Genomic DNA, 63314 nt, shown 5'->3' on the forward strand with positions numbered 1-63314 from the left:
GTTTAATATCGGGTCGGCAGGTTAATCAATCTAAGTTTTATATTTCATTTAGTCCCTCTATTTCTCTTGCTACCAGGCGGACTATTGGTGCCTTGTTACAAATGATTGAGAAAAGAGGCCCTTGGAAGTATCTAGGGGTGCTGGTGTCTGGAAAAAAGTTGGCAGCCTTGGATCTTACATATATTAGGGAGGCTGTTATTCATAGGATTGATGGGTGGGCTTGGAAAACCCTTTCTTCTACTGGTCAATTGACTCTTGTTCAGTATGCACTGACATCTTTACCTTTATATTCTATGGCCTCTATTCCAATTTTCACTATGTTGATTCATAAAATTGAGAAGGATATTAGGGCCTTCTTCTGGGAGCATTCTTCAGATAGGCATGGCATGCATTTGATTTCATAGGATATTATTTGCTCCCCTAAAAAAGAGGATAGCTTGGGCATAGCATCCTTACTTGAGCAGAAAGATATTTTCTTGTGCAAGTTGGATGCTCAGCTGATCCTTAGACCTTACTCTTTGTGGGCTAAGTTGGTTGCTGCAAAATATAAATTTTTTGGGGTTTGGCATAATTATAAGAAGCCTGCTCGGTGCTCTGCAATTTAGGCTAAAATAGCTGCCCATGGCCCTGAGGTAAGCTTTAATTTTCAATGGACAATTGGAGATGGGAGTTCGGTGAATGTGATAAAGGATGCATGGATTACTCCTATCTCCATATTACTATCTCCTACTTTTATTAATATGGATGTCTCTTGTGAGCACCGGAGAGTTAGAAATCTTATGACATTGGATAAAAGGTGGGATCTGAATATTCTAAACCTCTTATTTTCGAAGGATTTGGTAGCATGCATTGCTAATATTTTCTTATCGTATCACGATAGGGCGGATCAGTTGTGCTGAGAAAATACAGGACAAAAGGAGGTAAGGTTGAAGGACATCAAACACTTAACTAAGGGGCCAGCTCTTACTCATTATAGCAATCTATTTCATAATGTTTAGAAATTAGATGTACCGATGTGGGTTAAAATATTTTGGTGAAAGTTGGTTTGATAGAAACTCTCTTGTAAGGTGCTCTTGTGTAGCAGAAATATCATTCCCACTATGCATTAGTTCTGTAATCTTTGCCATCAGGTACTTGAGGATGTGCAACATGTTTTTGTGGACTGCTCCTTTGCAAAGAGTTGCTGGATTGTCTGTGCCCAGGCTTTTGGATTTGATTTTTTGCCTTCTTCTTTGCCGGATTTGGAACATTTTGTTCTGAACTCGCAGGTAGAGAGAAAGTTGAGGGCTATCATGGTGCGGACGCCGAGGGAGGACTGGCCAGAGACCTCCATCACCGCCACCTCCCCCGAGACCTTCGCCTTCCTCATGTACTTTCCCATGCCTATATCTATCTACCGCCAAGCTCTCATACCATACGACGGCTTTCACAGAGAGACAGAGAGAGAGAAAGGGAGGGTTTCCACTTGTATTTGTAGTGGGGGACTGACGAGGAGAGGGAGAGAGGAATGTGTACTTTGAATGTTTCGTGAGGGAAGGAGATATTTTGGGGAGAGATTGAATGGTGGCAAGTGTTGGAGAGATCCAAGGAGATGAATCGGTTTTGATTGGCTCAAATCCACCGCTGAACTGATAGACCCATACCATCATAAAGCGGCATATATAAAAAATAAATAATAAAATATTTCTATCAAAAATATATATATATATATATATATACACATATATTTGTGTATTGTTGGACTTGTCCATCGGCCAAATGGTGGCCAGCCAATAATTGGTACAGAGAAACAAGATAAAGTTCTTTTGCTTTTTTTTTTTTATTTTAGGTTTACCAATAATCCCTGTCTGTGGAAATGTGTCTTCGATGGAGGAAAATAAGTAATTAAAAATCTGCAATCTTTTTATTTTTTAAAATATGATCGAGTAATACTATAAATGATTACATTTGTGCAGCAATGAACATTTGGTTCTAGCAGCTTTCTACTTTTCTTATGCAGGTTTACAGGCAGGCTCTGTTCCTTGTTCCTGATAATTCATGGCTTAATTTTTATCTTATGCCTCAGAACAATCTCTGGACCTAGGGGGTCGATCAGGAGGTCAGGTCTTCCGACACCTAGAGGTAGCAACTACGTTTATTGGCTCCCTCCTCTCAGGGGTGTTCTGAAGCTTAACTTTGATGCTTTTTTCTCTATGGAAGAAGCTGGCGCTGCTTATATCATCCAGGACCATTATGATTTACCTGTTAGTACTGGAGGCAAGAGGCTACCTATGTCCTCGGTGCCTTATACCAAATTGGTGGCAGTTTGGGTGGGGGTTGTTGTGGCCATTCATGACCTCTATATGCCGGATCTTTGGGTCGAAGGTGATTCTATAACTATAATTCGTTAGCTTACTTCCCTTGGTGCTCATATGTTTTCAGAACTTTTACTGAAGGATCTGTTTAGGTGGAAGGATTTATTTCATAACTTTCGGGTCACTCATATTTTTAGGGAGGGCAATATGGCCGCTGACTATCTGGCAAAGTCTACGATTTTGACTGATTTTCATATACCCCCTTATGGTCCTTTTGATTCGGATTTCACTCGAATTCTCCAAGCGAATTCTTGGGGGATCCTCCATGAACGATGATGATGCCGATCGTGTGTAGAGATGCTTTGGTGCCTTATCCTGACTGTTACTTTAAGTAGGCATCCCTAGATTAGCTCTGTTGCATTTGCAATAGGCTGAAATGTTGGGTGGTTTTTTTGTTTTTATTCTCCTATCGGCTCTGAGTTCATTGGATCTCTGATCTTTGTTTATAAAATTTGTTGTTGGCTACTTATTGTTATGCTGACGGATCTTTTGGATGAGGGGTTCTGTGCAGGAGCTTATCTTTTTCCTTGATGCTTGGCCACCTACTTTGTTTTACCAGTTCTTAAATATTCTGGTATCATGTGGTGGATATAATCTTAAATTCTCAGGTTTACCAAGGGTCCAATCTCCTGTTTACCACTCATATTTTATCAGCTTCAGAGGTTTACTGTATTATTATTTATGGGCGTGCTGGGTTTAAAATGTCAACTGTCTCCACACCTTTTACTTCTATCTAAAATCTGTATCGTTCTGAGAGCTTTTCTACAAGGCTTTTCTTCGACACTGCAGTATTTTTACTGTTGGAATCTTGGTGGTTGTTGACTTATGGTGTTGCAGTGTGGATTGGTTTTTTTTTTTGCATGTTATTACTTATATCTGTTTATTTTCAACCCCATCGTTTGTAAACTTATGGACTTGTTTTGCTTTGCTGACCTTGTCCTGGGAGTCTCAGGATTTGTATCTCCTGTTTTTCTTCTTTAATATTACTGCTACAGCCTCTTGGCTCCTCTTATCCAAAAAAAAATAAATTATTTATAATATGATCGTTAAGGACAATCAATCATTTGCAATTAGTTAAAAATTACAGTGGAAAGGTATCATTCAACATATGTAAAGGGGCATGTAATTGCATGACAAATAGGTGGAAAAAATTTTCAATATCTTTTCTTTTCAAGAAAACTATTATTAATTTGATATTTAAGTATATGATTAGTTTCAATATAATATATCTAATTTTATTTATTTATTTATTTGAATAGTCCTTTTATTTAAAAATAGGTCGATTATTTTCTTCATCACAACTTATTTTCCTCACATCACAATTGAGGATTAGATAAAAATGATACCAAAGCTATGTTCCTACTTGAGCTCTAGAACTAGTTAATTAAATTTGAAATGTTTATGTAACAGAATCCACACGGCCCAAAGAATTTATTCAAACTACTCGTTAAAGAAGGATTTGAAGAGTTAAGGGCTTAATAGATTTACAGCATGGGATTGGCCAACTAGAGCCTTCTTTTTCTTTTAAGGAGCAAACAAAATGAGCGAGTAAAAATGATAAAAGTTGAATTATACAGAAAATAATAAAATATACTCCAGATTTATCATCATTCTTTCATATTATAAGATTCATCTATAATAGAATTTGACTATAACCAATTATCAATTGTCCATCATGGTTTACAATTAACATATGAAAAATTCAAAAATCAATAAAGAATTGTTGTTCGATAATTGTTAGATCATACATAATTTCAAAATATGTGCATTTATAAAGACAATGGGTGAAATGATTTCTGATGATACAACATTGCTTTGACTGGTCCGATAGAATTTGGATGCTGAATGGCTTTGATGATGCTAACAAGAAATTTATACTTTTACATAGTTTCAAATAAGATTTAAGACTAAGATTAAGATAAGGTTTAAGATATATATAAAGTCAGAAATGGGGAGGTTGTATTGGCATAGGATTCAAACTCTTTGAATCCGGTTGTTGGTTTCCAACATCGATCCGAAAGCCTTCATCGAAACCGGGTGATAGGAACAATATTTCTCTAAGATGATAAGCCAATGGTTAATATGAGTTTGAATATAAATCTAATGGTGATAAATGCAGAAATTGCTAGTCCTTTTACATGTAGTATAAATAAGAACCTTCAAAATCATATTGATGTGTTGGCCATAGCAAAATTTAACCAAGAAATATATATGGGAAACTAGATGTCAAGGTTAAAGAAACCTTTTTCAAGAAATCAGTATTAAGAAACTTCATTAGTATCATCAGCTAATTACTTTCTTTTTCCTCTGCATTTTAAATAGTGGGTTTGGGTTGCACCTTTGATTCATCTTTTTTGACAATGTCAACCGTTTGATTGTACAATAACTATTTTAAGAGCTATACAAATGGATGGAAGAAAATTTTGGAGAGTTTTAAAATCTGTGTAAAATAAGATCCAATGACTGATGTCACCGGAAAGATAAATTATTCTTCTACAAGGAAAAAAAAAAAAAAAAGGCAACCCGAACCCGTTAAGCGGTGGGCAGGCTCCAGGCCTGCCGAAAACACCAACAAAAAATAGCCAGCGGTAGAAATTTAGAGCTCCAAGGTCACGTCTGATAACGTGTGCGTTCACGTCTTGCAGACGGCTAGCAGTCAGAACATCAAAGCATAGCGCCGCACGACAACTCAGCCACTTCGATGCTACGAGTCCATGTCAACCAAAGCGAGCCAATGGATAGAAACAACAAAATAAATCAAGTTGAGGCCTTCTGCTCACAAAAACCCAAGCTTTATTTCAAACCAATGTATATCAAAATTGTTGCTTCTGATCTCTCCATCTAAGATCAGATGCTGAGATTGATATGATCGAGATGAGACTGTTACTGGAGCTCCATCCAAATACCTATAAAAAATTTTGATCAGAATATTCTCTAATGAAGATCCTCCGACGCTCAGTCCGGAGATAAGAACAATGAGAATGAGAGAATGAGGAGTGAAGAACTTATTTTGAGAATTCTGAAACTTTTTATTTATAGGAGAGGAGTTGAAGTCGTCTCTGTCTCGAAATCCTGATAATCTTTCGAATTTATCGCATAGATCGATTCAGATAAAATATATTTTTTTATGAAAGATTCGATCGTAGAAAAATTCTACTTTATCTGAACTATCTCAATTTGAGAAAGAAAAAAAAAATCTGATGTCAAGAAGTTTAGCTTGGCTATGGATGAGCTATAGTAGATCATGCGGGATCGAGATTTTGCAGTCCACAGAGCAAATGTTTGATCTTAAGTTGGTTGAAATTGATCGGCAATGTGCGATCTATAATAAATTGTCCGAGGATGAAATGAACCAAGAGTAAATCGAAGAGTAAAAATCACCGTCGATTCAACGGATCGTGTCTAGCAATTTTCATATCTATCGTATGCTTATAATTTGATAAACATCAATCTTTTATAGTCCGGTTGAAGGCGAGGACGTGGCAGTGGAGGATGAGGTACAGGTCCGCAACAAAAACAATATAATCTCAGTCCAACAAACTCATAATTAACAGGAATACAGTATGCACATTAATCTTTTAAACATTTTTAATCTGCCAACCTTTTCAGAAACCCACTTAATTAACCGAGAGGAAAAAAAAAAAAAAAAGAAATTCACGCACTCTGTTTCATAGACGCGCTGCTGCTATCTGGGCCCGGACAACTGCTGCGATGAGAGGTACGACGGCGACCCACTGCTGGTGGCCGTCGCTGTGCCCCACACCGATCCGATGTCGTAACCGCCGCGACCAAAGACGCACGCGTTTCCCGCCGGCTCCGCGAACCCCCTCCCATAGACCCTTAAGAAGTTGAGCGACTCCACCCTCGGCTCCCCCACCTCCGCCGTCCCCTCCAGCATCGCCACCACACTCCCCATGGCCGGCCTCAGCCCGGGCTCCTCGTGGAGACAGCAGAGCGCCACCTTCACCACCCTCTCCACCTCCCCCACCGCCGCCCGCCCCTCCAGCCTTGGGTCCGCCAGCTCCCGATACCTCCCCTGTTCGTGTGCCTCTAGCGCCACCATCGGAAAATACCTGCCCCCGCCGCCGCCCGACCCCGTCGAGTCCGACCGTTCCGCCGACCCGCTCTCTCCCTCGCTCGGCTCCACCGACCTGTTCTTCCTCCCCCTCACCAGCTCCAGCAGCACCATCCCGAAGCTGTACACGTCGGTCCGGTCCGAGATAGCCGAGTTCGTTAGCCACTCCGGCGCCAGGTACCCTCTCGTCCCCCGCATGGTCGTGAACAATCCCGACTGCTCCGGCCCCAACAGCTTCGCCAGCCCGAAGTCGCCGATCCTCGCCTCCCCGCGCTCGTCGAGCAGAATGTTCTCGGGCTTCACGTCGCAGTGAATGATCTTATGCTCGCACCCTGTATGCAAGTAAGCAAGCCCCCGCGCCGCCCCGATCGCGATATCGATCCGCTCCTGCCACTCCAGCACCGGCCCGATGCCGAACAGCGATCGGTCGAGGGATCCTCGGCTCATGTACTCGTAGACGAGTAGCCGCTTGGTCCCTTCGGCACAGAATCCCCGCAGCCGAACGAGGTTGACATGGTGGATGTTGCCGATGACTGCGATCTCGGTGCAGAATTCCTTCTTGCCTTGGAGGCCAACGTTGCCGATCTTTTTCACGGCAACGAGGGTCTCGTCAGGCAGCTCGCCTTTGTACACGGCGCCGAACCCGCCGGACCCGATTTTAGTCCTGAAGTTCCATGTTGCCGCTTCTAGCTCAGCGTACGTGAACCTTGTTGGAAGGCCCAGGATCGATATGTTGTCGTTGTCGTCGTCTGATTCATGGTCGCCGGACGACCTTCCTTTCGCTCCTGCTGCTGCCACCGTCTTTGACTTCTGCCGGCCTAATTGTATCTCCTTCATCACCGCTGACTTTGATCTTCTTATTCTGGGACCACTCTTCCTTGGCCGCTGCCTCATCCACCAAATAAGTCCCATGAAAATCACAAAAGTGATGAGCAGGAATACAGCTATGGATGGCAACAAGATGAGGATGAGATGCCTTGACGTGCTCTCGCCGGAGATCGGCTCCGGTGATCCGGAGAGCAGGATCTTGACGTAAATAATACTATTCGCCGTTTCACTTTCTTTGCTGTAAAAGACGGAGCCTAACTGCTGCTCCACTATGTAGCAAGATCCTGAAGAATTCTTATAGATGAAAGCAAGACATGAGCAATTCCCAGAGCAGAGGCTCTGGCATGCCGATATGTCCTGGCCGACAGTTATTGGCATCAAGAATTTGCTTGCAAAGTAGACGATACCACTCCCTGGGCTTAGATAAGAGATTGAGGAATTGGCCCCACAGGTGGAGGCCAGTAGGGAGTCATCGGCCGGCGAGCAACCGCCAGTGTTTGAAGTCTCAAAGAGATCCGGGCAGGTGCAGAAGGTGCCGTTCGCGCCGGAGTTGCAGAGGCCGAAGGTCTGGCAGGAGAAAGGTAGGTCGCAGTCACTGCTTGGTGCAACAAATCTATCATTCAAGCTCGACGAAGAGTTGGCGGTGGAGTAGCTAATGATTTGAAATCGGCCGGCAGAGTCCAACTTCATAATACGGAAGCTCGAAGCTGCGAGAAACATGTGAAAAATTACCTTCTGATTGGTCGACAGCAGGTAGAGGCCGGTGGAGTTGGCGACCATGAAGGAGATGTCGTCGTTGTAGTCCTTGAAGAAGCGGGCGTCGGTTGAAATGCTGTAGTATTGCTGAGACTCTTTCCATGTCATGACCGCGTCGCTGGTAGTGACGGTAAGCCGGTAGTCCCCCTCGGAGAAGTCGGTATTGGAGACAGGACTCGTGAGGGAGGAGCCGGCGCGGAGGAGCTGGCCGGAGAGGAGGGTGTCGGTGGGATGATCGAAGGACTGCCAGAGGGTAGCGTTGGACGCGTTGATGAGGAGGAGGTTGCCGGTGTCAAGGAGGCGGAGGGCCCGGAGCGGCGAGGGAAGGGGAGGCGTTGACCATAAAAGAGAGCCGTTGGGTTGGGCGACCGAGAGACCGACAGGGGAGAGGATGACGAGGCCATCGTCGGGGATGGGGGAGTTGCGGTTGGCGGACCAGACGGGGGTGTTGGTGGGGCCGTGGAAGAGGGTGAGGTAGTAGTGGTGCGGCTGCTGGCCGGGGCTGTAGATGGCGGCTTTGAAGGTGGCGTTGGGGGAAGTGAGGAAGACGCCGGCGTTGTCGACGTAGTTGATGACGGTGGCGCTGAAGTTGGGGTAGAGGAATTCGGTGGCAACGATGGCGGCGGAGGAGGTGAAGGGATAAAGGAGGAGGAGGAGGAGGAGGAATGGAGTGGCCATCTGGGTTGGGTTTTCTGTCCATGAGCTGGAAATGGGAAGGTCCTGTGAGTTGGTGTGGTGGTGTTTGGGTTTGCGTTGACCGTGGGAGAGTTCGCTAGCATCCAGGGCTGCTGCTATTAGCTGGTGAAATCTTCTGCGGCGCAAATGCAATGGGAAAAGGGCGTGGAGGGACTCTGTGGCGTTGGCGTTTGCGTTGACCGTTGGGGAGTTCGCTACCGTCCGGTTGCTACGAGCTGGTGGTGATTTTTTTTTTTTTTTTTGGCAAACTTTAGCTGGTTTGAATTGCTTGCGGGGCAAATGCAATGGGAAAAGAAAAGAGAGGGGCGAGCGTATGATCGGGGCGTGGGAACCGTATGATCGGGACGGGATGGCCCCTTGTTTTGTTAGTCAACAAATTGTAACCTTTTATAAAAACGCAACCGGCCAAAACTAGAAATAAAAGTCCTAATCCGGGTTGGTTGACTTCGTTACTAAAATCCCATGATTTGCACCAACGATGTGACTCGCAGGAAAGGCTGTGGATAAATCGAGTTAACCTGTGATGTGATGTGACTGGATCCGATCAGGTTGGAGCTAACCCAATCTATCCTTGAAGATCGTAGAGCCGGATCGGATTTAAATATTAGACTTGTTTCGTAATTCGGATCTGATCTGAATTTTATGAATGTTGAAGCAGCTCGGCTCGATCAGTATATTTAAATAAATCTATTTTGGACCTTCTTATTACCCAACCAAATAGATCCAAATTAATCCGATAAAAATATTTTAAACTTTTTTTTTTATACGGCACAAAATGGTGAAACTAATCTCATTATGTTAAAAAAAGCTAATTATTGAGATTATTAATCTTTTGAAGCATTATATAGTTCGAAATAAATACTAATTTATGGAGGTTAATTTATATTAGTAAATAATTTTTCGGCAATCAAAATATAGTCTAATCATTTTTTTTTATGAAATCTTATTAATAAACAAATATAGGCATGGATTCACATTGAATTCAATTGGTATCTAAATATTTTGCATTTAGTCTGCACTATACAAGACCTCAACCTAATGCAAACGACATACTACAACTAAGACATTTTCTTGGATCCCACCCAACTTAACCGATTATCTATTAGATTTGGTTCGGATCCAACATCAAGATCCATACATGAGATTGGGTCGGGTCATAATCAATCATGCCCTAATTTGATTGAATCCATTAGCATCCATACTTGCGGCAATCTTTCATGTGCTATAGAAATATGTGTGATAAGTAAAGTTACTCTCCATTTATTTTATTTTATTTATACAAATTTTGACCCACTTAATCTTCAAATTAATTCCATCAATTTTATCTTATTTATAAAAATTTCAACCCAACTTTGCTCATCTAAAGTCCTAACCTAGGTTGCTCTTTTCAACAAGCATTGGCTTCTAATCAGCAAAATAGAAAAGTCAAAGTGTTTTCAAATTGAGTTAGTATGCTCCTTGTTCTACCCACAACCTTGGAAACTCATTCTATAAAACCTTCAATTAACATTACAAATAGTAATAGAAGTAAGTCACCCCATTTCACTTTCTAGCCGTGCCTAATTTTATAAGTCACCCCATTTCACTTCCTAGCTATGCCTAATTTTGAGATTGCAAATGTAACTTGACAATCCATAAAGCCATTTGTCTTAAGTTCAATTTCAACCTTTGAATTAAGTTGTGTTTCTTTTTAGATAGTCCTAGCCTTTTAAAGTCTTGAAACCCTCTCTTTCTAATCTTTGCATTCTTAGTTTTTAGATCCAAGCCTTGAAAAATTAGGAGAAAAAAATAAAAAGGGAGATGTGGAAAAATTGAGTAATCCTTTCCATTATATCCATGCTCAATCTACCATTAAAGCAAGCCAAATTTTTACATTAACCTAAATTAATTTAAGCACTTTGGCTACTTTTTCTTTTTTTCTTCCTAAAACTACTAAAACATATACTTAAGAGATCTAAGAGTAAGGAACACATCCACTTCTTCATGACATTTAGGCTTCCCTATGTGACTCCATCACGGTATCTGTTTAGCATATTTTTTCAGAGATGGATAGCACCACTGATTGGATCACTTCTTATGTGATTAAGCACACTGATGACTAGACCTAGTGACAGGGTAGGACGTGCCCGTTAGTCCTATAAGATATTTTATTTTCTGATTTTATGTAGTGTACTCACACTAAAATGATGTGAGCGCCTGTTTGTATTAACAAAAAAAGAATAAAGAATATATAAATAAAGTCAAGAAAAGACAAGATTTCTCCCTGAAGAGGAGGGCCAATCAAGTCATTGGAGTTGATTTTATACTCTTTTCCCTCTCTCTTTATGAGTTTCTCTTAATTTTTGCTTTGGTTGATGCTCAAATGATGAAGATCTATTGTTAACTAATGTATTTTTTTCTTCATGAATGCTATTAAAATTTAATTAATATTTTCTTTTTAATAGTGTAGATTTTTTTTGATTTTTTTGTTTTTTTAATTTCGATCTAATTCACTGTTATGATGCATGTGTCGTAGAAGATCACTTGACCCTCCTCTGAGGACCTTGACAAACCATATAGACCTAGATTAAGATAGGAAAAGGGCTAAGATCTTGGATGAATCTTAGTTTTAGGTCTACCTTTTTAATGAATGCTAGTTCAACTAGTGTTCATTGTTGGTAGTCTACAGACCCTTCATAAGATGTCAGTACTGGCTGATCCAAGGATCAGGATAGTTTTGGGCTGCTAGTCCTCCCTTACCATTATGCTTGGATCTTATCCATACCCTTGACGGAGTCCTAGCCCGTCTCTCTCTGTTTTAGTTTTGTTAATATTATGTTGTCTTTTTTCTAAAATTTTCTGGACCTTTTCAAAAGACAGTTCTCTTTCAGCTTTCCCTGATTCCACGTTAGATCTTTGTACTACTTAGAGAAAATATAAGATAAAAAGAGATTGGAGAATGATCTTTTTTTTTTTTTTTTGCCTTTTCTCCTTATACTTTCTTTCATCATGGAAGTTGGTTGAACTTGCTCAGCCTTTTTTCACTGAAGGAAAGAGAAAATGTAAAATTTATTCCATCTCTTTGTTGTATCACATGAATTCAAGACTTGTATACCTTTAAATATACTTTACAATTGAAGGAGCTACTCTCTCATCCCGTTTGTGATTAAATCTCTAAAATGAGGTTTCTAAGTGCACCATCAGCAATCTCCATGCAGTCACCAACTTAACTGTTTTTGTGCTCTACTAATTTGACTGAATCAAGGAAGAGGCCACACAGGCTGTTCTCCCACCCAAAAATCTTTTCAAAATCTAGATTCATGAACTGCTGAAGTAGGATCTCTTTATAATATGCTCTTCTAGGTGATTTGAATGTTTTGGAATTAACATCTGATCTCCTTCTTATGTAATATAAAAGGAAATAAACCCTACAATTGGAGAAAACTTTAGTACTATTATATAGTAAAGCTTTCTGAGCTATAGTTTTTTTTTTTTTTAAAGATCCTTTTCATCAAAATAAAAAAAAAAAAAGGATCCTGTCTTTGCACTCTACAATGTTCTTGTCATCAACCATCTTTAGAAAGATTCTTTCTGATCTAGCATTTTGTTGAGAACCCACTTGGTCAAGTACAAGATTTTTTATTTTATTTTATTTTTTTCAGGGGTACAAAGTCAAGTACAAAATTAATACAAGTGGCTGGATTTATTTGAGTTAGCTTCCATCCAATGGGGCAGTCTTGCTATTCCATCCAGCCATTTTTTTTAAATATTTGTTTTCCATCGATGGCATCCATTGAATCTTTCTAGCCTAGCATATAGACATATGTACATATTAGCTGGGGAATTGTCAAGTTTGCAGCCTAGGATACCAAAACAATTCTCCTCATCTAGATTATTCCCAGACGAAACTAAGAGCTCTTACAAAAATTGGTTATTGAATCTGAAAGTAACCCTGGCTAATCTGAACATAATGAACACAAAAGTATACTCTTCTTCATTATACTCTCATCTTATTGCATTTTGCTTGATAGAATAGCAAGATAGCGTTTGCAAAGAGAAGAATGGTAGTCCTTCCTTCAATCCTCATCCAACCATAATTGTTTGATGAGACCTTCGCTTCCCTTGGGCGACCGGTGCATAGATTTTTTGCGCAAGCAATGCATTTGATATCCTACCTATTTTTGTTATTGTATACAACTTCACCATTTTAGTCTATGATACATGGACTTTTAATTTGATTCATCCATCCTTCTTCAGGTTTGGGTTGTGTTTTTCACAAGAAAAAATGATCGATGATCTTTCGTGATGTTAAATATTGGATGGTGGCTTACACAAATCTCAAAATACTTCGAACTCTTTTATTCATCTATCCGTCGAGATCTTAAAATAGTTATTGTGCAAATGAACGGTGGATTCATGCAAAAAAATGATTGATCTTCTTCACGATATCAGATATTAAATGATATTTTGCATAGTTTTCAGAGCACTCCAAACTTTATCATTCATTTATTTATTGAGATCTTAAAGTGATTATTATGCAATCCAATGATGGATTCATGGTAACGAAGATGAAATTTATTTTTGCATGAAAGGTACAATTCGGACCCAGCTCTATCTCCTTTCATCTCTAAAACAAAGCCAAATAATAATAATCTCTAAGCAGCGCATTTCTTATCCTTTTGAGTCAACCGATGGCTCATGGCTGGCATAACAGGCAAGTTTCTATATACAAGGCTTCAGAAAGATACCATCGTCCCGAGGACAGCCTCGTCATCCTTGTCCGTAACACCGTATTGTACGCAATCCTGTATCCTTCTTTCTTCCGGAGAATCCGTAACAAAACCTCGCTACAGTTTTTTTTTTTTTTTTTTTTAATGTGGGCCCCACGTTTTAACCCATCAGCATTACAGTCTGGCCTTCCCAACGAGCAACAGCTGATCGTCTTACATCTCCCATGTTTAAAATGGCTTTCGGTTCTCTTGTCCGTGCGTCTTTCCTCGTTTAAAGAAGCACTCTGGTTCAGATGCTTTCAATCGGGATCCAAACCAACAAACCAAGTCGTAGCGATGCTGCTTCCCGCCTCAATCCACCATGTTCTGGTCACCGCCGGCCCTTTGAATCCCACCGCTCACCTCCACATTCTCCGACCGCGAGGCACCACTTCGTTCCCTTTCTTCTCTTCCCAACCAAAAGCCAAGCCGAGACGCTGTCACTCCCTAAGTTGTTCTCCTCTTCCTTCCCTCGGTCCTCAGAGGCCCTCTCCAAGCCCAGTTGGTTCCCTGAACCCACTCCACTTCTTGCTTGATGTCTCGCTGCCCCTGTGCTCCTACCTGGGAATCCTACCTCCTGATTTCCCCGACCGCTGGCGCCATCTGCTGGTGGTCTCGGAGGAGGCCGAGTCGAGGCTTGCTGGAATTCCTCACCATTTGATCCAGGCTATCATGGCGTCGGAGGACCGCCGTTTCTTTTACCACTCTGGAGTTGATCCCCATGGGATCGCCCGTGCCGTGATCAATTTTCCTAATGGCGGCGGCGGGAGCACCATCACACAGCAGGTATATGATTCTTTCTACCCTCTCCAAGGTCGAATAATGATACTTTGGAGATTGTTGTTTTGGTGACCGCTTAATTGTGCTGGTCTTGAATTGCCTAACTTCAGTCCCAATGAAGTACTTTATGTTTATGGAATTATCACTGAGATGATCATAGTTTTCAGATACTATGCGCAGGTAATCAAACATATCGTATCTTAATCAGGCCACTTGGATCAAACCTGGTTGAGTTTTTAATGACCTTGGATATAATCAAATATCTATGTTGGATCTTTAAAAGACCTAATCAAATATATGATCAAATTTCTGAAATTCCTTCTCAATTTTCAATGGGGATGCCATGAATGCCAAACTTATGAAGAATCACATGTGAAACCTGTGCTTCCCCAATAATTTGGCAAACAATTGATAACTTAGTGTGAATTGGCGATGTAATTTGTGCATAATTTTCTAAATCAATGTCCCAGAGAAAAAGAAAAAGGTTCCCATTTTTCCCAGTTTCTTACCAAACCAGTATCACAAGCACTTCAAATCTTTCAAATTCAAAGTCTTCTTTATATTCAACGAAATGCAAGAGAGCATCGTGGGCCATTTATGCACGAGGTTTTGGCTCATAAATTTGTCTTGGTTGAAATTTCAAAAACTGACCTTCCGAATTTTAGCTCAGATTTGGAGTTTGAACCAAAACTGCAAATCATGGATAAGTAGAATTTGTCCATTTGAAATGTTTTTTTTTCCTCCCTCAAGCATTATGAATATAGGGCACCAACAATTCAAACCCCAACCAAGAGCTCATTCTCCTGAAAAGTTTCTACTAAGAAAGTTGAAATGAATAGGCTATATTTGCGATGATCAAAATTGTGCAGGAAGATGTAAATCATGATGTTTGCCTTGAAATATTGCAAGACATATCTTCAGATTGCTAATTTGATGGAAATAGTTAGCTTAATTGTTAATGACCTTTTCCATAGGACTGGTTACCATCCTAGCATGACATATTTTTGAGTTTTTACACTTCCATCATTTTAGGACAAGCGTTTATCTCCTAAACTTTCATTTTCGCCCTTATCCTGGCTCTAGAGAGTACCCTCACTTTCCATCTTATTTTCCTTACCAAATTTCTCTTTATTGTTGAAGAAGGAAAAATATCTTCTTCGACAATCCTTCTGATTTCTTATGCTCTCCAACTGAAACAAGTCACAAAAAGGTATATCTCCTAGCCATCTTTCCTTTCCTGCCTCCCCTATCCTCCATCCCCCATTCTTAACTTCCCTCCTACCTGTGTGCTTCCTCCTTTACTTATTGAAGAATTAATTTCACAATTATAATGACCATCATTCCTTGTCCCAACTATTTGATGTCAGCATTATGAATCCTATTTGCCAGTTATTCCTATTTCGTTCTACTTCTGATGTTATTACAAGCTTTTCAATGTCATTATCACATTTTTCAACAATTTCTTCTAGGTCTTCCCCTCATCTTCCAAGATATTTATACAGAGATTAGAGTAGTTCATCTTACTAGAACCTCTCTGTTAGACATGCCCATACCATTTTAATTAGTTCCCCGTCATTTTGCTTTGATCTGTTGCAATTCCTGTAACCTCTTATATCTACCCATTCCTCATTGTCTTTTTCCAAGTTTTGCTGCCCATCCATCTTATTCATGGAGGTTGAGAATATCTAGATTTTCAAGGTGAAGTCTTTTAGTTTTGTTTCATATACCAACATTTTGTATCATAGCTTAGTTTATATTTGCATGCCAAAAGCGAAGTATTGCTATGGTGGTTAGCATATGTCACTGTAATATTGGCTGTTATTCATGTTTCTCATCATGGCCATGTCATTTATAAATGTCCATGTCGGCTTTCATGATTTGTCTATCAAATTTTGTTATCACTCAAGTAACACAGTTTCTAATGTGTTTTTGAAGGCTATTATGCATTTACCCTTTTTCTTTTTGCAAGTGCTGGTCTTTAACTTAAAATGATGCCTAAAATTTTAAACTATTTACTAATTGAGGTCACGATCTTCTTTTCTTGTTTTTCCTTGGTCTGTAGTTCTATGCTATTCTGTAATTTTTAGATCCTTAAAAATATACGTGCAGACACTCAGACAGTGGCTTTTCTTTCTTATCAGTACTGTATGTAACTGAATAATTGCATGATGTCATGATACAATGAAACAAGTCATCCATTGTCAGCATAAAATTTCTGCTAGCTTGAATGCTGCATTTGATATGATCATATATGTACATACATGTATATGTATTTATGCTGTAGAAGCTTAAATGCTTATCTGATATTATTCTCTGCCTTAAGAACTTGTATTTGATAAGAGCATTATGAAGTCGATGTACTTTCATTTTTCTAACATTTGTTCAAAGTCCAAATTGTTTGCTCAGTGCATTTCCTTTGATACTGTAATGTAGTTTACTCATTTTTATATGCAGCTCATGAAGAGAATCTTTTTAACAAGTGAGCGCAAAATTTCAAGAAAATTCATTGAAGGGTTGTTGTCATTGATAGTGGAGAAGAGAATGTCAAAATGGAAAATATTATATTCGTACCTTAGTGAGGTATATATTTTGCTCATTTCCAATCACTGCATCTGATTACTTATTTTTTTACTCATCACATTTGTAAATTTCTAAGATGATTCATAATGTTATTTGAAATTATCATCCTATTTGGTGAAGAAAATTGATTACTTAGGCTTATGATGTTGGGTTTATATGCTTGAAAATTGAAAAGAAAAATGACTTCAAGGTATTATAAATATAGATGAAATGAAGGAAAAAATGAAAGGAATTCACTTTCATTGTTTTCTTCTGACATGTTGACTAGTTACAGATTCATGCACGCAAGATATCATACTAGTTCACATATATAAACACATACGAATGTTCACCATGATCAGATGTCTGCAAGTGAAGCCATGCCTCACTTAAGAAGTGGGTGAGGCCATGCACCTAACTTTTATCCTAAAGATTATCTTCTTTGCAAGTACATTTACTGATATTCACTATTTAACAATAAATAAGAAAAGAATGGATTACATTAACTAAAATAGGGTGTATATTGATGAAGAATATTCCATATGGTTGGATTGATGGAATGATAACCATCCATCAAATGCTATTTCCAAATGTATTTATTTCGGACCTGCCTTTTATTCTCTGGTACTATAACCTTATGCCCTAATTATGACTTCAATCCGAGCAGTGCTGTAGATCTAGGAAGGAATCGTAAGATGGTAGCATGGTTCAGATGGGCCTTATCCTTGTTGGAGGAATCCTCGACCTCAAACACTGGAGATCTCCCTGGTTGGGGTGCCTCAAATAGTGGAGTGGGCTATACATGAGCACGGTGGATGAGAGTAGCTGGACTGCTGCAAAGGATCCATGCTTGGTGGCATGAGGGTCAAGAGAGTTATTGGAGCTTAGATACTGTCAAGGATATGCTTTTTAAAGGCATTCATGCACAAGGTGGCTGGAGGAGATGTCACAGTTGAAGAGAACTTGATGCCTCATGTTGACAGTAGTGAGGATGTAGTACGGACATCTTATCCTCACCAGAGTAAGGGGAGAAAGTCATGAGGTCAGGGAGGGAGCTTCTTGTTCAGGATTGAGAGGTGACTCAAACTCTTAGCTAGTAAGTAAAGCCCACCACAAGCATGTTGACTTGCTACGGCTCATCTTATGGCCATTTTTGCTGGGGTTTGAGCTACAATAGTTTGAGCCCCAAATGCAGGTTGAGGGCCTATTTGGTAACCCAAAGATACCAAAGTATTACCCAATACTCTGGAATTTTTAGTGTCCATTAAATATATTCTAGAGGGTTGGCAGGTAACACTGTTGAGGTTTCAAAATACTTTAACAGATAAGGATCAGACATCTGGCTTTCTTAAGCCTCGAATCTCAGAGTGAGATTAGAAGAGCTAATGATCTTCAGTTTTTTCCTTCTTTTTAAGTCAATATGTTGCTGGATATGAAAGGGTACAACATAACATATTAGCATTATTAGAGCTTGCTTACTTTTTGAGTAAGACATGGGATGCCTTCATATTAACATTTGTAAATTTTATGGGAGACATTAGTCTGATTTGACCATCCAAGCAGCTAAACTGACATACAAACCTTAGAGAAGGAAAGACATGCAGCCACCTATTTAATATAATACTGCTTATTGCCATGCCTTATTTTGAAATGTGACTAGTGATCCTTAAGTAATGTGCACTATGGTGTAATATGCATCCTTTGATGTATTATGCTCTCCATACCTCATGCATAAGCAGTGTGGCTGTGCACATGGGTTTTAATAAGTTTTGGTTGTTATCACTCCTAATGTTTAAATACTTTCTAACAAAGACATGCTGTTTATGTTCCTTTCATTTATATCTGTTGGCATCCATATATTTGTTCTAATTTTCATGAACTATGCTATCAAATTAGGTGTGAAGCAAAAAGAAACAGAAAAAGAATAAAGTCCATTAGAACAATGTTCAAAAGGCTCCTATAGCCCTCTCGTTAAGTGAAATTTGCTATTTATAACAACTAATTCTGATGATAGAATTTTTCCCCACAAAATTTCCCATGAACAAACCAAACACTTTGAATTATTGAATTCAAAGTACATTTTTCCTAGATTAATCTCTGGATACACCATCCATATAGCATATCCATACTCTGGAACTTGACTCTGGAACTTACATCCATAACATAACTATGAATGTAGTAATCTTTCCCATATTTATATGCTTTATTTTATTATTTTTCCTGCTAAATATCTAGCCATAGCTTTTGCATCTCTCGTGGATATTCTTATCTTCTAGAAACTCAAGAAGGAATTGGCTTCCTCTCTTTGCAATGAGGCAATAACATATTGTGGACCACATATTCAGATTCTTCAATTTTTTTCTAAAATTTGACAATCAAACATTCTACTTCTTGTCCTCTGTGGGTGCTAACTGGCTTGCTATATAAATGCCTAACATCAAGCAATCACAGCACGCTATCCATTAATAGCACTTTCCTTTCTCCATTTTGCTGATAAACTTAAAAATTTTCATGCATTCATTTACCTTTTTCTTCAGATACATGTTAAATTATTTGAAGTGTCATTCCACCAATGTTTGTTTCCAAGTTTTACTGTGAAATAAGATGGGCTTAAAGCATATAGAAACCGATTCCACTTAGATTCTTATCAAATGTTCCAGTTTGCCTTTTCAAGACATTTAAGTGGTGCATATTTATTGAAGTTCCAAAAGAAATTAGTCCTGCTGAGAGTTTTCAGAGGTTTCCTTAAGTATATTCAATCCCTACAATTTTTTTCAAGAAAAATGAGACACCCATTGCACCTAATTGCTGCAGGGAACAATGAGTACACTGAATAATTTTGTACCATTTGGACTGGCAGCAATGAGTTTGTTGCTGATAAGACTAGCTGGTAAAGCCTCCTTACTTTTAACGTGGAAGCTGATATGTGCAAAATTTGGCCTACGATTAGTGACAGATTCTGATTTTAGTTGCTGATTTGCTTCACAAATGTCTTGTGTTTTATTCCTATAATATATAAAGCTACATATAATCATGATTTTTTTTTTCATAACTTATTATTGAAATTTATTTGGATGTGTTTACTATTTTCCAGTTCAATCTATGAACTCCTTGTCACTATTATAATGTCTGAGCAATTTTTCATTAGAGTATTGATTCTACAGATGTATTGGGGACATGGAATGTACGGAATCGAATCAGCATCTGTTTTTTACTTTGGAAAACACCCTTCTTTTCTCACTGTGGGGGAATCTGCATTGCTAGCTGGGATTTTACCTGCTCCTGAGCTTCTAAGCCCATATAGGAATCCAGGCAGGTTGATATTATTTAGGTTTCAGAAATGCTCTATTTGCAATCTGCATAGCCTGTAGTATGTTCTCTCATTTATCATTTGTATGAAGAAACATGTGCATTCGATCTTTTGTTGTTCTAATGTCTAATCTCTCTGGGAAATCTAACATCTGACTTTCTCTAAGTGGCAAGTCCTCCCAAGCCAAGGTGCTCAGAAGGATGGTGGCAGCAGGATTTCTTGACATGGAGACAGCACTGAAGATTGCGAAGCAACCTCTTTGCTTGCATTCTGAAAATGAGGTAATTTGCCTGCATTGTTCAGGAAAGTTTTTTTTTTTTTTTAAAAAAAATTCCTCGGGCAGACTTGGTCACATTTAATTATATTATTGGTTTTAATAGTGTTGGTGGGGAATTTTCATTTTATATGTTGCATTTATAAGATAACTTATTTATGTTCCTGGTATTTAATGGTTTGAATATTATATTCACAGAGATGCAGAAATTAATAAATAAATAATCTTTTTAAGGATTTCAATAGTTGAAATATTTCAAAATATGACATCAGTTTTATTTTTTTTATGGGCCTTAGTATTAGCACTTGCAGCCATAACCCACTTTCCATAAAAACCATTTGCCAGTTATTCTCGTGAGTTTTTTGTGATGATGTGAGAAAACACTTTTCTGGATGATATATTTGGAGGAAAATGAATCAGATCCTTATTCCATTTCATTTGAAAGCCCCAGTCAGAAACAGTAATAACGATGACTAGTAAACAAGGTACATCTTATGCATATCTATATTGGTACAGCACTAGAATAATGGCCAAGGAAAAATGGTAGATATCAAACCTACTAAACAAGGTAGACAAGTATGGTTCATGCCCAATGACTGTAAATGTTAGGCAACAAGTCTTTCCGTTGGTATGGTCAACTTCAACTTAAGCCCTTGTTAATGTAAAATAGGTAGACCTTACCCGACCATCTCCATGTGTATCTGTTTGAAAGCGTAAATGGTGCTGTCAAAATAATAGATGTTTTTCAGAAAAAGAAAAATTATATGGGGATGAAATTTTCATGTATAACTGGCCTCGGTTGTATGTAATTTTTGACATAAAATGAAGGGTTGTTTCTTTTTCAATAATGTCAATGAGCTTATCCAGGGAAAACAAATCATGTAGTGGTGATGATGATGACATCATGTCACTTGAAGGGCCAAAAATTAATCTCAAGATGAATCTGTCACAATTATTATTTTTCAAGTGGTGTTGAATCCCAACACCTCTTCCTTCAATACACCAATCATTCTCCTTTTCTCACAATATTTACCCACAGAATCCTGAATCTTACCATCCTCTCTTGATAATTGCTTCAAAGGTTCTATCATTTTGTCTTTGTTTGAAGTATCCAGCAAGGAAAGTTATAAAGAGCTACATGTTTCTATGAACACCTGGGATATATACATTTAAGAGCTTGTTGTTGTTGTTGGTTAAATATTTTATAAATTTATGATGTTTTTTCTAATTCTTTCTAAAGAAAAAAATTGTTTGACAAGTTTCTCAATCTTGTTAAGAATCTTTTCCAAATTTCAGCTTCCCTTGTTGAGAACTGGTTTTTCCATCAGCTCCTATTTCGATGTCATTGTTTTTCAAATAACTGTTGATGATATTGATGTTTTTTTTTTGTTTGCACCAGACATCAGAAGACACAGGCCTAAATATGAATTCTCTATGTATGCATGGACAACCTTTATTCGTGTCATGTGAAGCCAAGGATAGAATGAAACAGCACGATGGAAGATAAATTCCATAAGATCTTGCACATTGGACAGCTTGCATAGGCTGAAGTGAAAACAAGGGTATCCATACACTGTTGTTAAATTAACATGAGAGAAATGATAGCTAAGGTTCCCATCTGATTATTTTTTTTTTCTTATTTCTTAACTTCCAAAATATACTTCTAATTTTGTCTGGTGCTCCTCTTGTTTCTCGCCCTTGAAAGAGACCAAGAACTGAATTGGTATTTATCAAAGTGGGGAGGATTGATAAACACGAGGATTTCATCATCTAGGCCAAGGATTTTTTGTGATTGAAAGAGAGATATAACAAAATTTTCCCTGTAGATCTGGATCAATTTTGTCAACTCCATTAACTTTTATATCACTGCTTGTAGCATTGCTTCCACTTCTACAACTAAACCAGCATCTAGTCACAAATCATGGAGCACATCAACGACCAAGTTGTTGTCAACCCGTTACAGAAGATATAACAAGAAGTGCTAGTATAAAACACATGCACACATGTAATTTGTAGAACTTACTTATTATTACGCTTATAATTTGCTTTCACATGCAAATGAGTTCTGATAGACATAAAATGCACGTAAAGCAGTAAAAGATCTTCACGTGCCATGTGTCATTCAGTTTCTTTCTTATAACATTTATTTGTTTTAACAGAGGAATGATAACCTCTACGGTATTCAAAAAGTACCACGGGATATTGTGCATATATTGAAACATTCATAAAAAAAAAAAAAAATACGATTATGTGATGTTTATCTAAACTATTCAAATACTTTTGAGATTTATCCATTTCTCTTTTTTTAGTATTTTAACGTGCGCGCATAAATGTGCATGGTCACCCATTTTTTGATGAACATTTTCGAAATATGCACAGCATCCTGTGATACTTTTTAAGTACCGCAGAGAATTTGTTTCCGCCAGCAGGTGCAATCTCATCAGTGTTTCTGCAACTGTATGCCTCTTATTCTTTCTTGAGAAATTAGCTGCTTATCAGGTTTTAGTGGTTGACATCGGTTTGTAAACCATCGACTCATTTGATCTCATTTATTCTTAAGGTGGCTGGAGATAACAACAGGCACTAATCCGTATTTATCTTCATGAATCCTTTTCACGGTAAAAGGTTCTCCTTTGCCTCAAGTTTTGATGTTTTTAATGCTCTAAACCAATGTGACATTTACTGATATCTAATTTTTGTTCATTCCCTGATACTTTGGGATGGAAAAAACCCTCCTATGCTTGAAGAAAAGTAGTTGAAAGATAAGCATTGAGCATGACTCCTTCCTATCGTAGGCATTCAATTATGTGCCTTCAGAGATCTACTCCCTCTTAAATCGATTTGAGTAAAATAGGGCCGGGGTTGAGAGAGTGATGTGATACTCTTAGGGGTTGTTTGGTTCGCAACCGAAATCAGAATGGGAATAGAAATCGAAATGACTTGGAATCAGAATCGGAATGGCCAAATCTTCCGAAATATTTGGTTCGTGACCGGAATTAAAATTGGAATCGAAATTAGAATGAAAATTCGAATCTATAGAGGAGAATAGGATTAAGTTCTATATAGATTGAGCCATTCCTATTCCACCCTGAAATCAGAATCAGAATGGGACTCTTTCCAATCAAATGGTTGAAATGGGAGTCATTCATTCTGATTTCGATTCCAGACCCCCACTTCTCCTAACCAAATACCTCTTTAGTTCAATAGTCTTGCAGTATGGAGGAAGCGGTCTCAAGTGTCATCTCAGGACTTTGATAAAGTAGGATTGAAGACTTGGCAGTAATAAGTTGTGGCGGAAAGATTCCAAGCTGGGTGAATCAAACCTTGAAGTTCTAGATCAAGAATGGGCTGTTTTGAAAATTTGATATTTGAGTTAGAAAATGTTTTAGGGCTTCGGTCAGTTGTCCAAAAATAATAATAATAATAATAATAATAATAATAATAATAATAATAATAATAATAATGATAAATCCTTGGGCTGACGTGATATTAGTACCCACTAGTCATTTGTTTCAAGAGGTAAGGGGAAATTTTTCTTTTCTTTTTTTCTTTTTTTTTCTTTAATGAACAACTTGGGGTTAGACAGACCCCTAGTTTTGAGTTTTGCTTCATCCGTATATTGGATGCTATTTGTAGGGCAACAAGTGTGACAATGCATTGATTAAAGGAACAGATACCATGATTAAGAGATTAACATCCCCATGGATGAAATAACTATAGTTCTTAGTTTGTTTTAATACAGATATCATGACCGTGGGAAGTAGTTGAGAAAACTCCAAGCCAATAGTCCCTACTTCCTAAGAGGAAAGAAATAAAAGTCCTAAAATGATTTCCATCGATAAATCCTAGTTGGAGCCTGTTTGGCTATTCCGATAATATTGGGCTGAAATTCTTATAGGATTCATGAATTGAACTATTCATTGAAGCATGATCTTATATAAACCAAACTCCATCCAGCTCATATCATGAAAAGAAAAAAAAAAAAAAAAACTTGATCGATCTTCTTTTTCTTGCTGCTCAAAGACTAGGGCCTGGGCTAAGTTTGAATGGACTCTTAGAAAATAAAAGCTAAATAGGCTAACTGACCTAATTCTTATGGAATTTGCAGTCCAATCTCATAGGAAGAGGAATTCTTTATGCACCACAGGCGGTGCAGAACCGTGCACACCGCCTGCAGTGATTGATTTACGTGCGAGATGAGGATGCGACATACGAAAAAAAAAAATTTCATCGATCTCATGCGAAAATCAATCACCATAGATGGTACATGCGATTCTGCACCATCCATCGTGCACAAGGAATTTTGCCCCATAAGAATGGCTAAAAAGGCCCTTGGGTGGTGATCTCGTTATATACTAGGAGGCAAAGAGATACGGTGAGAGACAAATGCATCGAGAATCCCATTACAAGATGTGAGAGACAGTATGTGTCAATCCCATTACAAGGAGGCTATGGGATTTCAACTAACAAGAGTCCTTTCCAAACCATCAGGGGAAATTTAAGGAACAGATAATGCATTGATTAAAGGAACAGATACCATGATTAAGAGATTAACATCCCCATGGATGAAATAACTATAGTTCTTAGTTTGTTTTAATACAGATATCATGACCGTGGGAAGTAGTTGAGAAAACTCCAAGCCAATAGTCCCTACTTCCTAAGAGGAAAGAAATAAAAGTCCTAAAATGATTTCCATCGATAAATCCTAGTTGGAGCCTGTTTGGCTATTCCGATAATATTGGGCTGAAATTCTTATAGGATTCATGAATTGAACTATTCATTGAAGCATGATCTTATATAAACCAAACTCCATCCAGCTCATATCATGAAAAAAAAAAAAAACTTGATCGATCTTCTTTTTCTTGCTGCTCAAAGACTAGAGTCTGGGCTAAGTTTGAATGGACTCTTAAAAAATAAAAGCTAAATAGGCTAACAGACCTAATTCCTATGAAATTTGCAGTCCAATCTCATAGGAAGAGGAATTCTTTGTGCACCATGGGCGGTGCAGAATCGCACACACCGTCTACAGTGATTGATTTACGTGCGAGATTAAGATGCGATATAAGAAAAAAAAATTTTCATCGATCTCATGCGAAAATCAATCACCACAGATGGTACATGCGATTCTACACCGCCCGTCATGCACAAGAAATTTTGCCCCATAAGAATGGCTAAAAAGGCCCTTGGGTGGTAATCTCGTTATATACTAGGAGGCAAAGAGATACGGTGAGAGACAAATGCATCGAGAATCCCATTACAAGATGTGAGAGACAGTATGTGTCAATCCCATTACAAGGAGGCTATGGGATTTCAACTAACAAGAGTCCTTTCCAAACCATCAGGGGAACTTTAACAGGACGTTTCTTTTAGCTCATTTAGTAATGCACGAGGAACCAATTGATTAACAGAAGCTGGCCATATATTCAGGATGGAGCACATGAAGATTCTAATGCTGACGCAAGGGGGCAGAGGAGAGCGGGTGTGTTAACGACCCAAGCTTATCTGTGTCAGGTAATGGAGTCCCTTCTAGCTGATTCACTTCAAGTATATCCTCTCTCTCCTTTCCTTTTCATCATATATGCTGACATGCTCTCTAGATCCCTTAACTCTGCAGTGGCAAGTGGTGAGCTAAAGGTCTGGCCCTCACAAATCACATTTCGTGTTGGCCGATGATTGCTTGCTGGTTGAACAGGCTGCAAAGAGTAATGGGCAATTATTCAGGCACCTAATGTGGAAAAATTGTTGCATTCAGTCTGCTCATGCTGTGAATCTTTTGAAGTCCGAAATCGTTTTCAGCCCCTCCACACTCACATACACATAGAATGATCCAAGAGGACTTGCAAATTCTGATGATGCCGGAAAATGGAAGGCCCTCTCACTTGCAGGCAGAGCCACCTTGACAGAAACAGTTCTTATGACGATTCCCATGCATCTGATCCAATCCAATTAAGATTAGAAACGATGTAGAGGTGTGCAGGGCTTTTCAATGGGGCCACAATATGAATGAAGTGACATTCCTCAGACCTTGCACATGTGGCTTTCTGTTCCTGTTAGGACCTCGTGAGAGCATCGTGTGGCAGAATGGAGTTGATGGCTAGCAAGGACAAGCCTGTTTAATGGCATCAACCACCCGGCACAATTTTTTGCAGCTCTTCTTATGCAGCCGGTCCGTCTTCACCTGTATGCAACATAATGAAATAGACCACTTCCCTAGACCCCTGTTCAGTAGATCAATCATAAAAAAAATTTTTAAAAAATTGTCTTTTTGATTTTATGCATTAATTAGATGAAACAAAATATATCACAACACTGTGTTGATGAGATCCAAGGGCGATAATACTGACCAAATAACAAGGTTCATACACCATATGGCATAATCAAAATGAAAGGTATGGCATGAGGGAACCATTGGCTTTCCAAAAGTTTCCATTTTATGGGTAACAAAGTTAACATTGTCTACTAAGCCAAAAACTGTTGAGCAAGACATGAGGATAATTTTGGCTGGTGGATGTTTGCATGGATCAATGGTTGCAACATTAAGTCCAGGTTATTATTATTGTTAATATGTTGGTTCCCCACTACCATAGATGTGCTTTGCCATCAGGTTTTGAATAATTTCAGGTTTCCCTCTCCTGTCTTTCAAGTTTCAACAATCTAGTGTGTGAGAAATTTCAAGGAAAAAAAATCTTCATGAACAAAACACCGATATTTAAGAGTTCTGCATACCTTTTTATACAAGATGTCAACATCATCAACAATCATCTGCTTAATCAAAGTTATCAATTTTAATAGGTGAAATAGCATCAGCCACTTCAAAATGTCCCACTAATCTAGCCAAAAACATCATCTGTTGCTCCAATGTGAACTTGATGTTCTCAGCCTGTGCCAAAATATTGCATCAGAAGTGCCATACTCAATGTCAACTCAAGCTAAATTTAGAGTCAGAAATACCTTGCGAAAACCATGTTGTTCTCCTTCATATTCGACTAAAGCAACAGGCAGCCCCTTTTCTTTCAAAGCTTTGTATATCTTGCGGGCCTGATCTGGTGGCACAACCTGCATGACATCAACAAACTCAGAATTGTTGATAGAAAAGGCTAACAGTAGCCCATTCTATTTGTTTTATATGGAAAGGCTAAAAGACTAGTTGCACTGATTTTTTCCCATTTCAGGTCTTGAGATCTTTTGCAAATTAATAGCAACGCATGACTGCAGAGCTTCCAAAACTAAAAATCAAAATACACAGTGAGAACATATATTTATATATATTGATTTACTTGTCTTCCGGTGCATTAATGTCTTTTCATCTTTACATCATTGCACCCTCAAAGCACCCTATTTTTTTTTTTTTTTTGATCTAGGAGGATCACCACACTCGATGTAGACCACTTTGGCTACTATAGGTTGGGTTGGACAGGATCTAAAAGCAAGATCCACCATATCGGGAGGCCAAGTTATAAGTCAAACCTTCAGAGGCCATAATTTGATCATACAACATCCGATTTTAATTATTTTTTTTTAAATAGGACAGTTTTTTGAGATCTACGACGTGACATCCCCCATTAAGCGGCAACGCCCCTAGGGATCAAGTCCAAATTCCTTCATCTGGGGCCCCAAATGGGCCGATCAAACCAAAAATTTCTCTTTTGGATAACACTTTGATTGGGCATAGCTTCCAATCCGAAAATCTGGTAGACCAATAGAAGGGAAGTTCATGTAGAAGTCGAGATCTACCTCTTAAAAAGTTTTAGCCTTTTCTAGGTTATTTCTACTAAATATATCTATTTTAGATAAAAGAGTCCCACTAGAACTAAGAAGTTCAGTCCGACCCGAATTGTTCAAGGGCAGAAATTTATTTAGAAGCTAGGAAGAGGAATTCGGCCCAAATTATATAAGGTCAAACATCACTATAATAAATAGAAGATATGTACATCATTTTTAATTAGAAAATAAAAGAATAAATAAAAGGAACTTAGGTCCTATTTTCGAAAATTCTCTCTTTCTCCACATTTCTTTGTAAGATTCGAGTTGAGCACATAAAAAGAAATCTTCCTTCTTCCCAATCTGATCATTTTTAAAATAAACTCAGCAGCTTATATCTCTTTCCATATGAAGAGATTCTGTGATCGAATGGAAAAAAAGCGCCCATGCTTTTCTTCCCGCGCACACATTACATCCCTACTAAAAAAGTTTCTGTAACAATCAATTGAATGAAACAGTAATCATCATTTGAATAGCACCATAGTAATCCATAGTGAGCTAACGTTTGAACAGCTGTAGTCACCATATAATATTGCAACAGATAGCCAGTACAACTTTTTATTATATGTTTATGAAACTTCTGCAGTATCCCTCAAAGATCTTTGAGATACATTTTAGTTTTGAAAAAAATATAGAGTACACATATGCCCAGCCATGTCGTGTCCCACCTTTTTCATTCAACAAAGCATTTCTACACCAACACAGAAATTTATCATGTACAAAGCACACACAGTGCCTTGAACCTACATGATTATGCGACTCCGACATCCCACGTGAATAAAAAAACAAAGTAGATTGTCGAGTTGCCATATGATATTAATAGCTAATCATATCAATCTTCTATGTTAAACTAAATATGTATTTGGATAAATTAACAGCCAGATAAATGCATGCCAAGTCATTGGAACAAGATTCTAAGTTCAGAGCCATACCTTGTCCTCTAGTCCTTGAAACAAAATCACCGGGCAGGTAAATTTATCAACAAAGTTAATTGGCGCCCTCTCATAATAAGCATTTTCACTCCCTGAAATGGAGAAAGTGTCTCAGTAGTTGGTTAAATTAGGATGCATTTAGTCATACATCTATATCATTGATTCATTTTACATGTTTTCACAGCTTACCCACAAGATTATCGATATAGTGGGACTCAAATTTGTGAGTTTCTGCTTTCAATGCGGACAAATCAGCAACCTGGTTTTGTGACAATATAGAAATGGTCACAATGTAAGAGCACCACACAACTTGAATAAGTCAATGTGCTTCTCCTTTCTCAAACAAAAACAGTATAACAGAGAGAGGGAGGCATTCCTTAAGTATTCACACTGAATCTTTTGAAGATATGAGTTAAAAACTGAGCTTAAGAGGTGTTGTACTTTAATTATGTACGCAACCTACTTCATGAAAAGCAAAAAATAGGGATTCTAACAGTTGTAAACAACAAATAATGAGTAATATTCTATTAGAAACATGTTCAAATTCATAGCAATTCAACTAGTTAAAATGTCAAAAGGACTTGGTTCAACAAGAAATCATTAGTAGTATAGGTTCATTGGCATTGTCAGAGAGAAACTGATCAGATATCAGAAATAGTCATTCTTATAAAGGAATATATCTGGTGTCACTGCAAGCTTTTTCACAATGTTACTCACAGAACTTTCATGATGCAACGCTCCGCATTGGAGCTTGCTTACACCATTATCACATACCCATACCATCTCAACCAATTCACCATCATCATGTCCTATATTGATGCAATGCTTAGACCTCTAATATACTAGTTCTTCATCAATGTTTTGAGAATTAGCAAGCAACCATGTCAGTTATTATAAGGCACTATAAGAGTCCACAGAAAGGCCAGTCTTTTATAAAAAATGCAAGAGAAGACTAGGATTTTCAAACTATATAGGTTTTACAAGTGGTAATAGACCTCTAAAAAGGCCTTGAACTCTGTATATGATTGGTAAAAAGACTTCGTAAATGGTGTACCTAAAAGCCTGCACATAACTGGGCAGAGAATCTAATACTAGGCTTACTTCAGCTGGTTGGCACCTCTCTCCACTTGGAGAGGTTCAGGCTTCAAAACCTGGTGGTGGCATCTCCACCATCTCTCTAAAATAAAGAAAAAGAAAGATAGACACACACGCACACACGCACGCTCCCAGAGAGAGAGAGAGAGAATTCTAGCCATCGGATGTCCAACCCTTGGCATTATATAATGACCCAAGTAGAACCATTCTAATATTCAGAATCCAGGGATTTATGGGTTGAACATCAAGGTTCCAAGTAAAAGGACTTTTCCACTTATGTGCATCCTTTTTCTTGTCTTCTTATTTGTATGGATTCCTTATGCTCTCCCCATCTTGTTTGTCTGCGTGTGGAACTTAACTTAGCATCTGGAGCAATGGAGAGTGAGAAGTGTCCTCTAGACTGATGTGCAAGAAGCAGGAAGTCTGTATTGTGCATAAGCAAATTTACATGACCACACTGGCTTTGTGTAAGAAAACTTGCATGCAATAATTGATATGGAAGCCAGGGTAGCGATCATTTATATTGGGATATAAAGATGCATACCAACAAGGAGACAATACCATGCTTACATCTGAGATATTATTGTTGCAGAGCCAAGAAAGACAAGCCTTGGCTGTCTGAAGGGATGCACATCAAATGGGTTATGTAGGGCCCAGTTGGTCTTGCACTTCATTCAATGAACCAAAAACTTGTTGCCATCATTCATTATAGAAGCGTTCCACTTATCATAAATTTGTTAACAACCTAACCAAATCCCAACATGCATGTTCCTGACTCCCCATTATTTTGTATTTCCCTTCTGGAAGATTGTCTTTCCCATTATGGTAGCCCTTGCAGTCAAATTGTATATTAAACATCTTTTTTAATCTTGAATGGTTTGTAAAACAATATACTATTCAGATGTTATAGTTTCATCTATGTAATCTTCAGAAGTCAAGTGATGCAAGTCTTATGTATTCTTGACCATTTTTTTTTATTCTCCCAGGTTCCAAGTGGACATTAAATAAACAATCCAAGTCAGACAAAGCTATTGTCAAATGCAAGCCATAGGGGCAGAAACAAGCCGAACATGAACAAAGCTAGATCTAGCTCTAGTTCGGCTCATTTAATAATCGAGCCAAGCTCAAGTTATTAACAAATAGCTGTATATATCATCCGAGGTTAGCATTTATATAGTTGGGAGTAATAATCCTGATTATATTTTAATCTTATAGTCAAAATTAATTCTACTCTCCATCATATTTTATAATAAATAATTATAAAATTAATTATTTTTATAAAAATAATTAAAATAATATATTATGTATAAATTATATATAAATTAGCATTTTGAGCAAATTTTAGTCGAGCTCGAGCAAGCTGAGCTTAGCTCTAGCTTGGCTTGTTTCTTAACTATGTAAGCCGCATCTAAGCCCCATTTTGAGGCAAACTTGACCTAACTCGTGAACAACTTGCTCATTTGCCAACCCTAGTTCGATTTAGAAGAATGTCTTAAATCCTGTAGGACGGGACTGTCTTGATTTTTTCATGGAACGGGACGCATCGCCGTCCCGCACTGTCCCAGTACTTAGGATAGATAATATCCCAAGGCATCCCGATTGAGATGCTGGGATGCTAGCGGGATGGCCCTGTCCCAACACATGGGATGGTATTCCGTCCCAATGTACCACGGGACGTCTCGCTGAAACCTGAATCCCTGAAGATCAATACTTAAGTTCCCAAGTTCTGATAGATTAGTAATGTAGTAGAATGTATATATCATGCATTCATGCCTTTGTAACTTCAGATGCAGTTAAAAGATGTACAGTCATATATCAGTAGCATATTTCATGGATATAGATTGCATTTAGTACTGAGGACCAAAAGTAGTGTCTTTCCAAAAGTTAAAACTATATAGGCAAACATATAAACACGATCTCCTTTCAGACATGTTAAATACATGAAGCATACTGCTAGCAACTTACACCATACAAAGAAGCACCCGCTTTAAATGTGTCTCTGAATGCAAGACAAGCTAATGTGGTGTATCCACCAGCTGATCTCCCAGTTATACAAAGTCGTTGTGCATCCACCTTTCCGCTTTCTGCCTGGAAAACCAAATCAGCCACTTATTTTAATGGTTTGGTTCTAATAACATAGTGTGATCACTGCAAGAAAAGAGAGACTACCAAACATAGATACCAGAAATTTAGCACTGCTGCAACAATCATTAACGTCAACAATACCCCATTGTCCCAAAAGTCTTTCTCGATATTCTCTCCCATAACCTTCAAAAAGCATATGATCAGGTAATTAACATGCTTCCATTCAAAGGCCACATTCATCATAAAAAGCTAGGCTAATAAAAATAGCTAGCATCAAAGGTCAGCCGACCAACTTAGTCCTAAGCAAGGGTTGCCATCTCGATATCTAACCCCGTACCGGTACCATCTTATCATAATGTCAGTATGCAATATGATATATAAGATGGCAAGACATACTAAGTGTCAGTACAGTATGAGACAGCATACTGGTTCATTACTAGTATGGCATGGTATGCTGGGTATGGTACGATACCAACCGGTACAGCAAACCTTTATCCTAAGGATATAGCATTAGCATGAATAGTTTTCTCTGGCGGTTCAGATGCTTTATAAGCAATCTAAATTTAGTATAAATTAGCCTGAATTATAGTACAAATAAGTTTAAAAAAAAAAAAGATTAAAGGGCAAACCAGTGCTTCCTCCATAATTAACATCAACGAAGGCCCAGCCTCGACTAGTCCAATATTGGATATTGAGATCCAGTACTCCACGTGTTTCAGATGTAGGTCCTCCTGTAGATTTATAAAAGTTCAACGTTACTGCTGCATTATTTGTGATCATGTGATCACCTTAAAACAACACACTTCAGCCATACAGATCTAACATGTTTTTCCCTAAACATTAACAAGCATTCAAACACCTTCACATGCATAACAAAGTCTAGCAGCACTTTTGCAGATTCATTCATGCGAATGCATCTCAATTTGGGTATGGCCATACACATGGCAACTCAAAATATATAAATCCTTCTAGTTTTCTTGTTCCATAATAGGTACATGTCTGAAACCAAACATAAGATAATAAATTACATTAACTCGATAACAAGCAGAAAATAATTAAAAAACAAGCGCCTGCAATTTATTTTCTATGTAAATAAACTACTGCATACCATGGCTTTTGACCAATAAGGGAGGCTTTTCATCCGGAGGAGCTTGATAAGACTCATTTTTAGGTGGGTAAAAATATGCGTAGGCATTCTGACCAGGGTTCTCTGTAGGGAACTCAATAAGTTCTGGCAAGCTAAAGTATGGTTCGTATTTAGTTATATCTGGAGAAGAAGACCATATTATTAAGAATTCAATTGCTTTTGATTGCTTTTCATCCAAGATCACCTGAAAACATAAAAAGGAGCATCAGAGTGCCACAAATTCATAGAAAAGAACCAGTAATTGCAAATATCTTCCATTCCAATAAAAACTGAGATTTCAGATTAAGAAGTTTGCCCAACCTTTGCAACTGACAATGGTTGTCTACCAGATGCACCTTCAACATACAGGCAGCAGGATGCAGAAACCTGCGAGAACCAGGGGGGTATCATCAGCTAATGTAATTAGGTATATTATAATTGAGCTACCTTGTTACAAGGTTTTGGTCTTCATCTGGCCAAATTAGTTCTGGTAGTTTCTTGGCTTTAGCATTTGTTTCCACAGTTTTGGTTAAAAAGCTTTAAAAAATAAAAATAATTAAAATTAGCGAAATTCAAAGATAATAAAGAAAAGACTAAATTGAAAATAGGTTAACATTTCAATGCATACTATACTTTTTTTATTTTTTTGACCTTTGGACGTATTATTTTGCTGCTTTGTAACAAAGAATTTGAATAGTCAAAAAATATGTATAAATTTGGGAAAAGCATATTTAGAGTTAAACGCATCATTTTACTAATTGGTAGCAATCAAACATAAGACAATCTAATTGGCAGTGAGATTTGAGTTTTAAAATATCTCAAATGCATCAAAAAAGTTTATTTTACTCTAACTTTGAAATGTAAAATTGAAATCATGGAATTCCGTACCGTCTGATACCGTCCGTACTGTATCATATCGGTAACGTACTGGTATGCCGAACCACCACATATCGACACAGGCCTACCGTACCATAGCACATACCGACACTAAGTGGGATTTCACAGGTATAAAGTCCGATACCAAGACGGTGAACTTTGATTGAAATATTTCTAAATGTTCTGAAAACTTGCAAAATCCAACTTTAAACAGGAGAGAAGTCTTGCAAGATCTAAAGAATGAAGGATATTAAAAAAGAATGACATATATAGCTCATATATACAATTAATTTGACCTCAATTTATTTTGGCTCAAAACCCCAAATTTGACCCTAGTTTCAGATCAATTCCTATCTAAACAAAATGTTGCGATTTCAATTTCAGAGTCTTGGGATAAAACTTCAAAACCAAGGTTGGAGTACTGCCACTGTTCTTTGTAACAGTTGCAAACCAGTGAAATATGGTACAGCTACCTACCACATCACCCTGACTCATGGTACAGTAGTTGGCACACACACACAGCAGAAGTGAGACAAACTACCATTTGTCAGTACAGTAAAATACTGAGATATGGTATGTTAGTATGGACTGGTATACAATGATACTTCAACCAATATTAAAAAACATACACTGGATAGGTATTTCATACCAAGGAACAAATTCATATGGTCAACTACTCCTAAATAGTGATAAAGATGGTGAACTAACAATGTTACTAATATCAGTGAAAGGAATATCGAGAGGTGAAAAGGAACCCTGAACATAGTCCAAAATTCCAAGGTATGATCTCCCGTTTTGCCTGCATTTCAAAAACCACAAAAGTAAGAATGATCAACTAAGCATATTCACCATAATTTGGATCGGAATTCTCTATAAATATATTTAGAAGCTTCAATAGTGAATAATTTCTTGTAGAAACCTGTAACTGCAAACTATTTTCTGATTATCCCCATCTTTTCCAACAAAGTCATAAGAGCTAATGCCAAAAACCCACAGTGCTCTAGAAAATTCAGCATTCAATGAATAAACAGGCACCACCTCATTTTTGTGCTCAATCTGTCCATAAAAGAATAAGAGTACATAAAAATTATAAACAAGATGTACTTGTCACACCATTCTTTGAAGATAAGTAAAAATTGTAGAAAGCTGCTAAAATTAGAAAATTTCCATTTCAGCATCTAGATAAATTAACATGAATTACTATACAAAATTGAGGATGCAGGTAAGCACTTGAACCTAAATAAATATTATTTAAGGTGCTAACTTTAGCTTTCATGTTTCATTTCACTATGGTTTTGTTTACACACCTTCTATATCACTTTTTCTTCAATCGATGACAGACATTCTCACACTTTTCTTTCTACTTCAGGTAGTCTTTCTTGATCTGATAAAAGAGAGAAGTAATTTCTTCCTTCAATCCGCTCAACTCGAATCTCTCAAAGATCAAAATAACAAAGAACAAAAAGAATGTTGTGGATAAAAGATGAAAACAAGTTTTTGCTGACTTCACCTTTTTAAAACATAATCTACATAACCTAAGTACAAGGCCTTCTTTTATACTAGTGAGGTCCAGCTCTACTAATTTGAATATGACTCCTCTTCTACACAAAGAGGTCAAATTTTCCCAAAGACATTAAAAAATAATAAATTGCCAAACATGGCCAAAAAGCTAGAACTCAAATCCATATCAACTTTGATTTCTTTCATGCTACCAATTTCTTTGCAGATTAGGAGATATGCTTTAGACAACAGTTACTAACTAGTAAAATGAACTTGATCAAGCATCTAAGGGTATTAAACTAAGATTTTAAATCCCATGGGATAGAGGAGCCCCATTATCTCCTTGGAACATAATGCCCCACTATCCCATCCCATCCCAGCTACAGTCTGATTGTACATATCAATAGATATCTTCCGTCTCTCTCCCCTTCTTCTTTCCTTTCTTTCTTTCTTTTCTTTTCTTCCTTTTTTTTCAACTTTCTTTTTTTTTCATTTCCTTTTTCTTTTTTTCTTATCCCTTCCTTTCTTTAATTTTTTTTCTTTTTCTTCTTCTCTCTCCTTTCTTCCTTCTTTCCTTCCTTTCTTTTTCTCCTCCCTTTCCTTCTTTCATTTTTCTTCTCCTTCTTTCCTTCCCTTTCCCCTTTCTTCATTTTCCTTTCTTTTTTTCTCTTTCTTCTTCTCTTCCTCCATGAATGAGTTTCGGAGTTCCGACTCCATCCCAACCCTATTTTCTCATAGGAATGGGATGAGATGGTCAGGATGCCCCTTGTCCCGTCAGGATGTAAAACCTTGCATTAAACAAACGCAAATTACATCCTGCACAAACCTTGATGAGCCTTATGGCCAATTGACGCATTGTAGTACCGTCAAGCCACTCGTTTTGACACTTGGATGCCCAAACAAAGAAAGATATGGCCTCCTATATTTAAGCTGCATGATCACAGCTTGGATGGGGCAACCAACCTAAGGTGGCCTCATCCTCAATAGGTATGGTGAACCTGTTCGATCATTTCTTGGTCCAATGCATCAAAATACCGACACTTTGCTTCCTGGTGATTCTTGATCTTGCTAGACTCTTGAGCTTCGTGTTTAATCTTCATATCATTCACTTCAAGTTCACATTTAGACAATTTCATTTTGCCTTTACATGGCATAAAAAGATCTTACCATTTGGTTTGCTCAACCTTTCACACCTTTCATGCATTGTATTGCTCTCGAAGTCAATGCTCACATATGACATGTTCTCAAACTCATGACTTTCAATCACTAAGAACTTCCATGTTTTCTAGCATGGATGCTCAAGCTTTTATAAGCATCTAATTTCATTATAGGAATGCATGTTTTTTTCTCATAGACCATAAAGTAGGAGACAAACTCATTGATACCAGCCTATAGCCCAAATCTCCAAGAGATGACATTGGAGGCATTAAACTACATCTCTACCTAATCCATCAATATCAATCAAGAGTCAAATTGATCTTTAATATGCTCCAAATGTTTTCCCACATATGGAGTTTCCTTCAACATCAAATTTGTATTTCTAAAATTCCCAAAGGTAAGATATGATGATCACTCTTCCCATTTTCTTAGAAACTTTGAGATTGCTTCACAAGGTGAAATATTGATTCAAGCACTTTATAATCTTAAATCTTAGCATAGAGGAAAATAATAGAGCCTAAGGATGCTGAGGCCTACTAGTGTCAGCATCCAAGGGTAAATCAATAGATTTATCAAAACCTATTATGCCTCCACCCCAGATTTAAGCTACTATTGGTGTGCTAACTTCTTTAAGAACCCTTTGCTACATCAAAATAGCTATTGTAAAGGATCACGGTGTTGCAGTTCTGCCAGTCATTTTCTTGCTGAGCATCTCCACATACTAAGACAGGCTCCATCTTGTGGGGAATTAATTTTATTGTTCAACCTCAGATCTATTATCTGTGTGTCATTTAATATAAGTCCTTCCACAGTTATATCATTTGATACTATTCCCCCAACCAAGGTTCGTTGTCTCAATATTGGATAGTAGATTGGTACCATCCTATTGTAGTGTCAATACGTGGTATGTTACGAGACGGCAAGGTGTACCATACTCAGTATGGTATGAGACTATGTATCGGTTTGGCGCTAATACAGTATGGTAGATACTGATCGATACGGCAAACGTTGTGCCTAACACCCTTTGACTATTTAATCCATCCATGATTTTGTGCTTGCAACATCTTATGCCTTCATCCATCTATTGAAAGTTCCTTCTCTTGCTTTATCATTTAGGCAACTTCATGTTGCTAAAATTTACCTCTATTGGCTTTAAGTAAATAGCGATTTTTCCACTACTCCTATATCTATCCCGATGCACTCTTTTAAATTTAAGATCTTTAAAAAAGAGTGCTTCCAAGTTTCCAATCCAAGAAAATATAAAAGAGCTTATTTAGATCAACTCATGAAGCTCCATCGAAAGTGGTCAGGTGTTCATAGATTTACTCAAGAATGTGGAATTAACCATGACAAGACCACCATCCTATGCCTAAAATCCATCTAGTTTAAATTATCATGGCAGTAATTTGTAACTGGTTATAGATATAAGACCTGTCCACATGTTGATCCTCAGACTAAGCTCACTGACTGTAGAGGTTTGAGCATAGTTTGATCAAAGGTTACAAGCAATAAGAAACATAGATAATAAATAATATACGATGCTAAAAACACATGAACAAGCACATAAACATAAACAAGAAGTTAATGGTTGAGATATGTATTGAGGTTATATAGAAAGTTTTGGACACAGAATAAGCATTACCCATTTATAAATATTCCAAAACCCACTCTTTCTATCAGTGATGAAGAACAATTCCCCTAAAAAATCAGAGAAAAGAATTTAGTAGTCAATAAGCAACACTTAACATCTTCATACATAACTATCATTATAATTTAATCAAAAAATAAATATGAGAAAAAACAAGGCTTATAAATTCAGAAAGTTATCTATTATGTGATGTTGTTATGAAAGAAAAGGCATCACAGTTTTGTCACCAGAAGTGGGCGGATCATTTGTTTGCATTTGTAGAACCATAATAGCATGGCTGTGGCAGGTCAACTTCTGAAAGATGAATTTGACAGGATGCTTGAATGCTTAAACAAGTGAACTAAAGATTTTTTTCCCCATTTTTGCTCCTTTCTGTTTGTTACTTTCCTACTAAAGGATAATTAACTAGAAGAAGTACAAGATGGAAGATGAAGGTGAAAAGGAAAAGCTCTAATGAGAGTATGATTTCTGCAGAAACCCATAAGGATAAGTTAGATATTTATCTAAATTATGCAACTTAGTTATTGCTATGGTTAAGGCTTGTTATACATGGTTGAAGTTCCAAGTATCCCAACCCATGCTACTGTATAAACCAAGGCTGAACCGGTACCAGCCGGCATGCCGGTAGCTAGCCGGTATGGTACCATATCGTACTGACATTAGAAAACCAAGAAAAAAGGGGGTGGGGGGGGGACCCCCCACCCACCAACACTAAAAACAAAAAAAAAAGAAAAAAGAAAAAAAGAAATAGGGCAGGCAGTCCGGCCAGGCCGGTTCGGGCCCTGATTTGAAAATCAGGGCCAAACTAGACTGTTTCCGCACCGGTTTGGCTCGATATGGGCCGAACCGGATGGTTCAGTCCAGTTCGGCGAACCACTATAAAGTATAAACTCTACCTACCACCTAAAGGGCCTAAACCAATTGTTGAACCAGCAACATAGTGATAGAAATATATAAAGAGGATTTTGCAGAAAATACTGATTTATTTTCATATTTGCTAAAACAGGCTGTATTTCCTTAAGAAACATTCCTTTTTAAACTTATTTAACCATTATGCGCCCCCCCCGCCCCCCCCCAGGTTGAAGCATGCTCTTCTTATAAAAAGTCACTAAGGCAGGGGTGTAATGGTCAAGTAGAGTACCAAATGGATAATCTTTTGCAGAAGAAAAATAGATGTCACCCTTCTCCACAAATTTGCCAACTGACACTTTTTTTGCAAAATTCGCAAATTAAAAATACTGAAAAGATTTTCATGATATACAGACTTTCTGCCATATGAATGGTTGATTCACTCCAACACCTGCTCCTCAAGTTTCATGGTAATCAACAGTTCCTGGTAACCATGGAAGTTCAAATCATCATGAAGTTGATCCAACCTTCGGTCAGATCATTGTAATGCCAAGTGTTAACGTGCCCCAATAGCAACACCAACTAGAGTTTCCAGAATCAAGCAACTTGGCCATTTTCCATTGCTAGAGAGGACATAAGACAGGTGATATCATGGGTTTTGTGGATTTTCTTTTGAGGGGCCTTTACAAGTCACCTGATCATTCTTACTGCAGGGGGGGAGGGGTTCCAATATTGTAACCATTCTTAGTGTAGGGGGCTTTATAAGATGGTTTTTATGAATTTTACAGATTACTTTTTCCTTACATTTTTCGCTTTCTAACTGTCTGGGGGGCAGGGGTTCCAATATAGTAACCATTCTTACAGTATCATACCCAATGCATGTTACTTTTCCATAAAAAACCCACAATCCATCAGTCTTATTTGCATATTGTGCTTTTTAACCTGAAACTGTAATATCTTTTGGCTAATTCTAAGTTGATTCCACATCATTTGGTTTACATTAAAACCTCTTAGTTTTATTTTGTTTATTAAGGCCTTAAGCACTTCTGTATTCTCCACTTCATCAAACCAGATGTTCTGCAGGGATCTTTTGTTTTAACATGGTTTTCTATGATTATTTTCACCATTCATAAACAGTCAAAACCTTCTAACTCCTTATTGACTATATTTAGGCCATTCAATTTTAGGGAGATAAGTATATAAGCCTGCTCCACAGCAATTACCTCTCTGTTTGCAACTTTCCATCTGGTTAACATCATTCAGCCTATAATGTAGATATTTTAGTGCCTTTCCTCATTTACATGTCAGGTTGCAGATTAAACTTTTGGCTTGTAGATCACTTAGACAAATTAGACTACACTATTTTTTTGATATTACACTTATTTAATTAGCTCAATTGGTTATGGTGCTAAAATTGTTTTGGTCGACTCAGCACCTTCACTTCACATGTAATGCACTTGGGAATAAAAGATTCTTCTATTCTCTGATTTATTCTATCTTTTTCTTAATAAATTCAGCTCATAAGCACAAAGCCTTAACACCCAAATATGCAAAACATATATTTTATAAAATTTCTAAGCTTATTTTATTTTCCTTTATTTATATGTTTTCTAGATTTTTGTAATCACTATGAACAACCTTCAGAGAAAAACTTAAATTGCCTTCAAAATAAAAAAAAACAATTGAGGCAATTGCAAGAAAACTGAACTAATGAAACTTGTCAAGCACAGTTTTACATTATAATTTGCACCATGCTACACCTAAATGAAATGTGCACAATAGCCAACATTATAGAGTACTAGCATAACAGTGATATTTACAAGTTTACTTCCTTAACCTATCTTAATGGTTTGGGTTTTCTAAAGTTGCCTACAATATCTAGCCACAATTTGAAACAATCTCTAGTCACTCTTTAACTACATCATCTTGCTTCCCAAGGTAAGATACTTGTCATAACAAAATCACACCTCTAAGCTAATCAATCATGTATTCCATGCTATATAATGATACAGGCACATACGGGGTACAGGCACATAGAGGCATATCCTGACGTCATGCCACATGTCTGTCCATGCTGACCATCATGAACAGCGCTTTAATCCATGCAACTATTACTCACATATTAGAATCTTCAATGGCATTTAAGGCTTTGTCCATTAGGGAGACCTCAGCAAGGTTTCATATCTCACAATATGCCCCCATATCAGTCATGAACCAATACCCTACAAGACACAGCAAGCCCCCCGTATCTACTAACTTCACAGAACCAGACAGTATAGTAAAGTGCGTATGAGTTAATATGGCATGCCATTTGAAATCTTGCTCCTCAAGAACCTTATGTCAATTAGTAGGTGCCTTCTTACAAAATAGTCTCTCTTGCCCAAAAACTATGCACATTGTTGATACAGTAATCCACTGTGTTAATGTTCCTAGCTACATCCAACTTGTGGCATTTTCCACAATCATAGATAATCTTATGATATTATCACTTTCTCACCCTACTGCTCTCACATCTTCCTCGAAACATCTCAATCTTCCATAAAACCAACAAGCATGGTATTGACTCTGACTTCAGTGTTAATGCAAGTATTCTCATGATTCAGAGATTAGTGAAAGAAATTCAGCCTCATAAACTTCTTTCCAACTCTCTAACACTGTCTTCTTTCCTCCCATACAAATGTACCATGAAAGTCATAAATCATAATGCTTATCAAGTCTCCAGCAATTCATTTCTTGATATGCAGCTGAAGCACGTTAAAATCTAACAATCAACTTATTATACTTGCACACTTTCTTGTTTTGTAATCCTTCTACATCCAGTGTTCAAAACAATCTTCTACATAAAGACCAATACTAGCTAGCACCTTCGAACAAGGCAACCGTTCAATCTTAAGATTTATGATAACTTTGAAGCTAATTTTATGAAGCTATATAATATGTCTGTACAATATATACTCATCTTTTAGCATAAGCATTGAATGTAAGAAGTATGCATGGTGGGTTATTGCTCCTGATTAAGATTTAAGAATTATTTAAATATTTTGTTCTCTCCAAAATTTCCTACTATTATATTCCTTAAGAACAATATATTCTTAAATTTGGGTTATAGGCAGGCCAGAGGAATCCATTGTTATGTTTGAGAGACACACCATGGATCTAATATCAACACTCAATGCAAAAGGGCAGACCTATATGTTTAAAAAAAAAAAACCTTGCACAACAACACATGGAACAAACTAATAATATGCCAAATAGAGTTATCCCTGTCCTATGCTACAACAATTATATTTAACTCTATGGTCATTGGTGGGTTTCTAGTTAGATGATATCCCTGAAATCTTCATGGATAGCAAGATAATGTTTTATCTAATCTTAGCACATTTGTCAATCACTAAGTTTGGTTCTTAGTTAGGGTACCAAGTGCCTTCAATTTGTCCAAGATTGGCCATATCTACCACTAGTACATGTTACAGTTGAATATGGACCCATAAGAATTTAACTTTCAGATAAAGGAAGAATCTGAGACACAGAACACAACCACACCCTACACAAATACCCAAGTCCATGTAAAATAGGTCCACTGTTAATTAAGCTAGACATACTTTGAACTACCATGACTGAGAGCTTAAACTTTGCAAAATGGACAGTAATTGAAAGACTGAAAAAATTGCCGTGGGCCGAATTCAATTCACGATGAAGCTAGGAACACAAAGTTTGTAGTGCTTATATGCAAAAATGGATACTAACAGGGTTCAACTTTGACTACAACTTCCATTACCGTAGAAAAACCTATCCATACTCAACAAGAAGAACATAAACTTAGATGTGAAATTTGTTTGGACTATGCACAAAGGATCTTTACTGGATAGGGCTATAGTCCTGCTGCATTCAAAGAGGAAAAATTTCCATGTTTTGATCTTTTTTCATTCTGAGCGACATTTAAAACTGCATGACAAAATAAGTAATAATTATGCAGCATACATTCTGGTTTTTTTGTTTTTGGAGAAGAATGAAACATACATTCTGTTAATTGAGATATTTTTAAAAAATGGTATTGCAAAATGAGAATGCAATAAAAAGTACAAACATACCATTGGAAGACCATTTGGGTTCAGTTGGAGACTCTACTAACATAGGATCTCCACCAGCAACACAAACCCGCTTGCACAAGTCACTGTAAAGAAGCATGAAGTTTTGCTTACTAAAGAAACACGATACTGGAGCAGCAGTAAGCACATGTAAAAAGCATATGGTAGACTATGATGTCTTGAAAAAATGAAGTGACAACCTTTGACTAGTGATGTATGGGCCTAATTCACTTGTGACCAAAACAAAAAAAATCATTAGAAAGATAGTAGAGCTTGACTCACTAGACCTAGGCAATTAGTGGAATAGACCAAGATCAAGCAGCTATTATGCCCAATGTCCAGGGCCAACATGCTAGACCCAAGCCTAACCTGGCCTAGTGTTGGACCTAGACTTTCCAGATTGAACTAGGCCCAGATAGAAAATTCCAAGCACGAGATCAGCCATACCTAGGGGACAAATCATAACATCCTTTTTGCAATCATAACAAAGGCAACAAAGAGAGATAGAGGGAGGGGGGAGGGAGAGAGTCAAGATGGTGGTGGCTAGAATGACTAGAGCTAGCAACAATAAAGGTGATGACAACAATGATGGGCCCTATGGGCCAAGGTCCGCTATCTTGGTACCAGGTACTGTATCGGTATCCGATATCATATCAGTACCTTACTGGTTCGGAACAGTACGATCGGTATGGTACGGTATGTATCCTGTGCTAAAATAGCTCTCAAACTATTTTTTTCAATTTTTATCTCGATACACCTCGATACAAGTTGGTATGCTTCGGTACGGGTCGATACTAAGGATGAAAGTGGATCGAATAATATCCATCCAGACCCGTTTTTGTATCCAAATATATCTGGATATGGATAGAAATTTAAGCATCCAACTATTATCTGTATTCGTGTCCATATCCATATCCATTAGACAGACAACTATCCGATCCATATCCAAATATCCAATTTTATTCGTAATCTATTTAATTTTATATAGCACTCATAAATTTTTTTAAAAAATAAATGACCATATTAATATGCTATTAACTTGATTTATCATCTATCTAATAATATCTTTACTTCTGTGGTCATAAAGTCTAATTATTCAACTTATATTTGTATTTATATGCATATTGCCAGTATCCGATTTATATCTGTATCCGCTTAAAACAAATATGGATATATTTTTATATATGATTAATATTTATATCTGTATCTGTATTCATTAAATAAAACAAATATGAATATGGATATGCTAGTATCCGATCCATATTCAATTTGTTTTCAGCCCCAGTCAGTATGCACTTTGATACGGGGTGGTAGGTCTCGATACAGAGCCGTACGCCTCAAAATGGAATGATACAGCACGATATGCCTTGGAATGGGATGGTATGGGCTTGTATCGATTCCAATGGGGTTTTGTATCGGTTTTCTCCTAGTATGATACAGTACGCCCTGCATCAAGCAATATGAGGCGGTACAGCAGACCATTGCTATGGGCCATAAGGAGAGGAAAGAGGGAAGGAGAGAATGTTGGAGGAAGAGGAGGGAGATAGGGCTACCCGATCAATGCTATTCTCCATGTGACCTGGAGATATGAGAGACATAAAGGCAAAGGTGGGAAAAGGGGACAGAAGGTAAGAGATGTTAGGAAATGAGAGCAGAGGTGAGGCGGTACAAGCTTAGACAGAGGCGGGTTCTTGGGGATAGGTAGCCAACATTATTATATTGAAGTTACTAAAAGGTATTAGTATTAAATGTCTAGTTCGATAATCATTGTTGATACATTCTAATATTCTATAACAGCCCAAGCTTTTAGGATCAAGTGGTTGGTTAACATAGCATCAAAGCCTAAATTGTTGGTTGTGGGTTCAAACACAATTGAAGTCAATTGTTTATTTAATTAACCAGGTTCTCATCTTGTCCTATCTCATGTCTCAATGCTTATTACTCCACATGAATAGCCAATGCCGTACATAAGGCGATGTCAAACTTGATAAACATTGCTGACCACTCATTTCCTAGCAGCTTAAGCTTTTGGAGTGAAATAATTTGTTAACATTAGAAATATATATGCTATTATGAGAAATGTAGTATAAGAATAGTATAATATTGAGTATATGATAGGCCAAGCCTATTCAATTAGATAGGGTCTGGCTGGAATTTCTACTCACTAATGTTCCTATCATGCCCAATTTAAGGGGCTAGCACCCTTTCCTAGGCCCACCAAATCTAAGCCAAGCAAGCCAGGACAAAAATGAAACTAAAAAAAAAAAAAAAAATCTCCACAAAGTTCTCAAAACAAAGGGCTAAAAGTAGAGAAAAATAACTAGAAATAATGAAAACAAATGCAAAAACTAAAATGTTGTGTTAAGGAAGCTCTTGACCCTATGATGTTGACTCAAACAAACTGAGGTCCAAGTTGACTCTTGGTTTCTTTGGTTTCAAAAATTCAGTCAGTGCAATTTCAAGCTATCAAGCTAAGAAAACGTGAATCAATTTCAACCTAGAAACACATGAAGAGTACTACACTTTTGCAGATAATTTAGGTTACATAATAAGTGCAAGAGAAGGTATTAGGGCCCGTAAAATACAAGTATGGAAACAATACTATGAAAATTATATCCATCTTTGTATAATTAAAGGTACTAATTATTAAGAGCAGCATAATTTTGTTTTTCTTTTCTTTTCCTCAGCTAATAGCATGGACGTAAGAATGCTAACTTCCATCATAACAAGAACCAACACTTACCCATTTTCAGAAAAATACCCAACCCAGAGTTCTGCTTTGTCCCAAGGCATGTTAGGGTGACTCCATTCAACCCATGCCATTCTCGTTTTGTTTGGATCAACTCGTGGAAAGGCATAGAAATCATTGCCACTAACAAGTTCCTTCGGTTCTTCAAGCCAGAAAATGCAAAAGGGAAAAAGAAAAAAATACAAAAAAAAAGATAATGTGATACTTGAAAATAAATTACAGAGTCAAAACAAATCAATAGCCTAGGAAGATTTTGTAGCCTATAGACATGCATATAATGTGATGAGCAAAATACAATTTGCTTAAAAATATATTACCTTGAATATTTCCATCATTCAAGTTTATAGCAACAATTGACGTAATCGGATTTAGGCTACTTTTGCGATGATCTGACAAAATAAGAAAAGAAATGAAGAAAATTATAAGGAACATAGTTTTTTGGTGGCATCAAGTATCAAATTTTACAAAAGTGCAGCAGTATAACATCAAAAATAATTTGCCACTAACCTTCCATTACAGTTAGATAACGATTGAAATGAGGATCAAAGACACCATCAGCATAACGTACTACAGATTCACTATAATCCGGAGAGATTGGTACTGGTGAGTGACCTGTTAACAAAAAAGAGAATTTCACAAGGTGACCAAAAGTAATGAAAACTAAAGTATCTCAAATGCAATGCAGTAGTTTTTGGAAAATGTCCAATGCAAGTAGGACATGCTTTTACACCAATTTGAAATTATTGCGGCCAATCCCTGAGTACGCCTGAGTCCAATGACGAGCGACTTGCAAAACAAGTCCACACTGACCGGAGCAGTGTTCGACAGGGACCCTCCGATGTCTAAGTCAGTGGAGAGTGGTGAACAAAATAATTGAAAGTAGACTTTGGCAGAGTATCAGCCCAATATATCTTACCCTTGCTGTTCCTTTACCTCCTCCTTATATAGGCAATTTGGGTGTGACTGTCTGTGACGGTTAGATACGTGGGGTCCCGCTTATCGATACTCTATCAAAGTCTACTTTCAATTATCCTATTCACCACTCCCCACTGACTTAGGCATTGAAGGGTCCTCGTCGGGCATTGCTCCGATCAGTGTGGACTTATTTTGCAGGTCGCTCATCATCAGACTGAGACGTATTCGAGAACTCAGGCATACTTGTTTAATGATCCACCACCAAATACCGATGCATAGTCGGAAGGCCGACCATGAATCGGGGGAATAGATCCGATTGTACCAACAGGAATATAAAGAAAACAAATCGTATAATATATAAGATAGTTTAGGAACACTGACTAAGGTTAAAGAATTGCTATTTATCACACACTAGGGCCGAGTAAATAACCGAAACCCGAAGAAATCCATCCAATCCACCCAATAAACATCAATTTCGGTCGGTTAAAAAACATAAATCAGGTGGAATTGGATTGGGATTTGTAAAAAATAGATTATTTACAGTCGGATCGGTTCCTACACTATTAACCCGTATGAAACTGAATCCAACCGATGTAGTATTTTATGAACTCACTTTCATTTTGGGACAGTATCATTACTTCAATACTTCATTCTAAAAAACATCGTGTCACCTATTTGGATTTATGGGAATATTAATGTTGAATTATTGATAAAAGCACATCGATTTGAGATAATTCTAAAGTGAAAGCTTTCAGAGTAGTTGCTTTCAAATAAGTAAATTTTTTTTTTCTGTTTTGTTTTATACAGATTCAAAAATAAATCCAAAATTTATAACTTATAAGGTTTAGACCTTTTTTGCATTACATGGACCAAAAAAAAAAAAGTAAATGAGCCTAAGTGGGCCAATATTGGGCTTAAAATCAATATTGGGTCAACATTAAAGCCCAAACCGACACAATCTATCCGAACCTGCTACAAATCATTCACTTCGATTTCAAACGGTTTATACATGATAAACAGTCGGCAACAGGTTAAATATTTTCTTCAACCCGATTGGGTTCGGTCAGATGAAATTTCTCTCAACCGAACCCGATCCGTGCTTAGCCCTATCATACACAAAAACACAATTATCAACATATAATATGAAAAAGAAATAAATAGATGAAGTTGTAAAGTCAGCAGCAAAGTCAGAGAACAGAATCTGTATCATTTGCCATGATGGATGGTCCAATACATGTATAGCAATAATGAGGAAGCTGCTCTTTTCTTTAGTTACCTAAATCAGAATTTCATACACATATGACTAAGTAGCTAAGAAAAGAAGATACAGGAAAGGAGATAATAACTCCAACCAACCTCTCTCTAACTGACTCAATTTACTGTATTATTTTGGCTTTGAGCATTAATTTACCACAAAAGAATAAGATTGATAAGCAGTTTTTAATCTTTATCTTTTTTGACCTAAATAGATAGAGAAATGCTGAATGATTATTGTCAAATTTTTCCAAATTCTGACTTTATATCACTGAAAGGAGAGTAGCTATTTTAAATGACAATTTGATAACTTGCAGCCATGGCTCCCTTTCAAGCTCTATCAAATCTCAATTCATCTCTTAAAGATATATTCTAAAAGATGGAATCTTCTTACACCTCATCAACTTCAAAATTGGCTCCATCCACCATCCATTTAACTCATCATACCACTTGCTTGGTACACTGCTTTGTTGGGGATTTCCATCTCTTTCTTATCTAAAGGGTTCTTCTTGGAATCTACTAGGCTAATTTGTTGGATGACCTTAACCACCCACAACATCTAAGTTTCCTGTTCGCTAATTTACCTATAACCCCCAGATCTCCACAATTATAATGTCAATGTTTTCTCTCCATTTACTCTCTGAAGCCACATGTCCTTTGCTTATATTTAGGTTTATGCTCTACTTTTTAATCTGCTTCATTTTAACACACTATCTTTCTAGCATTGTACATGTTTTCCATCTCAGTATCATTTTGCACACCCATTGCTTATTGGCGCCTCTTTTAAATATCTTTTTGTACTTTAAAAGAATATAGCAAGGTCCTCTTACTTTTCCATTGTGTATATAATGGTACCAACTCACTAGTTTACATTAATAAAATTTGTCACAGCAAAGCAGCTATCAATTGATGAGATTTAGATTTTGTAAGCATTTCATCTTTGCTGAAAGACAAGAAGTCGGGGAGACATGTAATTAGCTATTTGAAAATTGAAATATGAACACTCTTCAATAACTGTTTTCATAAAAAAGAAACAGATTGTGAAATATACTTTGTCCTAGAGTGGATTACTTATTTTTATGGAATTACCATGATATTTTACAAGATATAAAATTATTGGAATTTTTTATTTATATTCATATATACGTATAAATTTTGTAAACGTTTCATCATTGCTGAAAGATAAGAAGTTGACTAGAGATATAATTTAGTTGTTTGAACATTGAGATAATGAACATTCTTCCATAACTGGTTTCATAGAAAGGAAACGGATTGTGAAACATACTTTGTCCTGGAGCGGTCACTTGCTTTTATAAAATTAGCGTGATCTTTTGAAAGTCAAAGAATTGTTTGTGCATGTGTATGTATGTACACTTTTGTGTGGTTTTATGCAACACAACTTTACGCGTTGCTATTGCAGAATGATCATGTGAAAGATTTCAATTAGAAATTGCTACTCATTAAAACACCAAACCAAGAAGATGGATTGCATGCCTAAAAATCACGACTTGAAGAAAGAAACAATATCAACATAGTTTGACAAGGGTGAAAGAGGGAATCAGCAATGAGAGTTAGACCTCCAATGATTTGCTTGTATAACCGTTGGTCTTTATAGTTCGAAAATATAATCATATTCTCCAAAACAGCAAATGCACCACCTCCATACTCCTGTGCTAAAGTCCTTGCTGCAAACTCTGCAGGTATGAGGTCCAGAGGTTTGTCTTCCACTTTTACTGGTTCCATTACAAGAGCTGCACGTCTGAAGAATTCTTTATTGAGCTAAAAGGTGGCACATTATCAAATTCAGGATTTTAACAAGCAAATAGGAAAAGATTTTGAGATAGTCATGCAGAAAAATGATAGATACACTTTATATGACAAACAATATCTGCACAAATAAAGTGGATGAGCAAAGCAGTTAAGAGGCACGCGACTAGACTCTCTCTGAATTATTAAAAAAAAAGAGAAAAAGGAGATATTATGAGAATTTAGTGGCATCAAAAAAGTGATAACAGTCTAGTTCATGCAAATCACGGACAATTTGGATGAGTCACTGGTTAAACTGGCAGTTCAAACAATTTTCCCTTAAAAGATCCTTTTTTTTTTTTTTTCACTTGAAGCAGTTTAAAAGGTCAACTCAGACCAGAAATCCAATCCATTGATGGCTGAACCAGTTCAGCTGGCCGATCTGATCCATTCTTTTTAAACCATCACTACTAAAAGAGGAGGTGCTGCTGCTTCCTCTGGAGCAGGACCAACGGGCCCAAATTGTTTACTCCAAGTCACCAACTACATCTATTTAGGGACAGTGATCTTAGTAGTTAGTTCTCAGAGGAACAATGCAACCTTTCTCTTTTTCACCAGATATTACATGCAGACGTTGTCTGGGACTTACACTATCACTACTAAACAGTGAGAGCAATCATGTAGCAAACGATTTAAGAACTGGCAATTATAAGAACTAAGTGACATCAATGACTGAATAATTCAGAACTCAGTTTCTTATTACTGAAATATCAGCAAATGAATATCTCAAACATGAAAATTTTGTTTGTAATGTTCTTCACTTTGTTGATGTCTAAATGTATTAGCTGTTCTTCAGTTGCTTCATATTTGTGGTTTAATTACTTATTGTTTATTTCTCTAGTTTACTTGGTTCCCAGCCATGTTACTTGCATTGCTTATTATTCATTGTTTAGTTGCCTATTATTCATTTTGGACATTTAGTAAGAGTGGAGGAAATATCGTAGGCATACTGCCCTTCTCCTGTGAAATGTTTGTTTACTTGTTTATTTTTAATTGAATATATTCTTGTATCTAAATGTATTCGATTCTTTAATAGCCTAGTGGATCAAATGAACTCTTAGGTGGTCCCCTAGCCACTTGCCTCTTGCCTGCAACCAATGCCTAAAATGTGTATTTTTCTTTGTGACCTATTATTTGGTTAGTGATTATATATATATACATATATATACATATAGGTAGTTAGTTAGTTAGTTAGTTTGTTTGTTAGGCTAGAATGCTTCTAAGAACATATGGCTCCAAATACTTCTCGGTCAAAAACAACAAAGGACGTCTCAAAACAAAAATCAGTAATGCTGATCATCATCTAAGGCATTTAAATTAGCTCAAAAGCCAATATCATGAATTTTTGAGATGTTTCATTCATGCATCAAATAAAAAATAAAACTAACAATTTCAACAGTACAATATCGTGTTTTGACCTGATTTATAGCTTAGAAACATCTAAATTAGCTGAAATTTGATTTGCATATATTTTACAATATTTAGATGAAGATCAATATAGTTTGTGGTACATTTTTGCTTATTAGCTATATTGCTATCATTCATTTTTTGCTGGCTTGGTACATAGTCCTAACAACTCTAAAATAAATGATTTTTAGTTTAAAAAATATTATACATCTTAGATTATGATCAATCATACGGACTTTCAGTTTGGAAGGCCTTATTAGGAAGTATTTGGAGCCAAATGATCTCAGAAACATTTCAACCTAGCTCTATATATACATATATGTATACATATGCATATATATGAAATGGGCTTTGCTTTTCTCAAGAGGAGAGAGTATCTACTCCTTTCAATTCTAAAATCAACAATGGGGAATACAAATCAAAGATTTAAACCATTAATCAAGATCTATTTTTTTTTCAAAAAAAAGCCTAAAAACCAAGAACACATATGTTGTATGCATCATATGGACACAAAAAATAAACAATTAAAATGATACAAGACCATGTTTGGCTGTGATCAAAGCATTAAAATCTATTAATTTTCAATCTATATATGTTTTAACATGTGTAAATCATGATCTATAAGCTGGATTCTCGATTTAAATGTTTTACATAGAGTTTAGCACATAGCATAATGAAAATCGTCCATTTTTGTATCCACATGACACATAAGTCAAAGACATCCAAACACATGTTTGATTTACAGACACTTTTAGTAGTATAGATCAAGACAATTATGTGGATATTGATCTAAACACCTCGTTATTGATTTTAGGATCAAGAGGAATAGATACCCTCTCCTCTTGAGAAGAGCGATGTCCATCTCTCTACATATACATATGGTTATCATATAGATGCATAAGGAGCAATTTAGGGTTTCACAAATGCGTTCCAACTAACATGATATGAATTTATAAATAAAATTTTAATAGGAATTGGTTTGTGAACCTCTATACCCATATTGCTTCTCATAAGTCTATACTATAATTAATGGAAACTCCCACAAAGGACTCCGTGACTCACCTTGTCTCCCACTCTATTTTTTATGCAAGAGCCATGCCTCTGTCTATTCAAATTTAGCCCTTTGGTCTTCTTTCTTTTTCCATTCTTAACATAAGGAAGAGTGTCTAATTGAATCCTAGTAAAGCCCATAACTTGGCTAGGCCTATTACTAAGATCATAGACCCAAATTGACCTAAAACTAATCTGGAACTTAGTAGTCGAGATCTTCTACCTAGGGTAATGTACATGCTTCAGGATCTTTCTAGAATCTCAAACTTGCACTCACTTCCTACGCACTTCCTTAATTTGTTTTTAGAAACATCCCCTTTCCCACACATGCCCCTAGGCCCCCTACATCCACTGGTAATGTTGGTAACTAAGATATAGAACTATAAACCTATGATCGGACTCTATCCAAAGATAGACTAACAAGGAATGTAAAATCTCACTTTTAGCCTGGTAAAAGTGTACCAACCTAGACACAATCCATCCTAATAATATAATAGTTCAGGATCTGCATTGATTCTAATGTAACTGGCCCAACCAAAAACTAAACTTGATCTAGATGTGAGAATTTACCCATCATATAATGGATAATTTTACTCCTGATGTCACTAGTAAATGGTTTTGAGTGCATCTATAGAATTTAGCTTACCAAATAATACACCTCAGTAATATACCCCGGTTAGGAGCTGGACCTAGACTTAATCATAGACAATCTGAAATCCGACAAACATTAAGCAAGGAATAGGCCTCAACATACCTGAAGTTGACCTATGAACTCAATAGATCTCACAAGTTGTCTCATACCTAGACCTGGAACCAACCATTTCTTGGATGGGCAGGATTTCAGTCTAAACTTAGACCCAAACCAACTCCTCCCCCGCAAGAATCCAAGTCAAGAGGTAGACCTGAATAGATACCACCTGTTAAGCCATCGTTGTGGACAGGGGACCCCGAGCTCATAGTTGGAAGAGGAGGAGCGCGCCCCCGCCCCCTCCCCCCCCCCAAAAAAAACACCACCCTTACATCTAGCTTACCAAGATCATTACTTAAGATCATAGCCACCTATAGAATATATAGAAATATGTACAATATTATCAAAATGAATTGATAATATTGTTTTGATAAATATGTGGTCCATTTAATCGAGGAAGTTCCCATTCAATTCGATATGCGAATGCACGTAAGAACTCAAACTGTCCACCTCTCGAACTTCTAGAAGAAGAAAAACTGATGGGATGTGGAACAGACTTTCTGGAAATGTTTCGCATGAAAAAGCCGATCCGACGATACGACGGGATTCCAAAAGCGAGCTCTGGGGTTTTAGGCGCGTCAGGCTTTTGGGAACGTACCCTCCTTCAGTGGGGCGGGTCTCGATCCAGACGAGGCGGCCGTCTCCGGCGACGGCGATGCCGCCGAGCCGCTTCTCCGCGCCGGAGACGACGTCGGCGGTGATCGGGGACTTCCAGGAGCCGTACGGCGCCGTGATTTTCTCCGGGCTGCGGGCGACCGACGAGGCCGGCAAAGACGACGCCATGGTCCGGCAGGGCTTTGAGATGCGCTGCTGCCGTCCGATCGTGATCGTGAGGTGGCGTAGGGCGGAGGCGGAGAGTAGAGTGGCCCTCAGAGCCGTTAGGGCCAGGGCCATCCGAAAGGGAATTAAATTGTAGGCGCGGTGGGAGACGTGGGGGCGGGGGGGGGGGGAGGAGACCAAGTTTTCGTTTGCAATAGACCTAGTGAGTCAGATCGCATGTTGATCGTTGGATGGATGGATAACCGATCAGAAACGTCAATTAGGGATTTTTCTTTTTTTTTTTGTGTGTGTGTAAAAAGTCGAACTAGGGGGTTAAAAATAGAGTAGGCGGATGGGATCGCAGATTCGTGGTTATCCGGTTCCCAGTGGGTCGGCTGTTTTTGTTTTTGGGCGGTCGGCTGTTTGTGTGGCTACAGAGACACAGATCGCAGTATAAATAATTAAAATAACTGTTTAGATATCTATGATTGTAATAATATATTGTATTTGTATTGTAAGGATTTTTTTTGGGTAAAAATACTGCCAAGATTCAAAGTGATTGAATCTACAAGCAAAATTCCAATTACATAATTTGTTGCAATCAGAAGCCACCGCTCTTTCCTCACCACTCTCCGATCATTGAAATTTAATATCATATAATTTTTATATATTAATTATTTTAAATATTATACTATAAATATAGAATTATTATTACAATAATATCAAATAAACTTTATAATATATTAATATAATAGTTATTACAATGTGATAATATAACTACGATCCTGATGATCACAGGACATTTATTTTGTCATTATAACTGTATCATAGTGATTTTTATTATAATCTATATAATAAACATCATCATTTTATAATATATTATTATAATATAATCATAATCATTGCTTAATAACTTTTAATAATAATAAACTAACTATTATAATATCAAATTATTTTATAGTGATATAATTACTATGGTATGATGATGGATGAATACTTTAGAGAACAACAATTTTCAATGCAATTTCACTACTTAGTTATCCTAGGATATATTCCTTTAGTGATTTCTTTTGTTAATTTAATCCCTTCACCGGTTCATCAGCCAGACTTTTCTATACTAGATGAATATCCTAAGTATTAATATAAAGTTACTATTTTATGGTGCCTGACATCAAATAATGGAATAACAAAAGAACTGGTCCATATTAAACACTATTTGAAAGGCCATAGTAATTTGGTGGTTTCCAAAATCCTTTTTTACTGCCCTCTTCTATCATGTTTTTGATGTAAAATAAGCCAAAAAAATATGAACCAAATTGATTGGAAAATCATGATATCATAGAAAATACAATGTAAAATCGATCTATATCATTGATCAGATAACATGCACCGCCACCATTGAATTATCAAATATGAGAAGACGAAGGCATGTTATGGTACATAAAATTCATCCATTAGCATGCGGTTGTGCAATTACATTGAAGACCATGTAATCTTTTAGGTTGCATTTGATAGCTGACAATCTATTCAGATTGCTGGTAATTTAAAAAGACCCCATCAAATTATCATGTTTAATATATTTTTTGGATTGATAATCCAGATTACTTTATCTTCCATGAGGTAATCTGAATTACCAAAAAGAAAGGTGGCTATTCAGATTATCATGTATTTGATAATTTTATAATAATTTTTTTGGATAAAGATATCTTCAAAAATTCGGATGATCTTCTTCCTCGTGACGGGCAACAGAAAAAGGGAGGGCCAAAACTAGCACCCTCCACAAAATTCGACCGACAGTGGCCCCAAAATCGACGAATCGACAGGCCGCCGCTGTCTCCCAATCATCGATCGTCGGTAGCCATCAGGAAGTAAGGAAAAAATGCCGATCAAGGCGAGATCCGATGACCCCTCCTCCCCCCCACCCCCTCTTTTTTTGTTTGCTTGGTTAATTGGGCCGCCGGCTATCCAGATGTTGCCGTCAGAGTCGCCGCCGCCTCTCCGAATGGTGACCTGCAGTTACTGCATGGAGAAGAAGGAGGACACGGCGTGGAGGAGCCGGTGGTCCCTTTCTTTCCTCTTTTTTTTTTTTTGCCTGATGTGAGGAAAGGAAAAATCAGGCTTAGTGGGGATCAAGCGATGCCAGTCGCCGTCGGCGGTGATGTGCCAGATAGCCACGACGGGTGGGGTGTGGGGGACCGATGGCGTGGGTGGGTGAACACGATGATGGAGGCAGCTGCAGAGGGCACGAGGTGCGGATTCGCCGAGGGGCCAGAGGATGATGCAAGGGGTGGCGCGGACGATCGGAGGGCCGAGGGTGGTGTCGGAGATGCGACTGCCGGCGGGTCAGGGCTGGGGCCGGAGCAGTCGACGGTTGGGGAGGTTGTGGCGTGCAGAGAAAGAAGAAAGAAAATAATAATATTATTATATTATAATATATTATATATAATATATATTATAATATATTATATATTTTTGTTCTTTTATTCTAAAAAATTGAAAATTTTGTGCGTGGGATTTAATTTTTAATAAATTTGATTTAAAAATATTTTAAAATTTTGATGTTACATTACAAGTAATTTGATTATCATATCAAACATGTCAATCAAGATTTTCAATGAGTTTACTGCAATATTATCTATGTGTACCAAATACAGTAATCAATATTACTAGCAATCTATCCAGATTGCAGATAATTCAAATTATCAGATAATCCAGATTATCACTGTCTGACAATGCACCAAACGCAACCTTAGGCTTTTCATTGAAAAGGTGCTAGGGTGTTTGTGGGGGTGTTGTTGATGGCTGGTAGGGGAAAGGAGTGGCTGATGGAGGCCGATCTTCGTTGGAGTCGATAAGAGGAGAAAAGTCCTAGGCTCGTAATCGTATGGCTCAAGGGCCATTAAGACCACTCTGATGAATGGCATACAAGATCACCCCGAAGGAGACGGAGCAGCTGCAAAAATACTTCACTAAGGTACTTGAATTCTCGAAGGACATGATGGAGTAGTCTCGAAAATAGTAGAAAAATTGCTCCATTCTTGTTCGGAGCCTTGGCCGGAGAGTCTCGATGGACTGGATTGCAAAGGAGTTTAAGGTCTGAGGGAAGCTCTAGAATGATCTTGAGCTATTCGCCTTGGCTGAGGAGAACCACCTGGTGAGCTTCCGACCCGAGGAGTGTGAAGCAGTCCTTATGGCAACCCATGGTTTGTCACCAGTCAGCTACTGGCGGTGGAGCAATGGGTGGCCGATTTCATCCCCAACATCAACATGGTGCAGCGATCAGTAGTTTGGGTCCATTTACCTGGCTTACTGATGGAGTATTGGCAGTCAGAAGTGTTGATGGGAACTTTGACGGAGACTGGCAGACCAATTGCTGTGGATGAGTTCACCAATCACCATGGAAAGACTAATTTTGCATGCCTTCGGGTGGAGATTGACTCATTAGAACCTCTAAAACCAGAGATCTCAGTCCAAGGTTGCGAAGCCTTATTTTGCCAACCCTTCGTATACGAAAACCTCTCGATCATCTGTTATCAATACGATTGGCTAGGTCACATTGATGAGGATTATTGAAGTCTATCCGAGACAGCTTGTGAGGGGCCACAGTTGCAAGTGGGGGACATCTTTGTCTCTCCCATGGTGGTCGAAGGTGAGACTTGGGGGGGGGAGGCATCAGCTGGGTTCGTTGGCCGACCATGCCTTGGTCCTTGGGTGGTGATGTCTAGAATCCAGCAACCCCATCCCTCTAGAGTTTCAGGCAAGGGAAAGATTGATTCCAATGCCAACTCGGACTCTTCCAACCTAAGCTCCTTCCTATCTCGTCCTAGCTCACCTGGCTTGTGAGAGAGCTCACCTGGCTCACCATTGGATTCTAACAGATCGCAAAAGCCAACCAAAGTCGCTCGCAGTGATCCCTGGAGAAGAAGAAGTGTGACTCAAAGGTAGATCGAGTCAAAATAGCCATGTCCAAGTCTCAATTCCAAGCTCTTTCTGAGCCGGACCCAAGTCAGAAACTAATGGAGGTGGGCCAGGAGGAAGCCCGAGCCCATTGGAGCTTTAGATGCTAGATGCTGGTGGGCTTTCGCTAAAGTAGGCTAGATGTCCAACCCAGTCAGCCCAGTCTCTGATTGCCAATCAGGCCCTAGCCCGCACCGAGCCTGGAGTCATCTGGGCTGGCTGAGGTGGGCCTAAGTGTTGGATCGAAGAGTTGTGAGAACTAGGGTTTGAGCACCCACCTCTGCCTTTGGGAGCTCATCACCTACAGTCAGGAATCAATTAGGCTGCCCCACTTCGTCGATCTCAGAGGGGACAACCATCAAAGGATGGCCGATGGGTGGATCTGGTGAGCTTCGGTAGGGGGAGGAGCTCCGATGGTTGATGATGCCATGCACCACTTGTGATCCCCCTCCGACGAGCACGAGAAAACCTACCTTGGATGGAAAGAAGGGCGATGGTGTTTCTCAAGAGAAAGAAGCTCGTATGAGCCACGAGGAAGTTATGGGTTGACTCAAAAGGCCCTTCATGGGGATTAGTTGAACTTAGGAGAAGAAATGGAGGAGAGCTTGGCAGCTTGCAGGTCTTCAATGGGGTGCAACCAGAATCCACTTACTTCCTCTCATAAGTGATCAATGCAGCTGCCCTTCTGGAATATTTGAGAGGTAGGCAAGCCATCGTTCCACTCGATGTTTCAAAGAATTATATAATAACACAATCTGGATCTTTGTATTCTTATAGAGACAAGACTTTCTAGGCTGAGGCTGGCTCGCATCCAACATCGATTTTCAATGAGCTGGGGTTTTTATGCAGTGAGTCTTAGGATTTATCTGGGGGTATCGTTGTAGTTTGAAAAGTTGAGGTGGCATTGGTGGAGGTCTTCTATCATTGTACTTAGCAAGTTGTCATTATCATTACCAAAATGAATGGTTATACTTGGTGTTTTTCGGTGTGTATGCAAATACGGACTATAGGGAGAGATAGGTCTTGTGGTAGGAGATATCCAATCTAATTGAGCAGGGAATCCCTTCTGTCATAGTGGGCGATTTCAACTATATTGACGGTCCTCATGAGAAAAGATAAGGTCGACCTTTTGTTTATGATGTGGAGTCTCATGAATTCAGAGATTTCCTTCACTCCAATAGCCTGATCGATCTTCACTTTATTGGTCTGAGATTTACCTGATGCAACAACCACCAAGGGAGAGCCTAGGTGTGGGAGAGGATTGAAAGGGTGTTTGTGACAGCCAGCTGGGTTCTGCAGTAACCAGGCATCTTGTTCGATATTTATCGAAGATTGCCTCTGATCATTATTCGATCTTATTGAGCACTGGCACTTCTCTCTCTTACCATAATCTTTTTTGATTTGAGAAGCTCTTGTTATCTTATCCCCGACCTTGAGATATTGTGAGAGGGGTATGGACACTGTCGATCTGGGATGATGTCAGATATTGGGTGACACAAAGATTGGAGTTGACGAGAAAGTATTTGCATCGATGGAACAGGTTTGAGATTGGCGACATCTTTAAAAGGCTTGATATAGTTAAGGTAGCCATCTCTGAGCTCCAAAATCATGAGGACTGGGAGGGCGGCCTTGCAGAGGATGATCTGGTTGACCTCTAGGCTAAGCTATTCAAGCATCACTCACTTCTAAGATAGCAGGAGACTTTATGGAGACAAAAGCCTAGAGTCTAGTAGATCATGGAGGGGACCAAAACATAATTTTTTTTTTGATCAGGCCACCATCATCCATAGGCACAGGAGCCAGATCAGGGCGTTTAGTGACACCGATGGTCAATGGTGGACAACAAAGGAGGAAATCAGGTAGGAGATCACTCGTTTCTTTAGATCTCGATGGACAATATGCCTCTAGGTGGGGCTAGGATATTTGCCCCCTTCCCCTTGTTTGGGGTGATGGTCATAGGTAGTAAAACAAAGATCTTCTCAGAGCAATGACTAAGGATGAGGTGCAGCGAGCAGTCTGATCTCTGATGGAGGATAAAGCCCCAGAACCAAATGGCTTCCATCTTTGTTCTTCAAGCATTACTAGCAAACTATTTGTTTGAAGATTGTGGCTACGGTATAGGAGTTTTTCACCGCTGATCAAATGCCTGGAGCCTAGAAGCAGACCTTCATTGCCCTCCTTCTGAAGTAGCATGATGCCTCAAAGTCTGGGCATTTTAGATCAATTAATTTGTGCATGATCATGTGTATGGTGTGTGCAAAGCTGATGGTGCATAAGATGAAGCATATTTTCTATGACTGATTTATCCTTAGCAAGGAGCCTTCATTAGTGGATGGAGCATCTCTGATAATGTCCTCATTGTCCAAAAATTTATACATGATCTTCACCATGCCTCTTCTCGTAGAAGCCTGATGGCGGTCAAACTAGATATAGAGCGAGCCTATAATCAGATAAGCTGGCACTTCATTGAGGGTGCCTTGTCAGACTTCGACTTCTGCCTTCGATGGATCGGATGGATCATGGTGTGCATCCAGAGCCCTTATTTTGCCATCTTGATTAATAGGACATCATCAGATTTCTTCTACTCCTCTATTGGCTTACGGCAAGGTTGCCCTCTATCTTCCTATTTGTTCATTATTTGCATTGATACCCTTTCGTAAACTCTCCATTTGACGTCCCAAGGCTGGTACCTGATCCATACGTGCCAACATCGGGGATCCAACCAATATCACATTTACTCTTTACACATGATTGTTTGTTGGTGGACCATCATCAATTAAACCATAATGCCATCAGCTTCAAGAGGACTATGGAGGACTACTGCTATGCCTCAAATTAGAAGATGAATCACCTCAAGTCTATGGTATACTTCAGCCTGAGGATATTGAGTTAATTACAGCATATAATCAAGGATAGCCTTGGCATTATGGAGCACAGTGGATCCTTGCAATGCCTTGAAGTCCCCATCTTTGGTCGCAGATTGAGGAAGGCTGAGTATGTGGGTGTAGAGTGGGTGATCCATAAGTCGCTTGAGGGTGGGCAAGCCAGTGCTCTATCTATAATGGGCAGAGTTACTCTAATGAGCTCAATTCTGAGTTCTATGCCGATCTATCTTCTCTCGAACTCGATCATGCCTAAGACTTTGGTTTTGAAGTTGGAGTAATACTTTCGGTGGTTCCTATGGAGCTCAAATTTGGGAGGCTGAGGCGTGCACTTACTAGATTGAGATATGGTCTGCCAACCATTGAGAGCTGGTGGCCTGGGCATTCAGTCCTTGGTGATGAGATGGGAGGCCCTAATCGCTAGGCATTAGGTCAGGTTAGTATTCAAGCCAAAGAGTCTGTGGAGTTCGATGATGAGGGTCAGATATAGTCGTTGGCCTATGGATGAGGAGATTCATGCCAACCAGAGCATCTCTTTTATCTGAAGAGGGATTTGTCTACAAGCCCCTAATCTGATTGCATAAATGAGATGGCTTATGGGGAATAGTAGGTCAGTGTACCTTCTATGAGATCTATGGGTTACTTACATATCATTGAACTATTAGCTGACCTTCCTCTACCTTGAGGCTGTTGCATCCTTGAGTGTCAATGATCTTCTTCAGTCGGATGGCATCGGATGGAATCAGGAGGCTCTCACTCATATCTTTGGTAAGCAGATGGGAGAGTGAGTGAGATCTATTGCGATTCCCACACACGGATGCTGGAAAGTCAGAGTCTAGAGATCCTTTTGTATCCCTAAAGTGGTGACAGCTGATCTGTACTGTCTATTTTGACAAGAGCCCACAAGACATTTGGATGTTGGTTGGATCTGGAGGATAGGAGTGCATCCAAGGATGAGTCTCTTCCTGCGGAAGGTGGCTTGGGGCCAACTTCCAACTAGAGCTATCTTGAAAGACAGAGATATGGATCTTCCGATAGGGTGCCCATCTTGTGATTCTAAAGATGAGACAGTGGAGTATATCCTTTTTCAGTATTCAAGGACCAAATAGTTATGGTACCTCATGGGTCAGCACCACCGATTTGTTCATGTTGAGGCTCTGATCTACACCTTCCTAGAGTTTCTAAGGCAGAGCATTGGGAGTGAGGCAATCAGAGCGATTACCATCCAGGTCACCTATACTACTTACCATATTTGGCTGATGAAAAATGGAGGGGTCTTCAACTCCAAACAGTGTCTGACAAGACTTACTTTGGAGCGAGCTCATATTAGCTAGGGAGCTGACTGAAGTGATCCTAAGATCTCTAGAGACTTGAGACTCCCATCTTGCCCTTGGAGCTGTCTAGTGGATTTTCATCTCCGGGCAGTTCCCACCTTCGGTATATCTCAAGGTCAACTTTGGTTTTATGATTCAAAAATCAAACTTTGATCTTGTTGCAGTTGGAGGGAGCAAGTTGGATAAGCCTACTATTCTCGAGGTGGAGATCCATCTGCTTTGATTGGAATCATTTATGCTCATCGGACCCTGCATGTTGACCATCTTATTATTGAGAGAGATTCTATCATTGCAGTGACCTAGCTACAAAATTACAGGTAGGGAGCCATCTCCCATACTTTCCTATATGATATTGCGACCTAGCTATTGGGTTGCACCGGCCTCACCATTCATCACGTTTATAGGGGCTAAATATGGCAACTGATTAGATGGCCTTCTATATTGCTAAGCATATCTAGGATGTTCTATGAACATATGTGGGGTTAGCCCCTCGACTTTTTAAGAATATTTTATTTTCTGACTCATTTGGATATATTTACACAAGATTTGTATGAATGCTCCATTTTTAGTAAAAAAATTATCAAATATGAGATTAAAATAAGATATTATCATCCAAAAAAATAAGGGAGGAATGTGGTTGTACTCCATGTGCAAGGCTAGGAAGAAAAGATTTAGAAAGACTAATCCAAGGGGCCATGCTTGTAGGTAAAGATTGAGTTATGATGCAATACAAGCAAAGAAAATGCACCTACTGGTCCAACCAAGCCTTGTAATAAGAAAGGGATATTCTACTTACCAAACAAAAAAACAAGAAAGGGATATTCTACCAAAAAAAGATATTAGAAAAAAAAGGATAAAATAAATTTATTCAAAAAATATTATAAATAAAAATTATATTTTTTAATGGAAAAAAACTCTCTCTCCCTCCATATGGCATCTCAATTAAGGACGTCTC

The 63314-nt window shown here is 38.1% G+C and overlaps 3 protein-coding genes across 11 annotated transcripts; 1 reads left to right on the forward strand and 2 right to left on the reverse strand.

Moving 5' to 3' along the window:
• Positions 1-4833: 4833 nt before the first annotated feature.
• Positions 4834-9129, reverse strand: LOC105058302 (G-type lectin S-receptor-like serine/threonine-protein kinase At5g35370). The gene is made up of 2 exons (XM_019855109.3): positions 6017-9129; positions 4834-5260 (listed from the first exon to the last, which is right to left on the reverse strand). The coding sequence occupies exon 1, from the start codon at positions 8689-8691 to the stop codon at positions 6040-6042; it is 2652 nt and encodes an 883-aa protein (XP_019710668.1). The 5' UTR covers positions 8692-9129; the 3' UTR covers positions 4834-5260; positions 6017-6039.
• A 4484-nt stretch (positions 9130-13613) lies between these two features.
• Positions 13614-22019, forward strand: LOC105058229 (uncharacterized). Of its 2 annotated transcripts, none has more exons than XM_073249381.1 (5): positions 13614-14243; positions 16692-16817; positions 19961-20166; positions 20273-20387; positions 21780-22019. In XM_073249381.1, exons 1-5 carry the CDS (start codon positions 13755-13757, stop codon positions 21885-21887), a joined length of 1044 nt encoding a protein of 347 aa, XP_073105482.1. In that variant the 5' UTR covers positions 13614-13754; the 3' UTR covers positions 21888-22019. The 2 variants fall into 2 exon arrangements, with proteins under 2 accessions (XP_073105482.1, XP_010939400.3); XM_010941098.4 differs by having other exon boundaries at positions 13620-14243; positions 19961-20112.
• A 3588-nt stretch (positions 22020-25607) lies between these two features.
• Positions 25608-54362, reverse strand: LOC105058230 (dipeptidyl-peptidase 5). 8 transcript variants are annotated; one of them, XR_012137290.1, is made up of 20 exons: positions 53925-54362; positions 49994-50167; positions 46755-46859; positions 46565-46636; positions 46242-46389; positions 43502-43584; positions 38556-38611; positions 35175-35311; positions 34964-35054; positions 33701-33766; positions 33362-33584; positions 32883-32984; positions 32351-32436; positions 32134-32256; positions 29263-29332; positions 29074-29165; positions 27332-27436; positions 27107-27260; positions 26405-26598; positions 25608-26312 (listed from the first exon to the last, which is right to left on the reverse strand). XR_012137290.1 is itself a non-coding variant. In XM_010941099.2 (19 exons), the coding sequence occupies exons 1-18, from the start codon at positions 54319-54321 to the stop codon at positions 27147-27149; spliced, it is 2151 nt and encodes a 716-aa protein (XP_010939401.1). In that variant the 5' UTR covers positions 54322-54362; the 3' UTR covers positions 25608-26598; positions 27107-27146. The 8 variants fall into 8 exon arrangements, 7 of the variants coding, with proteins under 7 accessions (XP_010939401.1, XP_073105751.1, XP_029124242.1 ...); XM_010941099.2 differs by having other exon boundaries at positions 25608-26598; positions 49994-50175; positions 54026-54362; XM_073249650.1 differs by having other exon boundaries at positions 25608-26558.
• Positions 54363-63314: the final 8952 nt, after the last annotated feature.

Source organism: Elaeis guineensis, chromosome 15, assembly GCF_000442705.2.
Source record: "Elaeis guineensis isolate ETL-2024a chromosome 15, EG11, whole genome shotgun sequence".
Taxonomy (NCBI): Eukaryota; Viridiplantae; Streptophyta; class Magnoliopsida; order Arecales; family Arecaceae; genus Elaeis; species Elaeis guineensis.

Bases quoted from the DNA above. Each gene is read 5' to 3' on its own strand.
- LOC105058229 (XM_073249381.1), top strand. From the start codon at position 13,755: ATGCTGCTTCCCGCCTCAATCCACCATGTTCTGGTCACCGCCGGCCCT. The intron at 20,167-20,272 runs GTATGTTCTCTC...ACTTTCTCTAAG, and splicing joins TGCAATCTGCATAGCCTGTA to TGGCAAGTCCTCCCAAGCCA. The intron at 20,388-21,779 runs GTAATTTGCCTG...TGTTTGCACCAG, and splicing joins GCTTGCATTCTGAAAATGAG to ACATCAGAAGACACAGGCCT.
- LOC105058302 (XM_019855109.3), bottom strand. From the start codon at position 8,691: ATGGCCACTCCATTCCTCCTCCTCCTCCTCCTCCTTTATCCCTTCACC.
- LOC105058230 (XM_073249650.1), bottom strand. From the start codon at position 54,321: ATGGCCCTGGCCCTAACGGCTCTGAGGGCCACTCTACTCTCCGCCTCC. The intron at 32,985-33,361 runs GTATGCAGTAGT...ATAAATCTACAG, and splicing joins CTTATTGGTCAAAAGCCATG to GAGGACCTACATCTGAAACA. The intron at 32,257-32,350 runs GTATCTATGTTT...TTGGTTTTCCAG, and splicing joins GCAGCAGTGCTAAATTTCTG to GCAGAAAGCGGAAAGGTGGA.